At 42.3% G+C, this 72,089-nt stretch overlaps 1 protein-coding gene and 1 pseudogene across 1 annotated transcript; one reads left to right on the top strand and one right to left on the bottom strand.

Annotated features, from left to right (window-relative positions):
- Positions 1-31,751: 31,751 nt before the first annotated feature.
- LOC121439822 lies at positions 31,752-38,992 on the top strand (annotated as a pseudogene).
- Positions 38,993-42,066: 3,074 nt separating this feature from the next.
- On the bottom strand, positions 42,067-50,252 carry LOC121439881 (paired mesoderm homeobox protein 1-like). The gene is made up of 3 exons (XM_041640497.1): positions 49,837-50,252; positions 48,667-48,712; positions 42,067-42,162 (listed from the first exon to the last, which is right to left on the bottom strand). The coding sequence occupies exons 1-3, from the start codon at positions 50,250-50,252 to the stop codon at positions 42,067-42,069; spliced, it is 558 nt and encodes a 185-aa protein (XP_041496431.1).
- Positions 50,253-72,089: the final 21,837 nt, after the last annotated feature.

Below are 72,089 nucleotides of genomic sequence, written 5' to 3'. Positions count from 1 at the left end.
CCAGCACCTTCTTTTAAGGATTTGTTTCTTTTCCTGTGTCTGAGTGTTTTGTGTGTAAGTGTGTGTGCCATGTGTCTGCCTTGTGTCTGTGGAGATCAGAAGAAGGTGTCAAATTCCTTGGGACTGGAGACTAACTGAAGCCAAAGATCACCGTAAGTAACCATGTGAGTGGTGGGAATGAGCCTGTGTCTTCTGCAAGAGCAGACATTAACCACAGAGCCATCTCTCCAGTCCATCATATCATTTACAAAGATGTGTAAACTGCGACATGAAATCCAGGACAATTGCTCAAGGACCACTGATGATTCCTTGACTTTGGTGTAGTTTTTTGTTCCCATCCAAATTATTCCCCCTCCGCAAAGTCCATAGCCTATTATGAGGGCCTGTTCTCTGCTACTATGCATGAGGAAACATCAGTATTTGTTTACAACTTCACCTGCCTATTGTGGAACAATCCTTTTCAGTGTGGACACATGTCACTCTCACAGGTTTAATAAAAATCTAATTGACCAGTCTCTGGGCAGGATTTTCGGGGTAGAGAGAATGCTAGAAGAAGAAGGGCAGAGACATGCGAGTCACCAGGCAGATGCATAGGAGGCATCGTGGGCACTACAATGCACAGGCAAGTGAGCCACATCAAAAAGGTAGATTAGAGACGCACAGAGGCGGAGCAGCGGCGGACAGACGCACAGAGGCGGAGCTGCGGCGGCCAGATGCACAGAGGCGGAGCAGCGGCAGACAGACGCGGCGGATCGGCGGGTGCCAGACGCGGCGGAGCGGCAGTGGCCAGACGCGGCGGAGCGGCGGCGGCCAGACGCGGCGGAGCGGAGGCGGCCAGACGCGGCGGAGCGGTGGGGCGCAGAGACAGACCCAAGAGGTGGGAACAGGCGTGCAATAAGGAGAGCAGATCGCCCTACTACAATCGAATCAAAGAGGTAGGCCTTTGGTTGGCCAGGTCACTGGCACAAGGGGAGCCTGGTCCTGTCCTGAAGATCCTTCAGAGGGGTGAGAGGGTTCTTGGCCTGCAGCAGGAACCACGAAAGAGAGTGAGGGCATTTTGTAAGCGGAGCCCTTGGCCAGCAGGGAAACCTGATCCGGTTTTTAAAGGACCCATTGGATAGGATCAATAGGAGGAGATGGGCAGGCGCCAAGGCAAGAATTCTCCCAATAATCCGAAAAACAACATGAAAACATCAGAACACAATGATCTTACAACAGAAGTATTTGAACAACCTAACACAGAAGAAATGGAAAAAATCGACTTTATGAAGATAATAGAGTCCCTTAAACAACATGTAAAAAATGCCCTTATAGAAATGGATGAGAAGTATAACAAAAAGTTTGAAGAAATGAGTAAATACGTACATGATACCCTGGGAAACCAAGAAAAAACCATCAAACAGGTAATGGAAACAGTTCAAGAATTGAAAACTGAAATGAAGGCAAAGAAGAAAATACAAACTGAGGACCAGCTGGATATGGAAAATCTAGGCCAACGAGCAGAGTCTACAGAAACAAGCATAATCAATAGAATACAAGAGCTAGAAGAAAGACTCTCAGATGCTGAGGACACCATAGAGAAAATAAACGAACAGATCAAAGAAAACAGCAAAGCCAACAAATTCTCAACACAAAACATTCAGGAACTATGGGACACAATAAAAAAAACCAAACCTAAGAATAATAGGAATAGAAGAAGGAGAAGAGTCACAGCTCAAAGGCCCAGAAAATATTTTCAACAAAATTATGGAAGAAAACTTTCCCAACTTAAAGAAAGATATTCACTTAAATATTCAAGAAGCATACAGAACACCAAACAGACTGGATCAAAGAAAAACATCTCCTCGCCATATAATAATCAAAACACAAAATATACAGGTTAAAGAAAAAATATTAAGAGCTGCAAAAGAAAAAGGGCAAGTAACTTATAAAGGTAAACCGATCAGACTTACACCTGACTTCTCGATGGAAACTATGAAAGCCAGAAGGTCCTGGATAGAGGTTCTGCAGAAGCTAAGAGACCATGGATGCAAACCCAAACTACTATACCCAGCCAAGCTATCATTCATTATCAATGGAGAAAACAAAACATTCCAGGATAAGAACAAATTTAAACAATACGTAGCCACAAATCCAGCCCTACAGAAAGTAATAGAAGGAAAATCGCAACCCAAGGAATCCAACACTGCCAACACTGCCTACAATAACCCAGGCATCTAATGACCCCTCACGAGCACATCTCAAAGAAGGGAGACAATCTCTACTACCAAAAGCAATAAGAATAACCGGAGTAAACAACCACTGGTCATTAATATCACTTAATATTAATGGGCTCAATTCACCTATAAAAAGGCAGAGGCTAAAAGATTGGATACGAAAACAGGATCCAACATTCTGCTGTTTGCAAGAAACACATCTCAACCACAAAGACAGGCACCTACTCAGAGTAAAGGGTTGGGAAAAGGTGTTTCAAGCAAATGGTCCTAAGAAAAAAGCAGGTGTGGCCATACTAATTTCTAACAAAACTGACTTCAAACTAAAATCAATCAGAAGAGACCGAGACGGTCACTTTATACTCATAACAGGAACAATTCATCAGGAGGAGGTCTCAATCCTGAATATATACGCCCCCAATATAAAAGCACCTACTTATGTAAAAGAAATATTACTAGAACTCAAGGCAGACATCAAACCACACACACTAGTAGTAGGAGACTTCAACACACCTCTCTCTCCAAGGGACAGGTCAATCAGACAGAAACCTAATAGAGAATTAAGAGAATTATTGGAGGTAATGAAGCAAATGGACTTAACAGACATCTATAGAACATTCCACCCAAATAGGAAAGAATATACCTTCTTCTCTGCAGCTCATGGAACCTTCTCAAAAATTGACCACATACTCGGAAACAAAGGAAACCTCCACAGATACAAAAAAATATCAGTGTCCACCTGTGTCTTATCAGATCATCACGGATTAAAATTAGAAGGCAACAACCACGCTGCCCACAAAAAACCGACAAACTCATGGAAACTGAACAGTCAACTACTGAACCACACCTGGGTCAAGGGAGAAAACAAGAAAGAAATTAAAGTCTTCCTTGAATTTAATGAAAATAAAGGGACAACATACTCAAACCTATGGGACACAATGAAAGCAGTGCTAAGAGGAAAGTTCATAGCACTAAGTGCCCACTTAAAGAAAACGGAGAATGCATACATTGGGGACTTAACAACACACCTGAAAGCTCTAGAAAAAAAAGAAGCAGACGCGCCCAGGAGAAGTAGAAGACTGGAAATAATAAAACTGAGGGCTGAAATCAACAAAATAGAAACACAGAAAACAGTCCAAAGAATCAATGAAACAAAAAGCTGGTTCTTGGAGAAAATCAACAAGATCGACAAACCCCTATCCAAACTAATTAAACGACAGAGAGAGAACACGCAAATAAATAAGATCAGAAATGAAAAGGGGGACATAACCACAGACACAGAGGAAATTCAGAGAATCATTAGATCTTACTACAAAAGCCTGTATGCCACAAAACTGGAAAATACAAAAGAAATGGACATTTTTTTAAATAAGTACCACATACCAAAGCTAAACCAAGACCAGGTGAATGATCTAAATAGACCGGTTTCTCGCGAAGAATTAGAAATGGTTATCAAAAATCTCCCTTCGAAAAAAAGCCCAGGACCAGATGGTTTCAATGCAGAATTCTACCAGAACTTCCAAGAAGAACTAATACCTATACTCCTTAATGTATTTCACAATATAGAATCAGAAGAGTCATTGCCAAATTCCTTTTATGAAGCTACAGTTACCCTGATACCAAAACCACAAAAAGACCCAACCAAGAAAGAGAATTACAGACCGATCTCACTCATGAACATCGACGCAAAAATTTTCAATAAAATACTGGCAAACCGAATCCAAGAACACATAAGAAAAATTATCCATTATGATCAAGTAGGCTTCATCCCAGAGATGCAGGGCTGGTTCAACATACGCAAATCTATCAATGTAATCCACCATATAAATAAACTGAAAGAAAAAAACCATATGATCATTTCACTAGATGCTGAAAAAGCATTCGACAAAATTCAACACCCCTTTATGATAAAGGTCTTGGAGAGAATAGGGATACAAGGGTCCTATCTAAATATAATAAAAGCTATTTACAGCAAGCCAACAGCTAACATTAAATTAAACAGAGAAAAACTCAAAGCCATCCCACTTAAATCAGGAACATGACAAGGATGTACACTCTCTCCATACCTCTTCAATATAGTGCTTGAAATTCTAGCAATAGCAATAAGACAACATAAGGAGATCAAGGGGATTCGTATTGGAAAGGAAGAAGTTAAGCTTTCGTTATTTGCAGATGATATGATAGTGTACATAAGCGACCCCAAAAATTCTACCAAAGAACTCCTACAGCTGATAAACAGCTTTAGTAATGTGGCAGGATGCAAGATCAACTCCAAAAAATCAGTTGCCTTCCTATACACTAAGGATAAGGAAGCAGAGAGGGAAATCAGAGAAGCATCACCTTTCACGATAGCCACAAATAGCATAAAATACCTTGGGGTAACCCTGACCAAGGAAGTGAAAGATCTACTTGACAAGAACTATAAGTCTTTGAAGAAAGAAATTGAAGAAGGCACCAGAAAATGGAAAGACCTCCCTTGCTCTTGGATTGGGAGGATCAACATAGTAAAAATGGCAATTCTACCAAAAGCAATCTATAGATTCAATGCAATCCCCATCAAAATCCCATCAAAATTCTTCACAGATCTGGAGAAGACAATAATCAACTTTATATGGAAAAACAAAAAACCCAGGATAGCCAAAACAATCTTATACAATAAAGGATTGTCTGGAGGCATTACCATCCCTGACTTCAAACTCTATTACAGAGCTACAGTATTGAAAACAGCTTGGTATTGGCATAAAAACAGAGAAGTCGACCAATGGAATCGAATAGAAGACACTGACATTAACCCACAAACCTATGAACACCTGATCTTCGATAAAGGAGCTAAAAGTATACAATGGAAAAAAGAGAGCATCTTCAACAAATGGTGCTGGCAAAACTGGATGTCAATCTGTAGAAGAATGAAAATAGATCCATATCTATCACCATGCACAAAACTCAAATCCAAATGGATTAAAGACCTCAATATCAGTCCGAACACACTGAACCTGATAGAAGAGAAAGTGGGAAGTACTCTACAGCACATGGGCACAGGAGACCACTTCCTATGTATAACCCCAGCAGCACAGACACTAAGGGCATCATTGAATAAATGGGACTCCCTGAGGCTGAGAAGCTTCTGTAAAGCAAAGGACACTGTCACTAAGACAAAAAGACAACCCACTGACTGGGAGAAGATCTTCACCAACCCTGCTACTGACAAAGGTTTGATCTCCAAAATATATAAAGAACTCAAGAAACTAGACCGTAAAAGGCTAATCAACCCAATTATAAAGTGGGGCACTGATCTGAACAGAGAATTCTCAACAGAAGAACTTCAAATGGCCAAAAGACACTTAAGGTCATGCTCAACTTCCTTAGCGATCAGGGAAATGCAAATCAAGACAACTTTAAGATACCACCTTACACCTGTCAGAATGGCTAAAATAAAAAACACCAATGATAGCCTTTGCTGGAGAGGTTGTGGAGAAAGGGGTACACTCACCCATTGCTGGTGGGAATGCAAACTTGTGCAACCACTCTGGAAAGCAGTGTTTCGGTTTCTCAGGAAATTCGGGATCAACCTACCCCTGGATCCAGCAATACCACTCTTGGGAATATACCCAAGAGAGGCCCTATCATACAACAAAAGTATATGCTCAACTATGTTCATGGCAGCATTGTTTGTAATAGCCAGAACCTGGAAACAACCTAGATGCCCTTCAACGGAAGAATGGATGAAGAAAGTATGGAATATATACATATTAGAGTATTACTCAGCAGTAAAAAACAAGGACTTCTTGAATTTTGCATACAAATGGATGGAAATAGAAAACACTATCCTGAGTGAGGTAAGCCAGACCCAAAAAGAGGAACATGGGATGTACTCACTCATATTTGGTTTCTAGCCATAAATAAAGGACATTGAGCTTATAATTCATGTTCCTAGAGAAGCTAAATAAGAAGGTGAATCCAAAATCAAACACATAGGCATCCTCAGGAATATTAACCTTCATCAGGCGATGAAAGGAGACAGAGACAGAGACCCACACGGGAGCACCGGACAGAAATCTCAAGGTCCAAATCAGGAGCAGAAGGAGACGGAGCACGAGCAAGGAACTCAGGACCACGAGGGGTGCACCCACACACTAAGACAATGGGGATGTTCTATTGGGATCTCACCAAGGCCAGCTGGCCTAGGTCTGAAAAAACATGGGATAAATCCGGACTAGCTGAACATAGCGGACAATGAGGAATACTGAGAATTCAAGAACAATTGCAGTGGGTTTTTGATCCTACTGCATGTACTGGCTTTGTGGGAGCCTAGGCAGTTTGGATGCTCACCTTACGAGACCTGGATAGAGGTGGGCAGTCCTTGGGCTTCCCACAGGTCAGGGAACCCTGATTGCTCTTCGAGCAGATGAGGGAGGGGGAATTGATCGGGGGAGGGGGAGGGAAATGGGAAGCGGTTGTGGGGACGAGGCAGAAATCCTTAATAAATAAATAAATTTAAAAAAAAAAAGGTAGATTAAAAGGAGTGGGTTGATATAAGTTTTAAGCATGAGTTAGAAACAAGCCTAAGCTATTGGCTGGCGTTTCATAATTAATAATAATTCTCAGTGTTGTGATTCAGGAGCTAGCAGCAGAGACAGAAAAATCTTCCTCCACCTAGCTGCCTTTTCTGTTTCTTCTCAGTACTGTCATACTGGACCAGAGCAGTGAGGATGAGGATGCTGATATTAGAGAGGCCTACAGCTGCTGTTCTCAAACTGTGGGCTACGACTCCTTCGGGGACCAAAAGCCTTTTCACAGAGGTTGACTGTGGAAGACCATTGAAAAATACAGATATTGGCATAACGATTCATAATAGTATAAAATGACAGTTATAAAGAAGAAATGGAGTAATTTTATGGTTGGGGGTCACAACATGAGGAACTATATTATAAAGGGTCACAGTTTTAGGAAGGTTGAGAAGCCATGGCCAAACACACATATAGTCAATTCCCTTCCTGTTTCTCAACTCCAGTTCCTTTTAGAACCGTACTTACTTTAACTATGTGTGTGAGCATGACACACCTGAACATGTGGATGAAGGGGGAAATCTGGGAGTCTGTTATCTCCTTCCCTCATGTGAGGACCAGAGTTTGGGATCTCATCTTCAGGAGTGCCATCAGGTCCTTCTAAGCACTAAGTGATCTCCCCAGGCTGCACTAGGGGTTCTTTTTCTGATAACAATTAATTATTATTTTTTTCACAGCCTGACCACATTTTCCTCTCTTCCCTCTTCTCCTCCCAGTGCCTCACTTCAACCCTCGCCCCTTCCCCTGTCCTTTCCCTTCAGGAATGGGCAGGCCTCCCATGTATATCACCAGCAATGGCATAAAAACACTAGGGGGTCCTTAAAACAACCTTTGATGTTTTACAAGATGAGGTCACTTCTAAATAGTTCTCTCTGAAAAATTACAAAACTAGAATATGCTGGAAGATGGTCAGAATAACAACTAAAAATGGGAGAGATTATACCGTGTACTTTCCTTACCTGCCTGCCTCACAGAGATGGGCAAAGGTAGTAACCACCAACGAGCCCTTCCCTTCCTCCGAGTTTCTGGTTCCTTATTTTTCCTGGATATATCTGTTTTGTCAGAAATGTTAGCTCCTTAGGCACACACAGCTGCAGCTGCCAGTGCCTAGTACTTATGTCTAGGGTCTCCTGATGCTGCTCACACCCCCTTCCCCCAAGACCCTCTCCACAGACACCATACCAGAATTGGTAGGCTAGTTGTCTTATCATACAAGTCTCAGGAGAGTTCTGTAGAGGCACCTCGGAGGGTGCAGCAGAACCTGAAGCTAGAGAAGTACTGCCCACAAATGCTGCTCATGCAGAGCCTTCCCTTGAAGTGGGAGTGTCATATATCAATCTGTTGATTTCATTGGTTAAGCAATAAAGAAACTGCTTGGCCCTGATGGGTTAAAACATAGGTGGGAGGAGTAAACAGAACAAAACGCTGCAAGGAAGAGGAAGTGATCTCAGAGGCCATGCTCCCCTCTCCCAGGCAGATGTAATGAAGCAAGCCGCCAGGTCAGACATGCTGAATTTTTCCCGGTAAGACTGATGCTACATAGATTATTAGACATGGGTTGATCGGGATATGAGAATTAGCCTGTAAGGGCTAGAGTTAATGGGCCAAGCAGTGTTTAAAAGAATACAGTTTGTTTGTTGTTATTTCGGGTAAAGCTAGCCTATGGCTGGAGCTGGGTGGCAGAATGCAACCCGCAGCTCCTACTACAGAATGGTGCCTAACGTGGGGATAACTGAATCCACAGAAAGCCTGAGAAAGCTTGGGAAAGAATGGAGTGAAGCATGTTTTCTTAGTAGCAGCAATATCTTGGGTCTGCTCTGCTTGCTAGAAGCAAGCAAGCGCTCTCATCTAAGGGAGGCTTCCTGACTCAACTTTAGCTGCAAAGCTTGCAGCTCTTTTAAGAGGTCCTGCCATGAAACACTTAAATGGTGTTGATAAAAGCCGACTGAATGCTTGTTTGTGAGTGTGTGTAAATGGCATTTTTATTACTGGCCTGCTGGACACAGGTGCTGATGTAAGTATCATTACCCCAGAATCTTGGCATCCGTGTTGGCCTCTTCAGAATGTTAATGTTCAGCTCCTGGGAATTGGAACCCTATCTCGCGTAAGGCAGAGCACGAGATGGGTTGAATGTATAGGGCCAGAGGGACAAATAGGAAAATTAAGGCCATATGTAGCCAATATTGCAATGAATTTATGGGGCCGTGACCTATTACCACAATGGAATACCAAAATTAACATTCCTGCTACTTCTAGAGCCTATATGTCTGAAAATAATATTAAAAGTTATTACAAATGGAGAAAAACGGCCATTAGGGCTGTGCAAGAACAAGCAATTGATGTCCCTTCAGAGATACCAACAGCCTTGCCTCTAAAATGGTTGACTGAGAAACCAATATGGACAAAGCAATGGCCTTTAGCTGAGGAAATGTTACAGGCTTTAGAACAGCTGGTACAAGAACATTTAGATGTTGGACATATAGAAGAATCTACCAGCCCTTGGAATTCTCCTGTATTTGTGGTTAAGAAAAAAATCAGGTAAATGGAGAATGGTAACAGATCTCAGTGCCATCACCAAGGTTATTCAACCTATGGGCCCTCTGCAATCTGGAATTCCTTTGCCCTCTTTATTACCAAAAGGATGGCCTCTCATAGTTATTGATTTAAAGGATTGTTTTTTCACTATACCTTTGCAAAAAGAAGATAGAGAAAAATTTGCCTTCACAGTGCCTACTTATAACAATTCTCAACCTTCGAGGAGGTACCATTGGGCCGTTCTCCCCCAGGGTATGTTAAATAGCCCCTCCCTGTGCCAATATTTTGTGAACCAACCATTGCAAATAATACACAAGAAATTTCCCAAATCTATAGTATACCATTACATGGACGACATATTGTTATCTGATTCAAACACAGATACCTTGAACAGACTGTTTGAAGAAATACAGACACTGTTACCTAAATGGGGATTGCAAATCACTCCTGAAAAGATTCAGAAGGGAGATTCTGTTAATTATATAGGTTATAGAATATGTTTGTAAAAAATTAAGACACAAAAGGCACAAATTTGGAGAGATCGCCTACGGACTCTTAATGACGTTCAAAGACTGTTAGGAGACATTTCCAGTCTACGACCAGCTATTGGAATAACACCTGATCTAATAATTCATTTGAACAAAACCTTGGATGGTGATAAAGATTTAAACAGTCCCAGAGAATTAACAGCTGAAGCAGAAAAGGAACTGACAATGACTGAGGAGAAATTACAACAGGCACATGTGGACAGGATGAATCCAGAGCTCGATTGTATTCTCGTCATATTACCGTCAAAAATTTCTCCTACAGGAATTTTTATGCAGAGAGATGATATTATCTTGGAATGGATCTTTTTACTACATAAACCCAGTAAGAAACTGAAAACTTATGTGGAGAAAGTCTTTGAGTTAATTATAAAAGGCAAGCTGAGACTTTGTCAACTAGCAGGCATAGACCCAGCAGAAATTATAGTGCCTCTCACTGCTGATGAACTAAAGAAATTATGGGAAGATAATGAACCATGGCAAAGAGCTTTTGCTAATTTTTTGGGAGACATTAATAACAACTATCCAAAAAGCAAGAGGCTTAACTTCATAAAGAGAACTTCTTGGATCTTTCCTCAAAACGTCCCTGATGCTCCAATAACTGGAGCCCATACATTCTATACTGATGCCAATAAATCAGGGAAGGCAGGTTACAAATCAGAAGACTTGGGTAAGGTGGAACAAAGTCCTTATGATTCTGTCTAGAAGGCAGAATTATATGCCATTCTTATGGTACTAAGAGATTTTAAAGAACCTATTAATATAGTTACTGATTCACAAAACGCAGAAAGAGTTATTTTACATATTGAAACTGCTGAATTTATACCTGATGGTACAGAACTAACCTCATTGTTTATCCAGGTTCAAGATTTGATCAGGAACAGGCTTCGCCCTATGTACATAACACACATCCGATCCCATACAGGTCTGCCAGGTCTTTTAGCACAAGGTAATGCAGAAATTGATCAATTATTGATTGGTAGTGTGCTACAAGCCTCTGAATTTCATAAAAAAACATCATGTTAATAGCAAAGGTTTGAAGAATGATTTTTTCTATTACATGACAACAAGCTAAGGAGATTGTGAAGAAATGCCCTACCTGCTCTTTCTATAGCCAAACGCCAATGCCAGGAGGGGCTAATCCAAAGAGCACCCATAGAAATGAAATCTGGCAGATGGATGTGTTCCACTTTGCAGAATTTGGCAAATTAAAATATGTTCATCACACCATTGACACTTATTCAGGCTTTCACTGGGAAACTGCTTTAAGTTCAGAAAAAAAGCTGATTCAGTAATCACTCATTTATTAGAAGTCATGGCTATCATGGGCATACCTACACAAATAAAGATGAATAATGGTCCTGCTTATGTCTCTAGGAAAATGAAACGGTTTTTTGATTATTACAATTTCAAGCATGTTACAGGTATACCATATAATCCTACAGGTCAAGCAGCCGTAGAAAGATCAAATTGAACTATAAAGGATATGTTGAGCAAGCAGAAAGGGGTGGAAAACACCCCCAGAAATAGGTTACATAATGCTTTGTTAACCTTGAATTTTCTCAACGCTAATGAGAAGGGAACAACGGCTGCAGAAAGACATTGGATAATGGAAAAGCCTGCTGAACTAAATCAACCAGTTTATTTCAAGGTTGTGCTGACCTCACAATGGAAGCCAGGAGATGTGCTGTGTTGGGGAAGGGGTTTTGCTCTTATCTCCAAAGGTGAGGAAAAATTATGGATACTGTCAAAATTAATAAAGGTTCAGTTTCATAGCGCCTCCCTGCCCAGCCTGCTAGGGTGCTGGGACCGAATCCAAACCGGGAGGACAAAGGGGTGGCCGGTAGCTCCTTTGTTCCCTAGCCTGCCTGCAGCGAGCAGGGTGGGCCCTTTGTTCACGAGCTAACCAAGCAGCACAGAGTTTCAATCTGGGCACCGAGTGAAACATCATTGTGGTGAGTGAGTGCTGCAGCAGCTGGGATCATACCTCAGCCCGCCCACACTTCCTGGCCATCCTACAGGGGCTATACTGCCCAAACCGCCTCTCTCTTCCTATCCCATTCAGCTTACATCCAGATCCCCACACCCCCTGTCTCCCTCCCTCCGTCCCTCCTTTGGGGCATAGCGCCTCCCTGCCCAGCCTGCTAGGGTGCTGGGACCGAATCCGAACTGGGAGGACAAAGGGGTGGCCGGTAGCTCCTTTGTTCCCATAGCCTGCCCGCAGCGAGCAGGGTGGGCCCTTTGTTCGCGAGCTAACCAAGCAGCACAGAGTTTCGATCCGGGCACTGAGTGAAACATCATTGTGGTAAGTGAGTGCTGCGGCAGCTGGGATCATACCTCAGTCCGGCCACACTTCCTGGCCATCCTACAGGGGCTATACTGCCCAAACCGCCTCTCTCTTCCTATCCCATTCAGCTTACATCCAGATCCCCACACCCCCTGTCTCCCTCCCTCCCTCCCTCCTTTGGGGCATAGCGCCTCCCTGCCCAGCCTGCTAGGGTGCTGGGACCGAATCCGAACCGGGAGGACATAGGGGTGGCCAGTAGCTCCTTTGTTCCCACAGCCTGCCCGCAGCGAGCGGGGTGGGCCCTTTTTTCGTGAGCTAACCAAGAAGCGCGGAGTTTCGATCTGGGCACCGAGTGAAACATCATTGTGGAGAAACATCTCTGGGGAGTGACATCACTGGGAAGGTACATCATTGGGCAAGAAGACCTGATCCTATAAAAGAAGATCCAAAGGGGAGTATTGGGAGGAAGATATGGGCAGACGCAAATGCAGGAATTCTCCCAACAATCTGAAAACCAACATGAAACCACCAGAAGCCAGTGACCCCACAACAGGAGGATATGAACACCTTAATCAAGAAGAAGTAGAAAAAACTTACTTCATGAAAGTGATTGACACCCTTAAACAGCATATAAAAAATGCCCTTATAGAAATGGATGAGAAGTATAATAGAAAGTTCGAGGAATTGAGTAAATCAGTGAATGATACCCTAGGAAACCAAGGAAAAACAATCAAGCAGATAAAGGAAACAGTTCATGACTTGAAAACTGAAATGGAGGCAAAGAAGAAAACACAAACAGAGGGCCGACTGGACATGGAAAATCTAGGTAAACGAATAGAGACTACAGAATCAAGTATAACCAGCAGAATACAAGAGATAGAAGAAAGAATTTCAGATTCTGAGGATAACATAGAGAAAATAAACACTCTGATCAAAGAAAACAGCAAGTCCAACAAACTCTCATCACAAAACATTCAGGAAATATGGGACACAATAAAAAGACCAAACCTAAGAATAATTGGAGTAGAAGAAGGAGAAGAAGTGCAGCTCAACGGTACAGAAAATATACTTAATAAAATTATAGAAGAAAACTTTCCCAACCTGAAGACAGATGTACCTATGAAGGTTCAAGAAGCATACAGAACACCAAATAGGCTGGATCAAAAGAAAACATCCCCTCGCCATATAATAATCAAAACACAAAATATACAGAAGAAAGAAAGAATATTAAGAGCCGCAAAGGAAAAAGGCCAAGTTACTTATAAAGGTAAACCTATCAGACTTACTCCTGACTTCTCTATGGAAACCATGAAAGCCAGAAGGTCCTGGATAGATGTTCTCCAAAAACTAAGAGACCACGGATGCAAGCCCATACTACTATATCCAGCCTAACTTTCATTCACTATAAATGGAGAAAACAAAATTTTCCAGGATAAAAACAAATTTAAACAATACGTAGCCACAAATCCAGACTTACAGAAAATAATAGAAGGAAAATCACTAACCAAGGATTCCAACAATGACCACAATAACTCAGACATCTAGAGACTCTTCACCAGCACAAATCAAAGAAGGAAAACACACAAACCCTACTACTTAAAAAGTGACCGGAGTTAACAACCACTGGTCATTAATATCACTTAATATCAATGGGCTCAACTCACCTATAAAAAGGCACAGGCTAAGAGATTGGATAAAAAAACAGGATCCAACATTCTGCTGTCTACAAGAAACACACCTCAACCACAAAGACAGGCACCTACTCAGAGTAAAGGGCTGGGGAACGGCTTATCAAGCAAATGGACCTAAGAAACAAGCAGGTGTGGCCATACTAATTTCTAACAAAGTTGACTTCAAACTTAAATCAATCAGAAGAGATGGAGAGGGACATTTTATACTCATAACAGGAACAATTCATCAGGAAGGAGTCTCAATCCTGAACATCTATGCCCCTAATATAAAAGCACCCACGTACGTAAAAGAAATATTACTAAAACTCAAGGCAGCAATCAAACCGCACATACTAATAGTAGGAGACTTCAACACTCCTCTCTCACCAATGGACAGGTCAATCAGACAGAAACCTAACAGAGAAATTAGAGAATTAATGGAGGTAATGAAGCAAATGGACTTAACAGACATCTATAGATTATTCCACCCAAAGAGGAAAGAATATACCTTCTTCTCTGCAGCTCATGGAACCTTCTCGAAAATTGATCACATACTTGGTAACAAAGCGAACTTACACAGTTACAAAAAAATATTAGTAACCACCTGTGTCTTATCAGATCACCATGGATTAAAGTTAGAATTCAACAACAATGCTACCCCCAGAAAGCCTACAAACTCATGGAAACTGAACAGTCAACTACTGAACCATACCTGGATTAAGGAAGAAATAAAGAAAGAAATTAAAGACTTCCTCGAATTCAATGAAAATAAAGAAACAACATACTCGAACTTATGGGACACTATGAAAGCAGTCCTGAGAGGAAAGTTCATAGCACAAAGTGCCCACCTAAAGAAAACAGAGAAAGCAGAAAGCACATATTGGAGACTTAACAGCCCACTTGAAAGCTCTAGAAAAAAAAGAAGCAGACTCACCTAGGAGGAGTAGAAGACTGGAAATAATCAAACTGAGGGCAGAAATCAACAAAATAGAAACACAGAAAACAATCCAAAGAATCAATGAAACAAAAAGCTGGTTCCTGGAGAAAATCAACAAGATTGATAAACCCCTATCCAAACTAATCAAATGGCAGAGAGAGAATATGCAAATTAATAGGATCAGAAATGAAAAGGGGGACATAACCACAGACACAGAGGAAATTCAGAGAATCATTAGATCTTACTACAAAAGCCTGTATGCCACAAACCTGGAAAATGTAAAAGAAATGGACAATTTTTTAGATAAATACCATTTACTAAAGTTAAACCAGGACCAGGTGAACAATCTAAACAGACCTGTAAGTCGCGAAGAATTAGAAACTGTTATCAAAAACCTCCCTACCAAAAAAAGCCCAGGACCAGATGGTTTCAATGCAGAATTCTACCAGAACTTCCAAGAAGACCTAATACCTATACTCCTTAATGTATTCCACAATATAGAAACAGAAGGGTCATTACCAAATTCATTTATGAAGCCACAATTACTCTGATACCAAAACCACTCAAAGACTCAACCAGGAAAGAGTACTACAGGCCAATCTCACTCATGAATATCGACGCAAAAATCCTCAACAAAATACTGGCAAATCGAATCCAAGAACACATCCGAAAAATTATCCATTATGATCAAGTAGGCTTCATTCCTGAGATGCAGGGCTGGTTCAACATACGAAAATCTATCAATGTAATCCAGCATATAAATAAACTGAAAGAAAAAAAACCATATGATCATTTCATTAGATGCTGAAAAAGCATTTGACAAAATTCAACATCCATTTATGTTAAAAGTCTTGGAGAGATTAGGGATACAAGGGTCATACCTAAATATAATAAAAGCTATATACAGCAAGCCGACAGCTAACATCAAATTAAACGTAGAGAAACTCAAAGCCATCCCACTTAACTCAGGAACACGGCAAGGCTGTCCACTCTCGCCATACCTCTTCAATATAGTGCTTGAAGTTCTAGCAATAGCAATAAGACAACATAGTGGGATCAAGGGGATTCGAATTGGAAAGGAAGAAGTTAAACTTTCGTTATTTGCAGATGATATGATAGTGTACATAAGCGACCCCCAAAACTCCACCAAAGAACTTTTACAGCTGATAAACACCTTTAGTAATGTGGCAGGATACAAGATCAACTCCAAAAAATCAGTCGCCCTCTTATACACAAAGCATATGGAAGCAGAGAGGGAAATCAGAGAAGCTTCAACATTCACGATAGCCACAAACAGCATAAAATATCTTGGGGTAAATCTAACCAAGGTAGTGAAAGATCTATTTGACAAGAACTTTAAGGCATTGAAGAAAGAAATTGAAGAGGATACCAAAGAATGGATGGACCTCCCTTTCTCTTGGATTGGGAGGATCAACATAGTAAAAATGGCAATTCTACCAAAGGCAATTTATAGATTCAATGCAATCCCCATCAAGATCCCATCAAAATTCTTCACAGATCTGGAGAAGACAATAATCAACTTTATATGGAAAAACAAAAAACCCAGGATAGCCAAAACAGTCCTATACAATAAAGGATCTTCTGGAGGCATTACCATCCCTGACTTCAAACTCTATTACAGAGCTACAGTAATGAAAACAGTGTGGTACTGGCATAAAAACAGAGAAGTCGACCAATGGAATCGTATAGAAGACCCGGATTTTATCCCACAAACCTATGAACACCTCATTTTCGATAAAGGAGCTAAAAGTAAATAATGGAAGAAAGAAAGCATCTTCAACAAATGGTTCTGGCACAACTGGATGTCAACCTGTAGAAGAATGAAAATAGACCCATATCTCTCACCGTGCACAAAACTCAAGTCCAAATGGATTAAAGACCTCAATATCAGTCCGAACACACTGAACCTGATAGAAGAGAAAGTGGGAAATACCCTACAACAGATGGGCACAGGAGATCGCTTCCTATGTATAACCCCAGAAGCACAGACATTAAGGGCAACATTGAATAAATGGGACCTACTTAAACTGAGAAGCTTCTGTAAAGCAAAGGACATGGTCACTAAGACACAAAGGCAACCTACTGACTGGGAGAAGATCTTCACCAACCCCGCAACAGACAAAGGTCTGATCTCCAAAATATATAGAGAACTCAAGAAACTAGACTTTAAAATGCTAATTAACCCAATTAAAAATGGGGCACTGAACTGAACAGAGAATTCTCAACAGAAGAAGTTCAAATTGCCAAAAGACACTTAAGGTCGTGCTAAACTTCCTTAGCAATCAGGGAAATGCAAATCAAAACAACTTTGAGATATCATCTTACACCTGTCAGAATGGCTAAAGTCAAAAACACCAAGGATAACCTTTGCTGGAGAGGCTGTCGAAGAACGGGTACCCTCATCCATTGCTGGTGGGAATGCAATCTTGTGCAACCACTGTGGAAGTTAGTGTTTCGGTTTCTCAGGAAATTCGGGATCAACTTACCCCTGGACCCAGCAATACCACTCTTGGGAATATACCCAAGAGATGCTCTATCAAATGACAAAAGCATTTGTTCAACTATGTTCATAGCAGTATTATTTGTAATAGCCAGAACCTGGAAACAACCTAGATGCCCTTCAATGGAAGAATGGATGAAGAAAGTATAGAATATATACACGCTAGAGCACTACGCTGCGATAAAAAACAATGACTTCTCGAATTTTGCATGCAAATGGATGGAAATAGAAAACACTATCCTGAGTGAGGTAACCCAGACCCAAAAGATGAACATGGGATGTACTCATTCATAATTGGTTTCTAGCCATAAATAAAGGTCACAGAGTCTATAATTGGTGAACCTAAAGAAGCTAAGGAAGAAGGTGAACCCAAGGAAAAACATATAGTTGTCCTCTTGGCCAAGGGAAGTAGACCAAATTTCCGGGGAGAAAATGGGATCTTGGGGGGGGGGTGGGATGGGGGTAAGGGGAAATGGGGAGAGAAAAGGTAGAAGGGAAGGAGGGGGGACCTGGGAAACAGGAGAATTGGGATAAAGGAAAGGTGGATAGGGGAGCACGGAACCACAATTCTTAGTTAAGGGAGCCACTTTAGGGTGGGCAAGAGACTTGACCCTAGAGGGGCTCCCTAGTACCCAAGATGAGGTTCCCAGTTAGTCCCTTGGGCAGCTGAGGATTGGGAACCTGAAATGACCCTATCCTAGAGCAATACTGACGAATATCTTGCATATCATCATAGAATCTTCATCTGGTGATGGATAGAGATAGAGACAGAGACCCACACAGGAGCACTGGACTGAGCTCCCTAGGTCCCAAGGAGGAGCAGAAGGAGGGAGAACATGAGCAAATAATTCAGGACCACGAGGAGTGCATCCACCCACTGAGACAGTGGAGCTGATCTACGGGGAGCTCACCAAGGCCAGCTGGACTGTGACCGAAAAAGCATGGGATAAAACCGGACTCTCTGAACATGGCGAACAATGAGGGCTGATGAGACACCAAGGACAATGGCAGGGGGTTTTGATCCTACTTAATGTGCTGGCTTTGTGGGAACCTAGCCAGTTTGGATGTTCACCTTCCTAGATATGGACGGAGGGGGGAGGACCTAGGACTTAACACAGGGCAGGGAACCCGGACTGCTCTGTGGACTGGAGAGGGAGGGGGAGAGGAGTGGGGGGAGGGGGAGAAGGGTGGGAGGAGGGGGAGAAGGGTGGGAGGAGGGGGAGAAGGGTGGGAGGAGGGGAAGGGAAATGGGAGGCTGGGTGGAGGTGGAAACTTGTTTTTTGTTTAAGTTTTTTTCTTCTTTTCACAATAAAAAAAATAAATAAAGGTTCAGTTTGTGGAAGAGAAGTCACTTGGAAAAGATAAATAACAATTCATTCACAAGGAAGACCGGCATTCAGATGGTAAGGATTACAGAAAGGATGGGGGCAGAGTTCTTTTCTTATCTCCACAGGAAAATATTCATCTCCAAAGAATTTAAGGGACCCTGAATATTTAATTACTGATGGATGGAAAATAGTTACGACGCACTAAACATCAACAATAAAATTCTATACATATTGTATGTATTGATTTTTTATATATATTTATATGTTTTATTGAACACTTCTTTATAAATGTGTAGAGCTGGTTTTGGAGTTGGACTATGGCTCAGTCCCTCTCCAATTCCATGCCTGTTGATAAGAGATATTTCAGAGTTTCTGTTTCAGGTCAGGAGCCATGAAATGGGACAGAATAAGAATTATTTTATATTTGATAAACTTTCTTTGCCTTTCCTCATATCTGTGTCTTTCTTTATATGTCAGTATATGTCCTTGTTGTTAATGTTTAAATTTCTCGTAACAAGCAACATATTTTCCTACAGTAATCTTTGAGATTTCCAGGATGAAGATGGGGCCCCACAACATCAACTCAATCTGGCTTTTATGACGTCATGAATTTTTCTTTTTTTTTTAAGCGCTAATATTAGACCTGTTTTTTGGTACCAACTGCAAGAGACAATTTCGAATGATGCACATTTTTGACAACACTCTGGCTGGACCTTCTCAAAACACTCAGAGACTAGTTATAATTTTCTTAACTCAAAGGTTAATTTGGGAATTTTACCATCATTTGCTTTCACAGGGGCCCCTAAAAAGAACGTCGCACCCGTGTCAGCTAGAAGCAATCTAAGAGGACGACGTCCCCTCTCCCAACAGAGTTTGCCCACAGGGTTAGGGACATCTTTTAGTGGTTGGTTTAGGGTTGAGGGGATGGGGAGATATTGTATGGAATTAGGGGTATATTAAAAAAAAGAGGGGGTTAACTGGTTTGATGGGATGATTGGTATTTGTGACTTACTGTTTTTAGAAAATTATATTGGTACTGTTTCTTGTATATTGATATATTGAATATTGAATGTGAGTGTTCCTACCTCTATTTTTGTATAAGAGTATGCTTATATTGTATGGATACATCTATCATATCATAATGTACATTTCTACCTCTGGTACTATTTATGTAATAACATTGTTTACATTTTGATATGTAATGACATTGTTTACAGGTGAAGATCATTGTCTTCATATATTGCACAGTTGTTTATTCTCTTAATTTTCAAATTAGATAGGTATTGAGAATTATATGTTTGTCATATTATTTTTAGGTTAATCAGGTCTTTTAGATACATGGAGATTATTTTTAGTATAGATAGTATAATCCTCAGCCTCTTTGAAGAGCTGTAGAAAATGGCCTTTAATCTAACCTAGAATTCTGTGCCATCGAGACACAATTACTCCTGGCAACACCACTCTACTCCTGAGAGAATATTGAGCTCCAAAGACACTCCACTAGGAGCTTGTCTTCTTGGCAGAACTGGCCTTTGGGTTAAGAAAAACCCATACCTCAACTACTGACTAAGATATGAAACAGGATTGTCTTATCTTGCCAAGACAGGGTAGGATAATTCTAAGAAAGTTCCTTGCATTTGATAATGGTATGTCAGTTATGTTAGGCCTTAGCCAAAGTTGGTTGACTCAACATTGCAAACGAGATTTTGGGTAATTGCCCAGGTAGTCAGTTGTCTCTGTCATTTGTTGCACATTTTGGATATCTCTCATTTGTTAAGTAATATTTACTCCCTTCTCAGATCTTTGATGGAGTTGAAGATTATTTAATTGTAGTTACTCTCTAGCAAAACTTTTGTTCTCAATATTGTTTGTTATATTTATCATTTGTTATTATTGCTTATAGTTATATTTGGTTTAGTTCTGTCTTATTTAGACAAAAGGGGGAGATGTAGGGTTAAGACAGCCCCTTTAGGGGGTGGGGTTTGCCTCGGGCAAATGCCTGCCAATAAATGGGCGCACGGAGAGGCGGCTCGGCCCTTTTTCCTTCCTACCTCCTGTGCCACGCAGGAACTTCGGTTCTGTAAGTTTATCATTAAAGTGTGAATATTCTTTAGTATCTGCATTGCATTTATTTACGCCGATACAGCATGGGGCTTCCTAATTTTCCTGACGAGGCATGTTCTCTGCAGAAACTGGAAATGACTGAACCATGTTTGCCATGGGGGCTTGTGAGGCCCCCCTCTCACGTTTCCCGACTGTATCGGGTTGCCTTGTCTATCTCTTGTAGACCTGCATTCATACGTCCAATGTCTGCCTATTCCACATCTTCTACATAAACCTGAAGGGTGAGTCCTTCTTTTTCTGTTATTTCTAGAAGATGCATTATAATTATTTCTGAAAATCCGTTGTCTACAATTCCTTTTCATATGACCCATTTTGCCACAATTAAAACATTTGGTATTCTGGTGTCTCCTTTTACCATTGGAAATTGCTTCTTCTACCCATGCTTCAGTGCCATAATCAAATGTATCAACATTGAGTGTATGCAAGACCCATTCTTCCAAGGGTGCTGATCTGAGCTTTAAAGGACCCAAAATCCTTTTGCATTCCACATTTGCATTTTCATAAGCCAAAGACTCAATCATTATACGTCTTGCTTCTGGGTCAGATATTCCTATTTGTACAGCCTTAGTTAATCTTTGTAAAACGTCACTAAAGGGTTCTCTCTGACCCTGTTTAACTCTAACAAATGATTCCACTCTCTGTCCTGGGTCTTGTACCCTGTCCCAAGCCCTTAAGGCTGCTGTAGTACACATGGAGAGTGTGTTTTCATCCAAATTAGCTTGTTCCTGAGGGTCGGAAAAGAGCCCTTCACCTAGAATTTTATCTAGGGAAATGTCAATTCCCTTCGCTTTTTCCTGCTGTTCTAAGAGTCTAACCTCTTGCCTGAATAAGCATTTCCATTTCAATTGCGGTCCACTCTCAAGTACCGCAGAGCTCAGCTGGAGTTAGTCCGAGGGGGGTACTATGCTTGTCGTGGCCCAAGTTCTTAGCATCTCTTTAACAAAAGAGGCTTGCATCCCAAAAGTCATGACAGCCTGTTTAATTTCTTTGAGATCATTCATACGGACAGGCTCCCATGTATCCTCCTTGATGACCCAAGGGTTTCTGGAAACAATCACCTTCTCTGTTGTTATTACTGGAAAGGCAGGTAGAGCTGTAGGTAGAGCTTTGTGGAAATTGTCCTGGAGAGATTTACCCATAGATGTAGTTAAAATTTGCCTTTCTACCCTTTGCTCTTCTTCATCAGAATTTAGAAATTTTCAATCTTTTCAATTCTATTCACCATTGCCTTCTGCAATGTCTGAATCTCCTGTCCAGAATTATGTTCCAAAGCCTTCATTGGGGATTCTAAATTATGAAGTTTGTCTGTTAGAGATAACATTTCATTTTTTGGACATAGTTTTTGATGGCATAAACCGTGCCTTCTTGTAGTGACAATCTTTCCATCAATCTGTCATAAGCTTTAGACAAAATCTGATTGTCACATTCAGCAGTTTTGATTCTCTCAGTTAATGTTTCATTTCCTACAGAAAGGGACTGAATCTTTTGGTCCTAATCAGCTGTTCCCTCTTCACAGTAATGAATTTCTCCTTAATATCAGCCACTAATGTTTCAGTACCTACAGAAAGGGACTGAAGCTTACGATTCAAATCAGCTGTTCCCTCTTCCATAGTAATGAATTTCTCCTTAATATCAGCCACTAATGTTTCAGTTCCTACAGAAAGGGACTGAAGCTTATGATCCAGATCAGCTCTTCCCTCTTCCATTGTAATGAATTTCTCCTTAACATCAGCCTGGAGAACTTCAAACTGATTCTCAATTGTTTTTAAGCGTTCAATCTCTGCCTTAAGAATCCTGGATTCATCTCGTAAAGACTTTATCATATTTCTATTATCAAACCATTTAGTGCCAATGAAAACTACGAATCCCAGAAGGATCCATAGATGTGGGGTGAGAGACACCTCTTGTAAAATCTCCCACATGGTACAATTAAAAAAGCTGTTAAATTCTTGAATACTAACATGTTCAGACATTTTATTTATAAAAGAAAAATATTTTACCTGCAATGATCGGTTCCTGCCAGTGGTGGTCTCTGTGTTTTTGGAGCCTGTCCTAGAACTAGCTCTTGTAGACCAGGCTGGCCTCGAACTCACAGAGATCTGCCTGTCTCTGCCTCCCGAGTGCTGGGATTAAAGGTGTGCACCCCTACCGCCTGGCTGGTCTCAAACTCACAGAGATCCGCCTGCCTCTGCCTCCTAAGTGCTGGGATTAAAGGTGTGCGCTACCACTGCCTGGCAGGCCTCAAACTCATAGAGATCTGCCTGTCTCTGCTTCCCAAGTGCTGGGATTAAAGGTGTGTGCTACCACCGCCTGGCTGGCCTCAAACTCACAGAGATCCACCTGAGTTTGACTCCCAAGTGCTGGTATCAAATGTGTGCACCACCACCACCGGGGCAAGTCAGTTTGTATCAGAACAAATCTGCCACTGTGGCGGCTTTTGTTGCAAAACCGCAGGTACTTGAGTTTCTGCTAATTCAGGCAGTGGGGTTCTGCCCCAAACTTAGGCAAGGCAGGCAGGGAGGGGTTAATTGCTCTGGCGAGCAGGCGGGGCAGAATGGGCCTGTGTGGCCAAGTGTGTCTCGAACTCGGCACTGGGGCCCGAGTCACAAACTAAAAAACAGCACCCAGGAGGGTGCTGTGTTAGCTAGCAGGCTACCCGCTTGAGTCAGGGGCAAAATAGCCCAGGTTGGACGCCAAAATGTAGTAGCGTAAATGAATGCAGACATATTGTAAAAATATATATATCTATAGCTTTAATGTAGAAATAGACTTACAGAACCACCGTCCCACGGAGACCAGGAAAGCAGAAGAGACGGCTGGGAGCAAGCTCGCCAAATTTATAGGCAGACATTAGCCCGAGGCGAACACGCCCCCCAAGGGGCGGGACTTATCCCTACAGTTATATGTAATTTTGCTCTGTTCAAGTTAAAGACTTCTTTTTTTTTTTGTTTAAACAGAAAAGGGGGAAATGATGTGGGAGTGTCATATATCAATCTGTTGATTTCATTGGTTAAGTAATAAAGAAACTGCTTGGCCCTGATAGGTTAAAACATAGGTAGGAGGAGTAAAAAGAACAGAATGCTGGGAGGAAGAGGAAGTGAGCTCAGAGGCCATGCTCCCCTCTCCCAGGCAGACACAATGAAGCAAGCCGCCAGGTCAGATGTATTGAATCTTTTCCAGTAAGACTGATGCTACATAGATTATTAGACATGGGTTGATCGGGATATGAGAATTAACCTGTAAGGACTAGAGTTAATGGGCCAAGCAGTGTTTAAAAGAATACAGTTTGTGTGTTGTTATTTCGGGTAAAGCTAGCCGATGGCTGGAGCTGGGTTGCGGAATGCAACCCACAGCTCCTACTATATTCCCTTGTTCTGAGGACGTGTGACAGCTATAAGTTCCAGTGTCCACTATGTGTTTCAGTGACTGCTTCGTGTTCTAGTTACCACTATGTGTTCCAGTGATCACTATGTGTTCCAGTGACCGCTGTGTGTTCCAGCCACTGGTATGTGTTCCGGTGTCCACTATGTGTTCCAGTGACTGCTATGTGTTTTAGTGACTGCTTGATGATCCAGCGAAAACTGTGTGTTCCAGTGGCCACTATGTGTTCCAGTGACCGCTGTGTGTTCCAGTGAACACTATGTGTTCCAGTGAACGCTATGTATTCCAGTGGCTGCTATATGTTCCAGTGACCACCATGTGTTTCACTGACCGCTGTGTGTTCCAGTGACCACTAAGTGTTCCAGTGACTGCTGTGTGTTCCAGTGAACGTTATGTGTTCCAGTGGCTGCTATGCATTCCAATGACCGGTATGTGTTTCTGCCCCTCACCTACTCTGAGCTGACTTCTGTACAAATTGCAATAAAACACATCCTTTTCTGTGGAGGGGACACACAAGTTGTAAATGGATAAACTGTGCTTTATTGCTAATATAAGGAGAGAAAGAGAGGAATGTCCTGGCCAGTATGGGCGACAAACTTCCTGCGACACCAGAAGAGCCCATATCCCACTTGCTCCTGGAGAATGAAGATGTTCTTGGTCTCCACCAGAGTCTTCATGTCAAGGTTGTACTTGATAGCAGGGGAATGCTTTTTTCTCAGTATTGCCCTCTGGTTTTTCCTAAGTTTAGCTCTCTTGTTGTTAAATCAGTCCTGAAATTAGAGGGATAGAGTTGTTAGACCACTATTAATAGTTTCTAAAATATTAAATAGTTTTTTTTTAAATTTAGTTCAAATGTTTTCTCTAATAGGGGCTTCCTTTATCCCAGAGACACATGTTTTGAGGATATATTTCAGTGTTTCATAATGTCTGGCAAATCAGGTTTCTGTCTAAGAATATTTACATGTAATTTTCTATCTTTAGAGATATGGTCGCCAATATTCAGAGTAATAAAGGATTTGTCTCCTACCCAATTTCTGGCTATCTCAGAATCTTTAATATAATACCCTTTCTTTTAGTCAGTGTGATGAAACAGGACTTCCACCATTTAAGGTCAAAAATTAGCCCATGGAATCTCATAGAATTTAAATGCTTCTATAGCATGGGAAAGTGTCAATTGAGTATAGAGGAAGTCCTAAAAGTTGGCAAATATCTTTGTCAGTTACATGTCTGATAGAAGATTAATATTCTGAATATACAAAGAACTTTAAAAACTAAACAATCAAGAAAACAAACCCAATTAAAACGAAGCTATGGAAATAAACAGGGAGTTCTATTAGGAAGAAATAAAAATCACAAAGGAATATTCCAGATGTTTTCAACATCCTTAGGAGTTAGGGAAATGCCAAGTAATATTAATTTCATATTTTCTTAGAATCTTTTTAAAAATTATGTAAACACAATGGCCTCCATGGCTAGATATCCCTAAAGATATAATAACTGCACTTCTATTTTAGCAGTATCCAAAAGTTGTCTAATTAGACTTAAGATCTTCTTAACAGGAGAGGAATCATAATTTCTACTACTATAGATCCACTCAATTATGTCTTTCTGTTGAGGTTAAATCTCTTAGAGGAAAACGTACTATTGTCACTTTGTTAAACTAGTATAATTTTTTTTTATTTTTCTAGAAAAGGTTTCTCTGTGTAGCTTTGGAGCCTGTTCTGGAACTAGCTCTTATAGACTAGGCTGGCCTCAAACTCACAGAGATCTGATTCCCTTTGCCTCCCAAATGCTGAGATTAAAGGAGTATGCTACCACAACTTGTCAAGCTAGTATAATTTCCTTTTTTTCATATATATACATATATATATTTATATTAAAAAATTTCCACTTCCTTCCTTCCATACCCCTCCAGTCTTTTTTATTCTTTTTTCACTTTTTTTAAATTTATTTATTCATTAAAGATTTCTGTCACTTCCCTGCCACTGCCTCCCATTTCCCTCCGCCTCCCCCAATTAACTCCCCCTCCCTCATCAGCCCAAAGAGCAATCAGGGTTCCCTGCCCCTTGGGAAGTCCAAGGACCACCCACCTCCATCCAGGTCTAGTAAGGTGAGCATCCAAACTGCCTAGGCTCCCACAGAGCCAGTATGTGCAGTAGGATCAAAAACCTATTGCCATTGTTCTTGAGTTCTCAGTAGTCCTCATTGTCCACTATGTTCAGAGAGTCCGGTTTTATCACAGGCTTTTTCAGACCCAGGCCAGCTGGCCTTGGTGAGTTCACGATAGAACATCCCCATTGTATCAGTGTGTGGGTGCACCCCTCGTGGTCCTGAGTTCCTTGCTCGAGCTCTCTCTCCTTCTGCTCCTGATTTGGACCTTGAGTTTTCAGTTCAGTGCTCCAATGTGGATCTCTGTCTCTGTCTCCTTTCATCGCCTGATGAAGGTTAATATTCAGGAGGATGCCTATATGTTTTTCTTTGGGTTCACCTTCCTTTTTAGCTTCTCTAGGATTACAAATTATAGGCTCAATGTCCTTTATTTATGGCTAGAAAACAAATATGAGTGAGTAAATCCCATGTTCCTCTTTTTGGGTCTGGCTTACCTCACTCAGGATAGTGTTTTCTATTTCCATCCATCTGCATGCAAAATTCAAGAAGTCCTTGTTTTTTACGCTGAGTAGTACTCTAATATGTATATATTCCATACTTTCTTCATCCATTCTTCCATTGAAGGGCATCTCGGTTGTTTCCATGTTCTGGCTATTACAAACAATTATGCTATGAACATAGTAGAGCATATACTTTTGTTGTATGATAAGGCCTCTCTTGGGTATATTCCCAAGAGTGGTATTGCTGGGTCCAGGGGTAGGTTGATCCCGAATTTCCTGAGAAACTGCAACACTGCTTTCCAAAGTGGTTGCAAAAGTTTGCATTCCCACCAGCAATGGATGAGTGTACCCATTTCTCCACCACCTCTCCAGCAAAGGCTTTCATTGGTGTTTTATATTTTAGCCATTCTGACAGGTGTAAGATGGTATCTTAAAATTGTCTTGATTTCCATTTCCCTGCTCACTAAGGAAGTTGAGCATGACCTTAAGTGTCTTTTGGCCATTTGAACTTCTTCTGTTGAGAGTTCTCTGTTCAGCTCAGTGCCCCATTTTATAATTGGGTTGATTACCCTTTTACGGTCTAGTTTCTTGAGTTCTTTATATATTTTTGAGATCAGACCTTTGTCAGTTGTGGGATTTGTGAAGATCTTCTCCCAGTCAGTGGTTTGCCTTTTTGTCTTAGTAAGCTAGTATAATTTCTAACTTCACTTTAAATATTTATTTTCTACCCACAGGTAAGGGTAGATCTCACCCATCAGCAAAGACACATCTTTTGGCATCAGGAAATAATTATCATCAAAAGATCATTAAATAAAGCCACAACTGATCAAATTGCAGATAATAACTCAACATGTGGTGCCCTTCCCAAACTTACACATCTGCAAAGCTTAAGGTTTGGGAAACATGGAGGAATAGGGGACAGAAAGACTGTAAAATCCAGAAGACCTGGAAGTCTGTTGTGAGATTGTGTCTTCTAACTATGAAAAGGAAGCTATACCCATGAAATCTCAACAAGACTGCTCTATAAACAATATTCATTTTCCAATTCCACCATCAAGTGACATCCCTATATAGATGGGTGAAATCTTACCAAACCTAACTCCTAAATGAAGAGCTTTAAGTAATTATCAATGGCTGATAAATGGAGAATTAGTCTTCTGCAGTATTGAAGCTGTTAATTGGCTATCCAATACCAAATAGTCTTCCCTAAATACATATACATACGAGCAACACTAAACAGACTCAGCAGGTTGTATTTATATACCTATTCACCAGTATGTAACAACAATTTTTGAAAAGAGGTTGAGTGGAGTCAGTCAATGGATGAGAGAGGAACAAGAATGGGAGACACTAAGTAACTACATTTCAATTAAATTTCACTGAAAAATAAAACTGCAAACTTCAGCATGAAGCTCAGAATTCCTGTTCAAGGGACCATATTCATGCATATATCTTGATGTGGTTTTATGTTTCCCAAAATATCCAACTGTCAAAAGTCCATTTACATAATTCCAAGACTTCTGCTCATATGCCTAAGAAAATCCAAGAATTTCTTTAAGGCTACAACTCCCCTGTATGGGTCTCCTGAGGTATCAGTATAGTTATATATCTGAAGGCAAAACTGGGTGGTGACATTTGGCCATGAGGGTCGTCAGCCTTGTATTGGTGAAAAACTCCTTCCGGAGTGCAGGGCCATATCTATTGACTCTACAAGATGAATTCCCCTCCACCAGAGGTGAGGAGAATAGAACTGTCAGAGTACAGGTAAGGAGGCAGAACCCAGAAAATGAAGAAAAACTTTTTCCATGCATAAAATAAAATCTTGAGAAATCAAGCAGCTCAGTATCCTAGGTTTCATCAGTGTCTTAGGTCTCATTGGGGTCCTCCCTTATATCTCTACCCCACTGTACAGATTCCCGTCTGTTTACAATCATAGTCCTGATGCCAACTCCCTGTCCCCTTCAAGTCTGAAATTTATTTATATAACATTGTAAGTCAGCCAGTCTCACAATAAAGGCTTTCTTTTTTATTTTCTTTGCTTTTTTTGGACAGTTTTAGGTCTGGTTTCTGAATGGAGGTTGTTTATAGAATTAGATTGTGTATGTGAATTTGGACCTAAGAAAAGGCATCTCTCTACATTTTTTCTTTTCTTTGTTACTTTATCTAGATCTGCCAGAAACAACTACCCAACATCTTTATATACCTTAGGAATACTTTTTCAGACATGTTCAAACGTGTTGTATATACAATCCTTAAATCCTCTGTCTCTCCCAGTGGTGAATCTACAGTATGGAGTGCTTTGTCTTCTGTATTTCATTAAGCATTTTTTTTTCAATGAGAAATCACTCATCTCCATACTATCTGGAGAGAAATTTTGCTAATTTAAGTATACCCAAATTAGGTACTCAGCTCCTGACACCATCAAGCCTGGTAGAGAAATTTGTAATTAGCAACTATTTCTCTAGTAGCAGATCAGATCTAAAGAAAACTTCCTAAATTGACTTACAGAGCAGAAGTGGAGTAATCCAAAAAGGCTACCTTTACACTGGAGTGGCAGAAAACTCAGCAGCTTCTCAATCCAAGAAACTGGACCCCTCAGCAATTCTAATCTGTAGCAGGAGGCCCCTTGTTGATTCCCAGCCACTTAGCCCCAAAATAATCACACAGAAACAGTTTAAATCACTGCTTGTCCCATTAGCTCTAGCTTCTTATTGGCTCTTATTTATTAATTTAACCCATTTCTAGTAATCTGTGCATCGCTATGACGTTGTGGCTTACTGGGTAAAATTCCCAGAGTCTGTCTCTGGTGGAGGTTCCATGGCTTCTCTCCCAGCCCTTCTTTCTCCCATCATTCAGCTTAGTTTTCCCCACCTAGCTAAGTTCTGTCCTGATATAGGTTCCAAGCAGTTTCTTTATTCATTAATGGTTATCACAGCATACAGAGGGAAAACCCACATCACTAATCTGAAAATCTAAATGGTCTCTGGAAAGCCTTGTGTTGCGTATGCTTTCGAAGACTGAAGAATCTATGGTCTATCAGACAAGGCCAGAGCAGAATTGATAGACTTGCCCAGAAAAAAGGAAGTGAATGCTTTTCCTTTGACCTCATTATATCTTGATTTCCAGTTGGAACATGTTACCCATATCAAGGGGTAATTCTCTATAGAAAACCCTCACAGCCTCCCAGGGGTGTGATTCCTAGGTAATTATCAATCCAGTCAGGTTAACATCTATCGCAGGGGTCCCAGAGAATGGAAATGCCTCTGAAGACTTCAGAAAAGCTATCTAGCCAAGGAGTCAGGAGTAAATCCTCCTTCCCTGAAATTACATTTCAAAGTAAGCCCATGGCCATTATCCAACACTCTGGGTGGACTGAAGAAAAGCACAGAAAAGGCACAAGGCACAAAGACACAAAAATGGTGAGAGTAAGGTTTGTAATGCTAGAACCCAGATTATGAGTTTGGTAACCAACTCTACAGACTGCCTTGTCATTGCAGGCCAAGTTAGGCACTTCTCTCAGATAGGGACACAAGAAAGAATGCTAGTGAAGAGTCACCAGTGGACACTGTCCAGATCATAGATAGTGAGGTAGTATCATCCAGGTTGCTTTAGCAAGATTTGACTGAAGTCACCCTGCAGCCAGGAGTAAGAGTGGTAGGCAGTGATGAGCCCTCATAATCCCTGTGTATCTATCGACTGTGGGGCTCTTTACACAGATGCAGACAACTCTAGATACCCAGCCCCTGCTGAAGGTGATAAGTCTGATCCATAAAAGAGTCCTAGAACTTTCACTTCTGAAAGGCTGCATAGAACACTAAACATTTTAAACTGTGACCCATTTTGGACCTAAAATTTTATGTCATCAAAGGTAGACAGGCATGAAACACTTGTATACAAATCGAATACTTACTAATAATAAATCATGAAATTTTTTTATTTTGAAATGATTGTATATAAAACTATAAGGGGGCCCAAGACCTTAGCAGGACCTGAGACTCCATGATGACTCTCATTCAGGTTGCAAAACTCAGCATGCAGATGGCAACACCTGACACTATGAAAACAAAGACCTAAACCGTCAAAGTCCACAGTTTTGGCAAAGTCTCTAAATGTACTAACCTTGCCTTTTGACTCCTGTAGTTCTGCTTCTGGCTAACTCCTCTTATTAACTGAAATGTGTCAACCCAAGACATGGATTTTGTGTTTAAAATGTCACCCTGATGAAGGTTTGGGGTTTGGGGTTTGGGGTAGCAAACACTTAAACTCCTGTCCAAGCAATTGTCTCTGGTGGCTACCCTGCAACATGTACATACATACATATGTATGATCATACTATTTGTTAAAATTAAAAATAAATCTTCAGAGTTACACATATGTGCTTTTTTGTTCTTTTTACAGATAATTAAATCATAGCCTAATTTGATTTTCCAGGATGTAATAAATCAGCCAATATTTTTCAGAGTTGATCATTATTTTGATTTCATAATTTCCAACAATGAAAACGATGCTTCAAATAACAGGTAGCACAAAAAGATTAAGGTTTATTTAGGGCCATATCAAAATGTGAAAATTATGTCCTAATATGATAGTTTATTTAATTATCTTATTTTTATTCATATCCTTCCTCCACCTCTAAATCACCTTAAAATGCATTCTCAAGCTTCGTCAAGATTAGCTCGTAGTTCTAAAAGAAACTCCTCAGCTCAGGACCAACTGCTGGTCTGTTTCTCCAGCAAGTCAGAAAACTAGCGTTCTCCTTCAAGCAGTCTTTTTTATTTATTTCTACTTTTTTATTTTTTCCCCAACACTACTTATTGCAACTGTCATTATTCCATGCACAAGTTCGTGCCCACACTCCACCCCTTGTTTGCCTAAACTAGAGCCTCGCCCAGGGTTGTGAGTTGAAAGCCAATAGCAGCGATAGCAGTCTGGAGTAACAATTTTAGCCTGGAAATCCCAGACAGTTCCTCAGGGGGCTTCAAGGCGCACAGCCATTTCAGAACCCACAAGGGGGCGCTTTCTGATGCGCTCAGATCATGGCCCGCAAGTACTTCTACTTCGACTATGACTTTTACCGGGTGAACTTCTATGAGGAAGAAATAATGACTGAACCTGAGAAAACAGTGGCCTACACGATAAACAGTGGCAGCTTTGACCAGGGAGTCATAGAGGCCCTGAATAATCTGTTCTGTGAGGGCCAGAAGAGCTCTGTAGACGACCACAGCTACCAGAACTGGGATATAAGTAACAGCCAAGACATTGAGCAAGAAGAGCTGGAGATGGCCATGAACATGGTCGAAGCCAGTGAACAGCCATTAGTCAAGATTCGCCAGAAACCATACATATTCACGCCTGGACAGCTGTGGGAACTGCGAGCAGTCTTTGAAGAAACTCAGTACCCAGACGCCATCAGACGGTATGTATTGGGTCTGTCCTTTAGGAATTTGGGCTCCTTCTCCTCTCCCCTGGCCTCTCCTTACTCTTGTTAAAAGTTTTTAATATTTTTGAGGTTCAGAATACGGACTCATACTAAGCATAGCTTTTGGCCACTGAGGTACAAGCTCCTCAGCAAACCTCAGCGCACGGGAGCCTAGGTGGAAGCCACAGGAGTGCGCCCTCTGGCGAGCTAAGGGCATTGGCCTCACTCTGAGGAAGAAAGCCGCGAAACTTGAGGGTGACCCATGCAGCAGACAGATGTGGCTTTTTTGTAAAGGAGTCTCAGGCTCCCTGCATGAGCTGTGTTGCCTGTAGGGGACCACAGCCTCTTTTTAGTTTTGTTGAATCGGAGTTTGAGTTGTACAGGCTGGACTTGAACCGGCTTGGTAGCCCAATCAGTCCTTGAAGTTGTGATTGATTACTGGTTTGTGTCATCAGGCTTGACTTCCTATCCATTCTTGGCTCTGAATCCACAATCTTCACCTGACTCTTTGATGATGTTTAGGGGGAGTTGTTGTCTAGAAGTCCTAAGTAAAGTCTGTTTTCTTCATCCATTAAAGAATTCAAAGGCAGAAAGATCCCAGGCACAGCAGGCGGCAATGGTACTTACGAAAAGTACTAAAAGTGAAGTAGGAAACACACACACTGAGGCATGAGAGAGAGAGAGAGAGAGAGAGAGAGAGAGAGAGAGAGAGAGAGGAAGAAGAAGGAGGAGGAAGAGGAGGAGAGGAGAGGGAGAGGGAGAGAGAGAGAGGGAGAGGGAGAGGGAGAGAGAGAAAGAGAAAGAGAAAGAGAAAGAGAAAGAGAAAGAGAGAGAGAGAGAGACTCCCCAAAAAGTAGAAAGGGGAATCTGAAAACGAAATGGTTTTCATTTGGAGACCTGGAAGTTTTCAGCTGACTAGTCCTCTCATAAACTGAACCATGTTTAGGACAGACCTTGAACATAGGGTAGCAGGCTGGAAAATTAGCCAACGGCAGGAGAAAACGCCTACTAGGCCTTTGGCTCAGGTAAAGAGGGTGAGAGAGAAGCAGAAAGTTTGCCCTCTTATTAGTTTGAGGCCTCTTTCCCTGTATGTCTGCAGGTCAGGTCTAGCTCTTGGTCCCTCAAGAGCATGCCTCTTGGGTGACCAAGGTTGAACTTTCCATGCATCCTGGTGCAAACCAGGTCTCCAAAATGCTCACTGACCACTCCTTTGGTTCCTTTCTGTTTAAAAAGTGTCCAAAAGTAAACATAGAAACATAAAGGGCATTGCTTAAATCAAATCTGAAGGTCAGAACTCAGCAGACTGAAGTCTTCTCAAGTGATTTGGGGATAGGTCCCTGGGAGTCTGTCTATGACGCCACAGCAAAACCTGAACCCATTAAATAAGTGCCCTTTCCATGTCCCCTAGTCCCCAACTACCACTCTCCTGTTTATTTGTCCTCTCTATATGATTCCTCTAAGGACCTCATATAAGGAAAATCAGGCAGAATTTGTCCTTCCTGAACTAACCTGCCTCAATTAGTATGTCTTTGAGCCTTGTTAGTGTGTTAGCATCAGACAAAATTTCTGCTTTCTCGGGGGTCAGTCATACCCAAACTCCCCTATGCACAGCCATGTGAAAAGCTATCTGGGCAGATTTTCCCTGTGGCCCATGTGGCTTGTGCTGCACTGGTGTGATCTAGTGGAGCAGACAAATACTTTTAAAACTCCATTTCAGTCACTCAGGGTGCACACCCAGAAGCAGGCTTGTGTCATGTGATCATCCCTGCTCACTATTTGAGGAACCACCTCACCCTTCCTTTGTGCTGTACTGTTTGACATTTCCCCAGAGGGAGCATCATGTTTCCAATGTCTTCAGGGACTCACCACGCTTTATTCTGTGGGTGTTGTTAGTAGCCACCTTCTAGGTGTGGGGACCTTCTGGGTGTGGTTTGAACTGCTTTTCACTACTGCTGCCTGAATTTCCCTGTGTTTATGGATACCGTGACCTATGCTCGTGGTCAAATACGTCTTTAGCAAGGTCTTTTTCTCCTATCTAAGTCAGGGTGTGTTTTGTGGTGAGTTATTGGTGTTCAAATATGCTGTCTGATTGCATGTAATGTTTTCTTCCCAGAATTATCTCTTTCAATACACAGACATACTAAAATCTGCTAAACATCCACATTTATCATTTCATTTGTATTGCCTGTGTGGGGCCTGCTTTTTGTGTGCAAAATTTTTCAGAGATCAAATATCCAGAAGAATGAAGACTTGTGTGCCCTCACAAACATACCATTAGGCAGTCACTTTGCATAGTTATCTGTACCTAGTGGCACAGATCTATAACCTCAGCCACACGGGAGGGAGATCCAGAAAGAGGGACACTTCCAGGTTTAGCAGGGCTCAGGAGGATGCTCAAGGTCAGCAGACGCAGCTTAGTGAAACTCTGTTTCAAAATAAGACTGAAAAACACATAAATACAAATATAAATATAAAACCATACAGCTCAGTGGTAGACCCCTTGCCTAGCATATCTGGGATTGTAGGTTCAATTCCTGACGTCACAAAATATGTATAATTTGTATGTGGCAGATATAGACACGTACAAATTTTCTTTTTTCTTTTGTTTATATATATTTTTGAGTCAGGGTTTCTCTGTGTAATAGCCCCGTCTGTCCTGGAACTCTATCTGTAGACTAGGCTGGTCTCAAACTCACTGAGATCCACCTGCCTCTGCCTCCCGAGTGCTGGGATTAAAGGTGTGCACCACCACCACTCTCTCTCTCTCTCATACATTACATCCCTTCTACAGTTTCCCTTCCCTCCACTATTCTCAGCCTCCCCAGACTACCCCTCTCCCCTAGATCCACTGCTCCCACACTTCCCTTCAAACCACTTCTACATAAAGCTCCTTCTAAAGGTTGCTGAAAAGTCTGCTTATAGAGGTGTGAGCGGAGATAGCAATTATTTACATTTTTATTAAAATATTTTTCATGCAATATATTTTAATCATATTCTCTCTCTCCCCCAACTCCTCCCATATCCTCCTTACTCATTCAACTTCATGAACTTTCTCTTTCTCAAAAACAAAGGAAAAAAACAGAAAAAACAACAAAACCAAAACCCAAATCAAAGAAGACAAACTTAAAAAAGAAAACAAGACAAGAAGTAACAGAAGAAAACAAAAGGTTCACACACACACACACACAAAAAAAAAACAAACAAACAAACAAAAAAAAACATAAAGTATCTTTTGTGTTGGCCAACTACTCTGGACTTGGGGCCTACCCTGGAGTGTTGTGCTGATGATGGTGTCTTTTGCTGTCCAGAAGCATACAGAAGCTTTTCAGTTTCATGAGGTCCCATTTAGTAACTTTTAGTCTTAGTGCCTGTGCTACTGGTGATCTATCTGTTCAGAAGGTCTTTTCCTGTGTCAATGAGTTCAAGGTTATTTATTACTTTCTTTGAGACAGGGTTTCTTACAGGCCTGCTGTATTTCCTTCTCAGCTTGCTATGTGATTTTGGAAACATAACTTGACCTCTCTGTTTTATTCTATTAGGTTCAGTGTATCTGGGTGTATGTCTATAATAGTAATTTTTTTTCTCTTGGTGGATTTTTTCTTTAATGGATATATAGTGTTCTTTCTTATCTTGTCTGATTAGTTTTGTTTTGAAGTCTCTCAGATATTAAAATAGCTACACCTGTTGCATCTTGGTTCTGTTTGCTTGGAATGCCATTTCCCATCCTGTTACTCTAAGGTAACATCTGTCCTTGCTGTCCTTGGTGGTGAGCTGTTTCTTGAATGCAGCACAAAGATGGATCCCATTTTCTTACCAAATCTGTTATTCTGTGTTTTCTGGTGTGTGTGGGGAAGAGTATAGACCATTAAATTAGATAGTTTTTAATGATCGGTGTTTACTGATTTCTGTTATTTTGTTGTGGTGTAGCATTTTTCCATCATTTGATTAACTATCGTGAGATTATTTATTCCTTGTGTCCTCTTGGATTCAGTTAACTTTCTCTCTTCAGTTTGAAATTTCCTTCTAGTGCCTTCTGCAGAGCTGTATGTGTGGACAGAAATTGCTCAAATTTGTTTTTCTCTTGAAATATTTTTCTTTCTCTGTTAATTGTGGTTAGTAGTTTTGCTGGATCTAGTAGTCTGATCTGACATCTGTGGTCTCTTAGGGCTTCTACAACATCTAACCAATCCCTTCCAGCATTCAGACTCTCCAATGGGCCCATCTTTACATGTGACTTGGTCCTTTTCCCTTGAAGCTTTTAATATTCTTTCTTTGTTCTATATCTTTAGTATTTTAATTATGTGGCAAAGGTATTTTCTTTTCTGCTCCAGTCTATTTGGTGTTCTGTATGCTTCTTGTACCTTAATAAGCATCTCTTTCTTTAGAGTGGGTGAGTTTTCCTTCATGATTTTATTGAAAAGACTTTTTGTGCTTTTGGCATGTGTTTTTCTCCTTCTCTATACCGATTATTCATAGGTATGGTATTTAAATATTGTCCCAGATTTCCTGGGTTAATTATGTCTGGATATTTATTTTTAATATTTAACACTTTCTTTGACCAAGATATTCATTTTTCTACCCTGTCTTCAAGATGTGAAACTCTATCTTCCATGTCTTTTAATCTGTTGTTGAGACTTTCATATAAAGTTTTTGTTCGACATCCTGAGTTTTTCACTTCTCTTTTTATTTCATCTTGGGTTTTCTTTGGTGATTCTATTCCTTTGTTAAATTCAACTTTCATGTCCGGAATTGTTTTTACTTGCGTTTTTTTGGCAAGTTTTTGTGGTCTTTCAGACATTTATTTGGATCTTCTTTAAGGTAATTGAACATATTAATAATTGGTGTCTTGGAGTCCTTGTCTTATGCTTCAGCTAAATCGCTTTTCTTATAGCCTATCACAATAGAGTTGCTGACATCTTGAGGAAGCATGTTGTATTGATTCATGTTTGTGTTTGGCGCTGGGATCTAGGCATCTAAAGCTATGATGTTTGAGGTGTTTCTTAGTGTAGACATCTGGTGTCGTATTTGTTGGGTGGGTCCTTTGGTCCTAGTCAAGTGTAGCTGCTGTGGGTAGCTGTGTCCCAGCAAGTATGGTGGCTGAGGGTCCTTGGCAGAATTGTTTTGCACTTCAATGGGGAGTCACAAAGGGATGGAGCTGAGCTGAGAGGGGCAGTGGGGGAAGAACTAGAGTTATTCTGCATCTGCCCCAGGAGGGCGAGTCCCTAAGGGATTGGGTTGGGCTAGGCAGAGGGCCTCCTGAAGGCAGGCTGCAACAGAACTAAGCCAGAACTGGGATTTGTATATAAAATGATATTGTTTTAAAAATAAAATAAAAAGAATAAGTATGGAGAGCAAGTTCTTAAATTTTAAAATATACATGGAATGTACTAATTATAGTTAATTCCATGTCTAGGATGGAATATTAAATATTTTTCTTTTTTCTCTTCACAGAAGAGAACTGGCAGAGCTCATGAATGTGGATGAACAGAAGGTGAAGGTCAGTCAGTCTGCGTATTTAGTTTACCAGTGTGCTGATCTCAGAGTTGCCTCCGGACATGGATGACTTTGCCCTAGGCACATGAAACTACTTTATTTTTTCCTTGTGTCTTATGCTGGGGAAAAAGATCTGGAATATGAGACCTTGGCAATGAAAAATGGAAAAGGAAAACTTTAGCTAATGTTTACTCCGTGAGGGGCAGTCACTTGTGATCCTAAAATAAAAGCAAAATCAAACATATAGCATCTACACCTCTGTCTGTCTCTCTCATGTATGTATAAATGTGTATATATACGTGTGTGTATATAGTATCTATGTTACATAAATATTTTGCATGTGTGTGTGTGTGTGGCATAATTAACATTTGATTCCGTGTAACACACAAGAGTGCTTCACAGGGGTCTTCTGTTGAGTATCATTTTGAAACTCAGGGTGACTTGGAAATGATCATGTGGCTGCCGGGAATATCTTGGATGTAAAACATAACATGTGCACTTGGTAAAAGTAGGAATGAATGACAAACTAAAGGGGAAATGGGATAATTGAGCCATGTAATATATTTTCATAAACTAAAGAATTTTTCTATCATGTGAGACAAATGTGGAAAGAGAACTTAAAGTCCAAGAGGGTAAATTTCTTTGTTTCCTTTAGAAGGTTTTGAAAAGGTGATTCAGACAGTGGTGGTTCTAAATTTAGTTTCTGGTATTATTATATTGCATATCCAGGAAAAATATTTCCCCGAGTTTCCACTAGGGCAGAGGAGTCAGTTCTTGAATACAAAGGGAGTTCATGACCACCCGGAATACAGGGGACTGTTTCTAAGGACAATTTTGAAAGAATAACTGTAAGCCTATGCACATAGAGCTTGGTACATGACTCTAATTGGGTGTGCAGAATAAAGGGTTTGGTATTGTGCATAATGAATTTTTCTTTGCTTTTCTGGTAGTGATATACAAACCAGGAACTATGAAACTGTAGGCAGGTCATTGGCCATGAAATGGCTAGTAGCTTGAGCCATACAAAGCATGTGAGCACTTAAAAAACTGCATTGTGGGTTCAAAAGAGATTCATAGGGTCAAATGAGAGCAGCAGCTGCTAAATATGTTAATCGAACCCTTCTCTCCCTCGGATTTCAGGACTGGTTTAACAGCAAGAGAGCTTAACTTAGGAAGAACCAGAGGGCAATACTGAGAAAAAAGCATTCCCCTGCTATCAAGGACAACCTTGACATGAAGACTCTGGTGGAGACCAAGAACATCTTCATTCTCCAGGAGCAAGTGGGAGATGGGCTCTTCTGGTGTCACAGGAAGTTTGTCGCCCATACTGGCCAGGACATTCCTCTCTTTCTCTCCTTATATTAGCAATAAAGCACAGTTTATCCATTTACAACTTGTGTGTCCCCTCCACAGAAAAGGATGTGTTTTATTACAATTTGTACAGAAGTCAGCTCAGAGCAGGTGAGGGGCAGAAACACATACCGGTCATTGGAATGCATAGCAACCACTGGAACACATAACGTTCACTGGAATACACATGGTGCATGAGTCTGTACATGTATGCATGCAGGGGCCTGTGTAGGCCAGAGGAGGGTGTCCTCTTCCCTGGAGCTGGAGTTACAGGAAGATGCAATGTAGGGTTAAGCCAGCCGTTAGGGGGCAGGCTTGCCTAGGGTGAATGTTTACTTATAAATCAGGCACGCTGGAGCCCGCATGCTCCTTCTGCTTCCTGTGCTCCTTGGGATCCTTGGTCCTGTAAGTCTATTTCTTCATTAAAGCTGTATATATTCTTTACAATCTGCCTGCATTCATTTATGCCGCTACAATGCAAAACACCATAGGTTCTGAAAAATGTACCATGAAAGATCAGGACTGGTCTATAGCTGTTGCAAGAAGGCCACTTGTGTGTCTCCTGACTGCTCAGCCCAGTAATAATCATACAGAAACCATATTATTTGCAATGCCTTGTGGCCAATAGCCTAAGCGTTTTTGTGGCTAACTCATATCCTTATCTAACACATCTCTATTAATCTGTGTATCACCACGTGGCTTTGGATTAACAGCTAAAGTTCTGGAATCGCTCTCTGGAGGAGCTACATAGCTTCTCTCTGGCTTTGCTCTTCTTTCTCCCAGCATTCAGTTTAGTTTTCCCCACCTAGCTCTGTTCCCAATAACTTGCTATAGGCCCATGTAGTTCTTTTTTAACAACATAGAGAGGGGAATCTAACATCATCACATATTCGCTGTGCCATCTTTCTATGCCCTTATTCTGGGAATTGATTGGCCCCAAGAGATGTGTGTTGGTTTGGAATGTTTGTTGTGGGAATGACAGTCATGGGATAAGTACACGGATCCCAATGGGGTCATCTCTTCATGTGTATATTAGACACATATGTGCCCTCCTCTCCTGGAATGTAAAGCTGCAGGTGCTCTCTTTGGGGCCACACCAGGACCTAATTAGGAGCAATGGGCCCCTCCCTCACTGTTCTTAGGTCTCTACAGAGGAATCTTCCTCTGCATTTGTAGGGCTCTGATCCACAGGCCTACTTTGTGTAGCCAGGCCCTGACAGTTTCTCAGGAGTATACTAAGAGCCTGATTGCAATCTGTGGTAGTATCCCAGGGAGTCTTTCTCAACAGCTCCACCTCACACACACCCTAATGAATCTACCTTCCATCTAGGTCCTGTATATGTTCCTAATACAGCATCTACCTTGGTGCTTATAATCCCAGCACCAGAGTTCCCAGTTCCTCTTTGAGTAGGATGTTGTCTCAAGGTTTCTGTCACTTTGAAAACACCATTAAAAATGGAAGTTGGGGAAGAAGAGTTTTATTTTATGTACACTTCAGCATTGCTGTTCATCACTCAAGGAAGTCAGAACAGGAACTCAAACAGGGAAGGTTCACAGAAGCAGGATCTTATGAGGAGGCTATGCAGGAGAGCTGCTTACTGGCTTGCTACCCATGGCTTACTCAGTCTGCTTTCTTATAGAACCCAGGACCACCAGTCCAGGAAGGGCATCTTTTACTGTATGCTGGGCTCTTGCCTATTGATGAATAATTGAGAAAATGGCTTTGAGTTGGACATCATGAAGGCATTTCCTCAACTGGGGCTCCTTCCTCTCTGATCACTATACCCTTTTTCAACATGACACACAAAACCACCCAGTACACATGTTATCTGTCCTCTGGACACTCTTGCTATGGGGATTCACGTCCTCCATCTCTCTGCAGTGCCTCTACAATCCACAAACTATCCTAATACAAGTCTGTACTACAACCAGCCTATCTGTCCCTCCTCTGTCACACCAAACTTCTGTATGTGGATCCTCGGTACACAGCCCTGTTTACCCATCTTCTCTATTGCAAAGTTCAGATCCCCGGCTTACTGGTACTCAGTTTAGAAAGAGGCTTTATCACATCCTCCTGCACCCCCTATTCTAGAGTCAGCCATATCTACAAGCAGTCACAGCATCAAAAGCAGCTCACGCCTTGGCCACTTTCTCACAGGTCATGTACTCTACCCCACTACATACACCACCATGCTAATGCCACCCTGATGTGTCCTCCCTGCCAGAACTCAGGCATAACACTCTCTATAGGCTTTCCACACTGCCTCTCCTCCAATCACCCTCGGGCTAACACAGCCTATTGCTCCCTGCATGCTCTGAAGCCTGCATCCTATGCCTTCCACTAACCTGGCCTGGTGTATCTACTGAGAATCTTATGCCTCTCCTGCTTGAACTGGGAGGATCGATCAATATGCCTCTTGTGCATCTCGGGCTAGGTGTGGGAGCAAAGAGGAAGCCTCTTTCAAATGGGCGTAAAAAGGCCTCTTGTGTTTCCTTTGAAACACTACCTGTGCCAGGAGGACTCCTAGTAGCATGACTGTGCCATTGAAAGGAGTGATAGTGAACAGACCTGGGGGTAGCCTAGGTCCCTGGTCACACACCCCACTGATGAATGCTCAGAAAGTGGTCTTTTTGTATTTTTTGCAGTACAAGAGTGAACTTGTAGATTTGTGAGAAACTCTGTTTTTGTCGTGAACAGTCTTCTCACTGGAGACTTGTCCTTTTCCTGTTCTTAGGTGTTTGTTCCCACAGGGTCGAGTTAAGGTAAGGATAGTACAGTGTGACAACAGAGAAGAATATATGTCTGAGCGCGGGTTGCCGTTAGTTTGAGAAACTTTTGTGACTTGTGGAGTAGTAAAGATGACTCAGGGTTTGATCCCTTCCTTTTATCTTCTGTTAAATATTTTCTCAATATTGGACATACACACCTTACTGACCCTTAAAAAGGACATGAAATATTTTGAATACACAACTCTTTATTGCTGAAGGGATAAGGTGTCACAGCCATCAGAAGGTGTCAGTGACACCTGAAGATCCTGTCTTCATCTGGGGCCTGGACAGGATGATGCTTCAGGACTCCTACAAAAGCTTTACTGCAAGGTGTCCTGGCCATCAGCAGATGGACACTGGAGAATCTGAGACTGCTGATGTTTCCTGTATTGGCCTCTTCTTTTCTTAAACCAGCTCTGCAATAACTTGGTGAAAGAGATGGCTTTAGTGTATTCAACAGTCAGTATCACAAGTAGAAAACACAACTCTGTGTAACAGTAAATGCCAGTGAGCCTTTAGATTGACCAGACTTTTCTAACCAAGGACACACAAAATCCTATGCAACCCCAGCCCTGGAAGTCGGAATTCAGAACAACCGGAAATGGGAAATTCATTAGCTAGTACCTTTCCTGTCTTATGCCCTTTCAAGGAAATGGGAAATATGGCTCTAAGAAAGAGAACGGGGATCAGTAAATCAGGATATGGAGAAGACCAGATATCAAAGTGTCTTTAGGTATTACAATCTACACACTCTCTGCCGAGGAAAAGGTACCTCATCATTCCCTTGAATTATCTGACTTACTTGAACTACTGCTTAGAATAATGATATCTCCCCTGACTCCCTCGAAAGTCACACCCCACTGCATGAATTCTTGTCTATGTAATCCTCATGATATTTGCCTATAATAGAGAAGATGGGCGAGCTCATATTTGGCCTTGAATCTATATTAACAAAGGCCAAATGGGTCCTAATTCTGGTTTCCTTTGAATAGGTGCAGGAACAGCTGAAACAACTGCCATAGATTATTCAAATTTGATTGTTTGAGATGATCCCAAGATTTCTGATCTAAGTTGAAGAGCCAGAAAGCTGAATATATTACTAATTTCCTTTACTGTGACCCTGTACTATTTTATCCATGAAAGATCTACAAAAATGCAGGGTCCTTGCTGGGTGACTGTGGAGGTTTCTATGTCTTCCCATAGAGGCCTCTAATCTCCTATGCACAGGAAAGGAAGCTGCTGCGAAGTGATGGGCCAATGCCTGGGCCAAGTCTGGTTTACAGCAGGCTTCCTGAAAATTCAGCAGCCTATTGGTCTAAGAGAGGAGAGGAGTGTGAAGATGAGGTGTTGGGAATGGGCTGCCAGTGCCCTGGAGTGCATACATGAGTAACTGCTTTTTAAATAAGTAGAGGAGAAAGGACTGGGGAATGATGAGGAAGGAAGGTGGAAAGGGTAAGTGAAGGGACAAGAATAGTCAATAGAAAGAAGAAACAAAGCAGAAGATAGGAGAAGGGGAAGAGGAAAAGGAAGGGAGAGAGAAAAGCTCAAAGGAAGGAAAGAAAGAAGACACAGATCAGGACACTGTTATCAATCTCTGGTGACTGGATCCCTATAGCTTAGTGTCAGCATTAACTGGACCATTGATTCTTGTCCTGCTCAGCCTAATGGTAGAACCCTGCATCTTCACCTGCATGGCCAACTGCCTCAAACAGAAAATTACTGGTCCCTAGAAACAACTATGACCTCATAGAACAGGATGAGTCAATAATTTGACTCATGCCCTGTAATCTAGTGGGAAATGTGACACTTTAAGCCAGTGAAGAGGTTCCTCCATCTTCTATTCTTGTTGAGGCCATTACAGGTAGAAATAGACTTTGACTCTGTCATGGAGAATCCCACGGGAAATTAATTACGTCTACTCTAGGGACCAGAGATCAGGGATATACTAGCTAACTTAGCTGTGGTAAAACTTCCTGTTTGTATGAACCCCTCCACCAGCTAGCTGCTATCTTAGCTTCAGTAAACATCTTGATTCAAACTGCTTACTTCTGCACAGGCATCTGCATCTGCCGATCTAGATGCTAGGACATCTAGGTTTTAAGATGCCCTTACAACCCCCATGTTCTGGACAGCTGGGGCCATGCCTACGTGCACAGATACCTGGGTGTCATCCTAGTCAGCTGGAATAAAGACTTTCCATTAGCTAGAGACCATGTGAGTGGTCATCTCTGCTCACAACTATGGAGTGCTCTATCCTAATTGGAATGTCTTCATAACCTCCTCCCTTCAAGGCTCAGGGATCAAAGCAGAAGAACAAGCAGAAAAACTGGAATATACAAAGGTGCTGGATGACTCTAAAGGAACAAAAATCTATTTTCTGTACAAAAGGTCAAAAACCAAAATGAAGTCAACACAACACACTTCAACAATTCACTTGATTGTACTGCCTTGTACAGACACCTCAATCCTAACTCCCAGTGGGGCTCCACACAAGACGCCCATGTCAGGAAGGACAAGGGGTGCTGTGAGATTCACCACTTAGGATAGTGGGATACCTGCTTCCTACTTCCCCTCACTGTCAGAAAACAGTCTCCTTCTCTCCCTATCTCCTCCTTTGCCTCATGCTCTTCCTCCTCCTCATTCCTTCTCTTTTTTGTCCTTCCAGCATCTTCTCCTTCTGTTCCAGTGTTTCTGGATCTCCTCTGACATATTTTTCTTATCTAAACACATAATTTCTCCCAGGTGAACTGCTTTACTCTCATGATTTCAGCTCACCATTTATAGATGGACGGCTTCTTATTGCTCCAGCACCTTAAGGAGGTGGGGTGATTACAAGGAATCACACTTGCCAAAAGAGTGTGCAAAGTCACAGCCTATCCCCAGCTCAAACAAACAAACAAACAAACAAACAAACATCCTTCCCAAAGTGTTATTAGAGCTAACACTACTCCAAGGGAGGCCTGCACAGAGATGTGATGTTGTCATCTATAGGATTAGGGAAATGAGCCAATTCAGACAATTCATTCAGATATCTTGGGACTCCCTGCTTCCATCATGTAGGTAATAAGGGTAGGTTACTGTCACCTATGGACTTTTGCCCTCCCCCTCTTCCATGCCCTCTAAATTTTTCTGGGCTCAGAACAAAAGCTGTGGTCTCAGTAAGAGTTGAAGCTTGATAGTGATGCCCTACTTCTTGTCAACATGAAGAGCATCCTGGGCTCTGTTCTTATACCAGGAGATCCAACGTTTTTAGGCTGAACCTCCAGTCAGGAATGTGATCTGTAACAATGTGGAGAGCAGTTAACAAAACCGCCTCTTCCTTAATACATGACATCTAGAGCTTAAGTGAATAAACCTCTAGAGCTACAGTGCATCAGCCTCTTTAATCCTGCAATGCATCAGATTCTGGAATGGCAGTGAATCAGACTCTCTGGATCTTCAGTGCTTCAGCCTCTAGAGCTTCAGTACATCAGTCTCTCTGGAGCTGCAGTACATCAGCATCTCTAGAGCTACAGTGCATCAGCATCTCGAGAACTTCCATGCATCAGCCTCTCGGTAGCTACACTGCATTAACCTCTAGAGCTGCAGTACATTAGCCTCTCTGGATCTGCAGGTCATCATCCTCCAGAGTTTCAGTATATTGGCCTTTCTGGAGCTGCAGTGCTTCAACCTCTAGAGCTGCAGTGCTTGACATCTAGAGCTGAAGTGAATGAGCCTCTAGAGCTGCAATGCATCAGCCTGTCTAATCCTGCAGTGCATCAGTTTCTCTAACGACAGTGCATCAGCCTCTTTGGAGCTGTAGTGCATCAGCCCCTAGAGCGGCAGTAAATAGTCCTCTCTGGAGCAGCAGTGAATCAGGCTAGATAGCTGCAGTTCATAAGCTTCTCTGGAGCTGCAGTGAAATCAGCCTCTAGAGCTGCAGTGCTTCAGCCTTTCTGGAGCTGAATTGCATCAGCCTCTCTGGAGCTACAGTGCATCAGCTTTTCTGGAGCTGCATTGAATCTGCCTCTCTAGAGCAGGAGTGCATCAGCCTCTAGAACTGCACTTGATCAGACTCTCTGGACTTGCAGTTCATCGACCTCTCTGGAGATGCAGTGCATCATCAGTCCCTCTAGAGCTGCAGTACAAATGGCTCTGGACTGATAGTCCATCAGTCTCTCTAGAGATGTAGTGCATCATCAGTCTCTCTAGAGCTGCAGTACAAATGGCTCTGGAGTGATAGTCCATCAGTCTCTCTGGAGCTGCAGTAAGTCTGCCTCTATGGAGCTGGAGTGCATCAGCCTCTAGGTCTGCAGTGTATATGTGTCTTCAGAGCTGCCTCACATCAGTCTCTGGGGCTGCATCACCTCTGTCTCTCTGGAGCGGAAGTACAGGGTCCTGTAAGCTTGAAAGCAGGAGAATTCCTCACTCCTTCAGCTTTTCTTATCCAATCACTCTCTCCATCCTGGGGGAATCTCCCTCTTCTCTACCAGTTTCTCCAACCTGAGCCTGGTCCTACTGTAGTTTACACGTTGTGGTGTTAGGATGTCAGTCATCAGGGGCTCCTAGGCAGGAATGCTATTCTGCACAAGCTACTGCTGCAGGTAGGGAATTTGCTTACATCAAGACTGCCCTGATCCATGCTGAAGGAAGTTAGCATGAATAGCACTCTGCACTGCTTTTCCCCTTTCTCATTTGCTATGGAGCAGTCAGTTTCTCTGGGCTCATGGCCTCAGCTTTTATCCCATGATCTAAACATTAGTCTTTAATGTCTGGAGGAAAGAAATTCATTTGAAAATAAGATAGCTACAGCTCTTTCTTCAAGTGAGCTCTATCTTTTTCCACATTCCAAAAAACCCACATGTTCAACATAGTCTCCTTTAAAGAAAAGGAATACTTTCAGATTTCAAGTTAGTCAACAGAAGACACACTTGACCGTGGCTTGGCACCTTTGCTTTTTATGTATTTGCAAACAAATAAAAATTTGCAAAGGTGTCTGATCTGCATGTGTATCTATGTGCAAATGCACACTCGTGCATGCAGAGGACCAAGGTCAGAGTCAAGCATCTTCTTAGCTTGGTCCCCACCTGATTTACACTGGCAGGGTTGTCCATGAACCTCAGCTCAGCGACGGACCTAATCTAGGTCTCCCTAAGGATCCGCAGTCTCTGCCTCCTGAATAAGAGATTCTGACTACAGTGTGAGCTGACACCTGCTAAACTTTATGCTGAGGGTCCCAACTCAGATCTTCAGACTCATGTGGCAAGAGCTTTATCCTTCGGGCCCTCTCCTCAGTACCAACCTGCATTTTGACATTCTATAACTTCACCTGATCCCGTTCTCTTTACTCGATTAACTTAAATGAGCTCAATGTTATTCTTTTTGTTTAATTGTAACAAAATTAACTCTTTAAAGCTGTGAGCCCCATACATGTCATAACACTGACATGACAATTTTGCATTGTTTTTAGATAATCTAAACACAGCATGGGGGAACATGAAGGTTCAACTTTGCTGCTTTCCACACAATTACAAAGGTGGAGGGCCAACCATTTGCACTTGTGAGTGTCTTCCCACATGACTCTTGGACAAATTAAACACAGATAAGTTATGAAACACTGAATATCTCTCTGGCCTTACTTAATCCACACTTATAACTAAGTGTTTCTTTGTTGAAACAGAGCCCTGTTTTACTCCTACTGCTTGCTACATCAATTAGAATGTCCCCAAGGTCACTTAGAGTCCTACTACAACAGTACATATAAGTACCCTGAAATGACCTGAGTGTCCGGACTTCAGTATTAATCACTGTACACATACCAGTAAACATTTATGTTTTCCTATATGCATGACCATATAATACTCAATGCTCTCTATATATATGATGTTCCCATACTGATTCTAAGTGTTCTGTGAATCTCAAATGGCTGAAAGACATTTGAGGAAATGTTCAACATCTTTAGTCATCTGAGAAATGCAAATCAAAACAACTCTGTGTCCCATCTTACACCTATAAGAATGGCCATGATCAAAACACAGATGACAACTTATTCTGGGGAGTATTTGGGGTAAAGGGAACACTCCTGCATTGGTGGTGGGAGTGTAAACTTGTACAGCCACTTTGGAAGTAAGTATGGCGATTTCACTGAAAACAAGGAAACAATCCACCTCCACGCCCAGCAATACTACTGTTGGTTATATACCCCCAAACACTCAATCACACCACAAGAACACCAGCTCAAATATGTTCATAGCAGCATTATTCATAAGAGCGAGAGCCTGGAAACAACCTAGATGGCCTTCAGTCAAAGAATGGATGAAGAAAAAGTACATGTGCACAACAGTAAAAAAAAATGACTTCTTGAAATTTGCAGGCAAATGGATAGATCTGGAAAACACCATATTGGGTGATGTAACTCAGAAACAGAAAGACAAATATAATATTTACTCACTCATAAGTGGTTTTAACACATAAAGCAAAGAAAACCAGCAATACCGGGAAACCAAGACAACAAAGAGGACCCTGAGACAGGCATAAATGGATCTACTTAGGAGGTAGGAAAAGACAAGATCTCGTAAGTAAACTGGGAGTGTGGGGGTCACAGGACATAGAGACTGGGAGAAGGGAAAAGGGAGGGGAGCAGAGAAAAATATAAAGCTCAATAAAGACAATTAAATAAAATAAAAATGCTAAAAAATTGTGTGCATTTTTTAGTTTTTTTTTTCAATTAAGAGACTACAATGTCTCCAATAATGGGAAAAGACTTAATGGCTGCCCGTTCCATTTTAACTCTGGAAAACTTCAACACTCAGTGCTCAGTTACTATCATAACCCAGACAAGGACACCTCTCACCCACGCATGCTTTTCATATTGGGTACAAGAACATGGACCATGACCTGAAGCAGAGTGCCCTGCCCAAAGTCTTTTCGGATTTACTGACCTGCACTCTGGATTCTCCCAGGAACAAGCGCTTTGCAAGGTCCTTTCTGAGAGAAGAAGATGGAAATTGGAGCTGTTAGTGAAATACAGCATTTCAGCTTGGCAAGATGAATAGACTTCTGGAAATTCATCACAGGCCAACACAAAACTATGTAGAGAAGGTGAGACCTAAAGTATGAAAGCGGCTTTTCAATGATCTCTATTTTATTTTATAAAAATAACCACATTGAGCAGGGTGGTGGTGGCACACACCTTTAATCCCAGCACTCAGGAGGCAGAGGCAGGGAAATCTCTGTGAGTTCGAGTCCAGCCTGTTCTACAAGAGCTAGCTCCAGGACAGGCTCCAAAGCTACAGAGAAACCCTGTCTCAAGAAACGAAATAAATAAATAACCACATTAATTGACATAAGGTGGATATGCTATAGTAGTAGAGGGATTACTTAGAAACCACTAGGTCTTTTTTATTTATTAATTTACTTATTTATTAAAGATTTCTGTATCTTCTTCGCCACCGCCTCCCATTTCCCTCCTCCTCCCCCAATCAAGTCCCCCTCCTTCGTCAGCCCAACGAGCAATCAGGGTTACCTGACCTGTGGGAAGTCCAAGGACCACCCACCTCCATCCAGGTCTAATAAGTTGAGCATTCAAACTGCCTAGGCTCCCACAAAGCCAGTACGTGCAGTAGGATCAAAAACCCATTGCCATTGTTCTTGAGTTCTCAGTAGTCCTCATTGTCCGCTATGTTCAGCGAGTCCGGTTTTATCCTAGGCTTTATCAGACCAAGGCCAGCTGGCCTTGGTGAGTTCCCAATAGAACATCTTGAGTACAATTCCCATTATAAAACGGGGGCCATGAAGAAGAAGAGGATAAGAAGGAGGATGAAAAAAAAAACAAAAAGAAAACTTAAAGAAGAAATTGAGAGGCATCAACCAACACTAGATAGATAGATAGATAGATAGATAGATAGATAGACAAATAGATAAATATAGATATAGATACAGATATAGATGTTGACTTTGACCTCTTAAAACATACTTCCCATACTCAGGAACTAAACAGAGACTTCATGCTTGAGGCTCATAGCAGACAGGGCTCATAGTGTGAAGAACACACCTCCTAATGAGATGCTGATGGATGGGAGCTGGAACAGCTATTGAAACAAGTGACATACCTTATGATCTCATCAGGGTACTTAGTTTTTTCAAAAACATCTTCCAACTCATTCAGCTGCCTGGGTGTGAGACCAAACTGGATCCTTGGCCTTGTGCGCCGGACCTGGGGCACTCTGCCAGCAGCCACATTCTCTTGCTCCTTCAACTGTGGGTTTCTGTAACCTTGGTGGCTCCCATGGCTCTCATGCCTGATGTCATCACCAACGTAGTTGAAATTAGCAACGTGGGTCACATCATCCTTGTAGTGTGGGATGCCCTGGTTCTTTGGTTTGTCGGAACCTTTTAGAGAACCTTCACCATAGATGACACTTTCTGTTGCTGCAGTGGCCCCGTGTTCAAAATCAAGGCTCCCCTCAATTTCATTTTCATACAGTTTGTAGACATTGGGTTCCACATGTTGGGATTGGAAAGCCATGATGAGACCTAAAAGAGAGTAGTGTCATCTCCATAAATGCTTTGTGGATTGAAATGACTTTGCAGCATGTGGGTTTTAGCAAGATTCACATCTGTCCTCTTTCCATCACACAACCCCTATAGGAGATACGTGCCCACTGAAGGTGGCTCTAGGGAGCATGTGCAGAATGGATCTAACATGGATCCAACCAAGTACACCAAAGCCTCGAGGAATGGAGTGGAAGAGAAAGAAAGCTGTTGCAGGTGCACAAGTAGGGATGAGGACATGCATTTACACCGAGCACATGGCCTCTGGGTGAACCCCTGGAGAAGTCTAGCTTCTGTATCTCACTGGGTGCACACTGCAAGATCTGGGAATTAAGTGGACATGGTTATGTCAGCTAGTGTTTGTGCCAGTTTCCTTGAGAGGACATTGAAAACACACCAACACTGTCCTCTACCTGAAGGAGTGCCATGCTTGTGAAGTGGAGTTTATGTAGCATTCTGGGGGGACAAGTCGCTGCAAAACACTTGACGTCACCATTGAAACAATGAAAATGCTCCAGATGGTTTATTGGGAATCTCCATCAGAGTCACTGTACGATGTCCTGCCCAGTACTTCTCATGTCTGACTAGGCTGACACTGTGTGGGTCTCTGCCCTTTTCACAGTGCCAGCAAACTCCTGAAGCTGAGAGTGCTCTGTAACAGTATTGAGCTGAGAAAGCACCATATATACAGTAAGTATACAAAAGTGAAATAACCTCGGGCTAGCTTCCATTCAAACAATTAATATTCTCAAAGAAATTTCCTCAGTGTGCTGAGATGTTGGAAAATATCAAGAGGATCTCAATAAGAAAATGTAGTCCTTCACCCAGAGACTGATGGAAACAGATGCAGAACTATAAACACTGGTGAAGCTCAGAAAATCCTGTGGAAGAGGTGGAGAAAGGATTGTGGGACACAGAGAGGGCAAGGGCACCAAAAGAGAAACCACAGAATTTACTAACCTAGGTCCAGAGGGGATCACAGAGACTCGGCTGCCATCCAGAGAGCTTGCAAGGGACTGACCTAGGCCCTCTACCCATGTTTTACAGTTGTGTAAATTATGGTCTTGGTCTTCTGGTGGGGCTCCTAACAGTAGGGATGTCTCTGACCCTGTGATCTGCTTTGGGAACCTTATCCTCCTACTGTATTGCCTTACGCAAACTTAGTAGGAAATGAGGTGCCTAGTCTTACTGCAACTTGATATGCCACAGATGGCTGATATACATGGGAGACCCGCTCTTTTCTGAAAAGAGAAGAAGTGGATAGGGGGGAAGAGGCAGGTTAGTAGAAGGGTCTGGGAAGAGAGAAAGAATGGAGAGGAAATGTGATTGGGAAAATAATTAATTAATAAAAAGAAAACTAGAGTTTAACATTGCTTTTAAAAATTAATATTAAGGGGATGGCTTAAATGTTAAGGGCACTGCCTGTTCTTCTAGATGTCCTGAGTTCAATTCCCATGAACCACATGGTGGATCACAACCGTCTATAATGAGATCTGGTGCCCTCTTCTGGCATGAAGGCATGCATGCAGGGAGAACACTGTACATGTGATAAATAAACAAATCTAAAAATTAATATTAAATTTATTAAAGGTACAGATTAAGAAATCTAAAGAAATGCTTGTAGGGCAAGACCTCATGGTGATACACAGATCAATAGAAGTGGTTAAATTAGTATGTAAGAGTTAGCAAATGAGAAATTAGAACTAATGTGCCTATAATTGATCTAATTTATTTTTTTAAATAAAAGATCATTATTATTTTGTGTGCTTGTACTTTGGGTGCCTACAGGGAGCATTGGCTCTCCTGAAGCTCAACTTATAGATAGATGGTTACCAAGGTTGGTCCTGAGAACTGTACTCTGCTCCTCTGAAAGAACAACAAAATCTCTTAGCCATTTAGTCGTCTGTGCACTCTAATCACACAAATGCAATCTTTTTCTTTCTTCCTTTTAATTGTAGAACCCTAGAGCGCTGTGATATCAGGACAGCTAGCAAGATTCCTAAGGAAGTTGTAGTGCAATTATTTTGACTTATAAATGTGAAAATCAACATCTGTAAACACAAAATCATTGTCAAATACCCGTAGAGTTAGTAGCTAAGTAAATTAGGATTCCTCCTAATTGTTGAATTTATTTGTTATGTGAGTATGGACCTTTACCATTTTGTGCATGTCACAGCACATGTTTGGATGTCAGAAGACAACTTGGGAAAATCAGTTCTCTCTTTCCATCATGCACTTTCCAGAGATCAGGTTCAGGTCATCTGTGGTGCAGGAGATCCTTCTGTTTATGTGCTCCTTTCATTGGTAAATAAACAAAGAAACTCCCTTGGCATTTTGATAGTGCAGTATTTAGGTAGGCAGGGAAGACAGAACTGAATGCTGGGAGGGAGAATGCAGAGTGAGAGAAACGCCATGGAACTGCCACCAGAAATAGATGGGCTGTAACTTTGCTGGTAGGCCAAGACCTCATGGTGATACACAGATCAATAGAAGTGGGTTAAATTAATATGTAAGAGTTAGCCAATGAGAAGTTAGAGTTAATGTACATATCAGTGATATAATTAATACAGTTTCTGTGTGGTTATTTCCGGGCTAAGCAAGCTGGGCAGCCTAGAAGAACAAGCATCCCCCCTTACAACAATCAGGCTTGCCAGCAAGCATCTTTAACACGGAATCGTTGCAGAAAAACACCCCCATGGCTTTATTTTTATGTATAAGGAGTGAGGTACAGTCCGGATCCAATAACAGTATGCTTGATCAAAATCTTCAAACAACATTAAGAATACCTAACCCAGATAGGATGGCAAACATCTTCAATACCAGCACTTGAAAGTTAGAGGCAGGTGAATATCTGTGAATTAAAGGGCAGCCTAGTCTGCAAGGGCAAGATCCAGAGAAAGCTCCAAAAACTACAGAGAAACCATGTCTCAAAAAAAAAACATATTTTTTTTGAATATTCAGGTTACTGAATATTGAGCCACACATACACTATAGAGATTCGTAAATTAGAGCAGTTTCCCCCAAGAATTCTTGACCTAAGTATATCCCATAAAATTCCCCCTAAACACCCTAATAGGAGAAAGGGTAGAATATCCACTCTGAAGACAATACTATCCTTCCTGAAGTTGTATTAGAGCCTTTTTAATATACTGTGTGTTTTTATAAAGAAGAGTTCTTTTGTAGATTTGAACTATAAAAATAAAATGCAGAGTCTCTGAGCCTGCATCCTGCTAATGCCAGAAGCTGAGGTCTTCAAGGGTGATGCCTCACACAGAAAAGCCCCTAATATGTGCATCGTGTGAGCATCAGCAGAACAGGACACACTCACCTTCCCTTTTCACTCACTGCTAGGAAATCCTTGGATTCTAACCTTTGAGAGGGAAGAGAGGGGGAAAGACAGAAGAATGGGCAATAAAGGAGTGGAATGGGCAGGCTGCTGTGAAGCAAGGAGATGCTTGACAGTGGGAGGTGGCACATGGTGCCCAGCTCCAAAGCCTGAGCTTTGTGTCTTAGGACCCTAGACGACTGTCTGATTATCAGTTAGACTGGCCTCCTGTATTGCTGCTTCACCTACTCCTTTTGCCTCTAGCAACATCTTATTCTCAGCTGCTGTTGTGAAACATACTTTATCTAAGGAAACAACACACATTTACTACTGCAGAAAGAAATTCTGCCCCAGACAGAAGGAACAATAATACCAGAGTCCACCTGGAGAACAAATTGCATTTATCAGACTTCCTTACAGGAATATGGGTGAGGGGTTGCTTACAGGAGAGAAATGACTCCAAGTCAGCTTTGTCACCAAAGCCTACCACGGTAGGACTGATGGCTCTCCAAATCTGGAAACCTGAGCCACACTGTGCAGTCCACAGACAGGACAGCAGGCTGCAGTCTTTCCAGACAGATCAGCTCCTCTAAGCCTCTTCCAGGCAGCTCACCTGGTCTCTGCTCCTGCTCAGCTGTTCTACTGGTCCCTTCCAGACTGCTCTGCTGGTTTGAGACTGACTCCCAGCAGTCTCTACTATTTATCTACTCTTGGGAGTACGGAGACTACTGGATCCATTCAGTGTGGGGCTCTCCCTGAAGTTACTCACAATGGGTTACTCCTTAAAGAGCTTTTCTGCTGGAGTGAATGCTTTAACCAGAGAGGACACTGCTAAGGAACTGTAGTAACAAGAGACAATGACAGAAATGTGCACTTTAGCCTCTCATGATCCTCATGACACTCTCCCCGTGACGTCACATGATACTTGGAGATCCATAGGCCCTTATACCTTTAACGTACCTGGGGACAGAGCAGAGCAAGCCACAAAGGAACTCCTGTCATCTTTGTTAAACATACATGTTTCTGACACATTTTGGATATAAGAGAGTATGTTGTTCTTCCCGGGCAACTAATCAGGTCATATTTACAGAACAAGACATTTGGGGAGCAGAAGAAGGCACAGGGGTAGGGATACACTTCCCTGTGTTCACAAAACGATCCCAGGCCATAGAACACCTAAATTTGTGGAAAGGCCAATGTTGGCCAATGATCCAGAATGTCCCAAGGACTTCATTTGAGGAATTTGCAGGCAGAGTTGTTGTAGACATTGACTGCAATGGCACTGGGTCCATCTGACCTGGCACAGAGAGAACAGCTTTCTATATGATGCCAAAGCCGTGGTTCTCAACTATCCTGATGGTTCAACCCTTTATACAGCTACCCATGTGGTGGTGACCTACAACCATAAAACTGTTTGTTGCTACTTCATGACTATAATTTGTTATTGTGATTAATTATAATGTAAATATCTGACATGCAGGATATCTGAGAAGCAACCCCAAGTGGGTCAAACTTGTTGAGAACCACTATTCTAAGCAAAGGTGACTTTCATCTGAGTTGTATGTACCTGCTTTTCCTCAAGAGAACCTCAGGGAATTTGGGTTCATCTGGCACCTACGACATCACAGTCCACTTCAAAGTTCCACATCCCTTATCAAATACATATTTGATGCTGCCTATTTGTGCTCATGGCAACTTCACAACGAATTTTAGGAGCCAGAAGTACAATTGTTGTTTCAGAAAAAGCCAGTAGTTTTCTGGGTACTGCCAACAGTCTCCAGTTCAAATATTTTCTGATACCCACCTAGTTAGCTACCCTTAAGTTCTCATTGCAAGACACAGTGAAAATGTGTACTTGAGAAAAATATAGTTTGCTTTCCTTGTTTCTGTGAGATGTGTGAATATTTAATTTATGTAAGGGCTTATTTATTTCTAACCCAATGTAAGTGGAAATGCTTTAAGAGAGTTGGCGCACTCAATAAGTACTTGCAGTCACATTTAGGAACTATCTAGTATGTATTATTTTTGTGCTACTAAACAAACAAATAACTGGAGAGACAGATCGTAAACTTGTCCTTCTAAGTGTTAAATCATATATAAATACATACACAAAAGCCAATGGTACACTAGCATTCCTTTACACACACATACACAAACACATACACACACACACACACACACAATGAATATCTGTAAAAAAAAAAAACCTACACAGATTTCCTTGGATGCTGATATGAAATTTTCTGTAATCTGTAGACTATATATTAGGTGAGGGACTAAGGCTGTATTTGAATGTCTTCTAAGCCCATCTGAGGGTATGAAATACTCTGTATTTGGCCAGTGGGATTTCTTCCATTAGTGGTTCAGGCTAGTGCTGTAGACAATATGAATCCCTTTAGAAAAAGATGGCCTATGTGGACAGTGAGTGTAGACAGCACAGGATCTGATGTGGTAAGGAAATAGTATGGAAGAGTAGAGCAGATGGAGAAGGGAAGGCTTTACAAGAAGCATTGACAGGTTCAAGAACGGAAAAGAAATGGATTGAGGATGACCAGCTGGGGAAAGGGGACAGAAACAGAGAACAGAACCTGGTATATACAATGTGGCAACTTCTATATCTCAATTTCTGCAATGAATGTTCAAGTTGCCTTCAACAAATCCTGCCAGAAAGTATGTCCGTGTCAGTAGGGGCTCAAGAATAGGGTTCCATTTAGATGAGATCGCTCCTACAATGTCATAGAACAAAAATACCCCTTTTTCACCAAAAAGGCTTCCAAGAACAAGGAATCTGGTACTGATGCCCACACAAGGTAAAGCTACAAGAGGAAAAAGTTTGCTCCCAGGAGAAGTCTATCAAAAGAAGCTAAGTATTCTAACCCATCCTCGGAGAGCCAGCCTCCCAGTTGTCTTAAGACTCCAGAGTTAAGTCCACCCTGACCAGCTTCACAGAAGCTGCCTGAAGCAAGGTTTCTGGAATATGATTCATGATCGATGTCAAGTATATAGGTCAGGAGTGAAGGCTCATCGTGGAAGTATGAGTACCTGGGGTCCCAGAGGAGAGGCCTAGGACCTCAGGGATGGTGAAGTTCTAACATCACAACTATGAAAGGAAAACATTGACTGAATTCTCCAGTGGTAGAAAGAGAGGCTTTTCCTGGGCGGGGCGGGGGGGAGGGTCATCCAGGCAGAAATAGGAAAAGGAGCTGAGATCAGGTTCAGGGTGGGACAAAGTCAACACAGCTTGTAGCGAATTGTCCTCTTTGGCCTAAACACTGAGCGACCAGGGCTCTGACCCCGACTGTGGAAAAGAAACAGAAGTTTAGCTTCTTCTTCTGTTATATCATGCATTTAGGGATATAACTGATGTCACTGTCACTACAATGAAGCCTGGTTGGGACTAGAGAGATGACGCAGTGCTTAAGAGTACTTGGTGCTCTTGCAGAAGACCCAGGTTCAGTTACTGTTACCAACATGGTGGGTCACAGCTGTCTAGAGCCCCATTTCCAGGGTATCCACTAACTTCTTCTGAGCTCCACGGACATTAGAAAGGAACGTAGTACACATACATACAGGCAGCCCAAACAGTCACACACATAAACTAACAGAAATAGATCTAAGAACAATGGCAACCTGGGAATGTGGAAATTCACAGTTTAAGAGAGGGTTAGAGTAGTGTCTGGAAACTCTATTCACAGAAATCCTTTCAATAAGGAAGAATTCGGTTGACTAAAGATAATAAGACTTTGACAAAGTAAGGCCAGGCTGTGCAGCCTTCTGCTGGGTGTGCACAAGGATGTGGAGGCAGAGCAGACATCGGCAGTGCTAGCCTATGTGGGACGGCTCAACTGACTGAGTGTGAGCTTTGCTAAACCTGCACCAGGCAGACACAAACTCATAAGTTCAGAGTCCACGCCCAGTCTTAAAGAACTCAGGAGAGTCTGGATGTCAGGCTTCTTTCATCAATGACCTCAAGATTGATAGCAGTGAGACAAAAGAGCACTGTGTCGTAAAATTGGAGGAACATGCCAGTGAGTCTGAGGTGATAGACATGGCTGCACAGACAGGACTGTGAGGGAGAGCAGGGGGAGCAGGACACATCCTGAGAGAGAGAGAGGAAGCTGAGAATGTTCAGGAGAAGGGTGGAGAAAGGGCTGCACCCTCATGGAGTGAAGGGAGGTAAGGAAAGTGGCAGGAGGCAGGGGGAGACAAATATCAAGACTCAGAAGTGTGATGTCAGAAGCATGAAATGAGCCAAGGAGTGGGAAATAAGGTCTGAGCACAGCCCTTGCTCAGGCCATGAGCTTGGTGCTTATCCCACAAACATAAGGACTAGGAACATTAGGAATATTAGGGAAATATTGTCCCAGGTCTGGAATCACAAGCTGAAAGCATGAAGTCCCAGGGCTTCTAGACTGACCCCAGGTTACCTGTGCTTCTGGCCACTTCCTCTTTCCATTATGTTCCATTGCTCATGAGAGTTTCTATGAGCTGTGCTCAGTCCACTTAGAGGGACATATCCTGGTGTCCTCCATCCACTCTGGCTCTCACACCCCTCCTACCTCCTCTTCCATGGGGTTCCCTGAGCTCTGACGGGAGGGAATTGGTGGAGACATCCCATTAGTGCTGAGTATGAGGGACAATGAATTGGTAAAGGCACTTTCATTGGGCTATTTACAGTCCTACAGAAGTCAGCAGCTTCCATGCTGACGAGAGCTCTGAAAGTATTATCCTAGTGCTGAGACTGTCATTCAGGTAAGGTACTCTGATTGGGAGCGATGTCTGCCACTCTGCAGTGCACGTGTGGACCTCAGCATGGTGCTTCATGTATCCACCAATACCCACACTGCATGAGCTCTGTGTCCCACAGCATATGACCTGATCTGTGTTCCATTAGGGCACTTCCCGTTGCAGGCTGACTCCCAAAGCTTGGGTGTTACCTGAGCAGGGCTCCTGCAACAGAACTGGCTGACTTTCAACTCTTCCTCTGCCTTGTCCTTCTATCTAGGTGTGTGCACTGCCAGTAACTCTGCCAGGAATTCATCTCTTTGACACAATTGGTACAGTTGCTTTGTGGCCTACTACATGTTTTATTATATCCATGAAAATGATGAGGCCGAACTCCGTTGCATATATTAAGTGCCTCTCCTGAGCACAAGCCAAAGAGAAACATCATAAGGTGTAATAAGATGCAGCAACAGGGCTGAATCCATAGGTCCATCCTCCACCACTGTTGAATGGAAGGAGGTGCAAGGAAGAAAAGGTCCAAGCCAGAAAACGGAAGCTAATATAAAATCTATCTAGGTGGCGAGTTACTAGGCTTTGGGGAAGACATCAAGAGCTTTGAGGATGTGCTTCCCAGGGGAAGGAAACTGTAGTTGCTGGTACACTGGTTTGTGAAACTGAAGTAAAAGGATGCCAAAATTCTGCAAGTAATTCATGAACCCGGACGGTATCCCAGTCCTGTGCCATTGATGTTATCCCCATTCATGGTTTTGGAAGCTGTGAATGAAGCATTTCATTCAGGGTCCCAAGATATGTAGAGCTCAGGCTTTGGGATTTAGCTGCCTATTAGACAAAGCTGGCACTGCCCATCCCATTTTCTTTTTCTTATGCTGCTTCTTTCTTTGCCGTCTACTCTCTTCTTCCTCTGAAGTTATAATCCAGAGGTCTCCTAGAAAGTGCTTGGTAGTCAGTGAGAGGGGGAAACTGTTCTGAGGCCCAAGTATAAATGTCAAGTATCATCCCATGTTTCCATGTCATCAGAAAGACCCCAGCTTCCTGCACTGGCATACTGCAGACTCAGGGTCCCTGTCTCTTCATCTACTCTGCCAAATCCACAGTCAAGTAATCAACTTGTATAAACACACAGAATAAGGCATGTGACACCTTTCCGGGAAAATAATCGGTGCCTGAGCTAACCACGGGAGGAAATGGGGAAGGGTCACGACTCCCCTTCCTAACAGATTCCCTAGGGTTTTCCCAGGTCTTGGAAGATTGAGCTCATTTTTAGATATATTTTAGGTTTTATTTATGTGTATGTGTGTGTGTGATGGAGGAAGGTCATTGGCTAATAAAGGCACTGCCCTGGCCCATTTTATTGGTTAGAGAATAGGTGGGAGGAGTAAACAGAACAGAACGCTGGGAGGAAGAGGAAGTGATCTCAGAGACTCACAGCTCTCCTCTTGGGAACAGACGCCTGAGAGAGACGCCATGCCCCGCTCCCGGCATGAAGCTCCGACCCAGGATGGACTAGGCTAGAATCTTCCCGGTAAGACCGGTTCTCACAGATTATTAGAGATGGGTTGATCGGGATGTGAGAATTAGCCTGTAAGTGCTAGAGCTAAAGGGCCAAGCAGTGCTTAAAAGAATACAGTGTCTGTGTAATTATTTTGGGGCATAAGCTAGCCAGGTGGCTGGGGTGCCAGGGACGCAGCCCCCCGCCGCTCTTATTACTTCAGTTGGCGCCCAGACGTGTGGACAACTAAACCCACTTAAAAAACCTGAGAAGGCTTAAAAATAAGGGAAAGAGAGCTTAACACAGATTTTTGCTGTTTGTTGGTGGCATGCTGTAGAGAGATTCCCTGATTCGGCAACAGTAGCAGAAAAAACGCTGTGTCATTTTAAAGCGCGACTTCCTGGGGCTGTGTCGCCATTGAGATCTCTGTCTGGCTCCTGAGGGAGACAGAGCTTTTGACTAGAGCATTTGGAGTAAAGTGCTACGATTTGTTTGATGGCAACTAGACTCACTGTGTTCTCGGGTCTGCTCTGCTTGTTAGAGGCAAGCATGCGCTTTCTTCTAAGAGAAGCTTCCTGACTCAGCTTTAGCTGCAAACCCTGCAGCTCATTAAGAGGTCCTGCCAGGAAACACTTAAACGGTGTTGACGAAAAGCTGAACACATGCTTTTCGGTTTTCAGCCATAGCAGGAAAAAAGCTGCGCCGTTTAAAAATGCTGGCTTTCTGGGCTGTCAAGCCAGGGCAAACTCTGACTGTTTGAGGCAGGAGGGCCGGCTACCCAGAGGGGACTTGAGTGTTGTCTGCTGTAGCTCGCTGGCTGGCAGGGACCTTGAAACGCCATAGAGGCTATAAACATGACTGCAGCCTGTATATCCCCCATGAGGCTGGAAAGCTAAGGAATGGACTGGATCTAGCTGGCAAAGCCACGCCTTTAATCCTACCCATATTGCTCAGTAATTTTAAGGCTCGTGTGGTCAGAAAAAGAGAGATACAGTAAAGAGAGATTCAAAGACAAAGAAAATTTTTAAATGGTTTACAGTGTGTTAAAAATATATGCAGACTAAAAGTTGAAGTTCTTAAAGTAACAAAAAAAAAGGAAGAGAGTTGTTGTGTGTGGTACACACCTTTAATCCCAACACTTGGTAGGCAGAGGGAGATAGACCTCTGTGACTTCAAGGTGTGGTAGCACATGCCTTTAATCCCAGTGCCTAGAAGGCAGAGACAAACAGATCTCTGTGAGTTCAAGGTGTAGTAGTGTACACCTTTAATCCCGAATGCCTGGGAGGCAGAGACAGGCGGATCTCTGAGAGTTCAAAGACAGCCTGGTCTACAGAGTTACTTCAGGTCAAAGATACAGAGAAACTGTCTCAAAAAGCAAAAAGTTAAAAGTAAAAATAAACAAAATAGAGGTTAAAATAAAACGAACAAAGATGGAAAATACACAGAGAATTTTGATACTGTATGCTATTATGCTCTCTTTGAATTGTTTGAATGCTGAGGAAAGAGCAAAAGCTACTAAAAGATATTTATTTATAAATGCTGCTGAACTAATCCAACATAGATATTTTGATGCCTTGAATTTGAAATTTGGATCTAAGGACATGATACTTTGGAAAGGAGTTTCTTATTTTGTTTTCACAGAGGATGAGACGCTGTTCATTTCTTCTATTCCGATTTGGTATGATGGACCACGCCCTCCTGAAGGGTTGGTGTGAACACCTTCAGAAAATTGCTTTGCTCAACTGCCAACTGAGATGAAACTAGCACACAGGTTATACCATGAAAGACCTAATTAACGACGCCCCCATTCAGCAGGAAGCAGTTTGGAGAGAAAAAACTGCGCCCATATTCCCAAATATGGTTTATAAACGTCCTTTTACATTTAAAGGGGGATATGATAGAGATATGAATAATTTACATTGATATGGATTTTGTTTTAGTGATTTAAATTTAAGGTCAATTTTGTTATATGTATATGTATTTCTGATCTTTATTAAGGTATTGTGATTGTGTAGTTCATTTAAATATGTACTGTATAATTAAGAAATATAGGTTGTTAATGGATAATCATCGATAATAGTAAAGCTTGTAGTCATGTTAGTTAGATTTTCTAGATATATAGAGATATATTTTAGATAGACATTCTTCATGTCTTTCAAAGATTACAGAATAGGACATTTAATGTTTTAATAACTTAGGACTTTTCATGACAATGAGACACTCTGCTCCTGGCAGCACCAATCTACTTCAAGAGGAAGATGGGCATCGAAGAGGATCCTTATGGAGTTTGATAGCCATTTGGGCAAGAAACTGCTCTTGCCTGGACTATTGCATAAACTGGACACAGAGAACCCGCAGAGAGAGGACTACTGAACTTGCCTAAGGTGAGATGATCTTTCGGGGTTCCTGATTCATGAAAGAGTCTGCGAGACATTCTGCAGGACACAACAGATAGTGACTGAACTGACTTTGAATTTTCCTGCTTTATGGAAATGTCTGCTGGATACCATAGGCCTGAAGGCTGAAGATGGATGCCCCAACGGTACAAAAGAACTTTGGGTGACTGTCCAGGCAGCGAGATGTCTTTGTCGTTTCTAGAGTTTGAAGTTTCTTAGTTCTTGTTTACTTAGGTAATATATCTTTCTGGAGTCTTTGATGGAGTTAAGAATTGTTAGTTATAGTTATAGTTTTCCTTAGTTATGATAAAGATTATTGTAACTTTTACTTGATAACTGTTTTGTTATATGTAATTTTGCTATGTTAAAGCCTTTTTTTTTGTTTAAATCGAAAAAGGGGAAATGATGGAGGAAGGTCATTGGCTAATAAAGGCACTGCCCTGGCCCATTTTATTGGTTAGAGAATAGGTGGGAGGAGTAAACAGAACAGAACGCTGGGAGGAAGAGGAAGTGAGCTCAGAGACTCACAGCTCTCCTCTTGGGAACAGACGCCTGAGAGAGACGCCATGCCCCGCTCCCGGCATGAAGCTCCGACCCAGGATGGACTAGGCTAGAATCTTCCCGGTAAGACCGGTTCTCACAGATTATTAGAGATGGGTTGATCGGGATGTGAGAATTAGCCTGTAAGTGCTAGAGCTAAAGGGCCAAGCAGTGCTTAAAAGAATACAGTGTCTGTGTAATTATTTTGGGGCATAAGCTAGCCAGGTGGCTGGGGTGCCAGGGACGCAGCCCCCCGCCGCTCTTATTACTTCATGTGTGTGTTCATGTGTAAGTATTTGTACATATGTGTGGGTGTCTGCAGTGTCCAGATAAGGACACTGGATACCCTGGAGCTAGAGTAATAGGTGGTTGTCAGTTTTCTTATGTGGGCTCTGGGAGCCGAACTCGGGTCCTCTATTAGAGCAGCAAGGGCTCTTGATCACTGAACCATCTATCTATCCAGTCCCCCATTGTGCGTTTTTAGCAAAACTTTGGTGTAATTGATATAAAGACTTCCATCTTTGCACTTACTCAAAAGAAACCTCTTTCAAAAATCTAATGATTCACAGAGATTCCCAAGAGAAAAAAAAACATGAAATGATTCAAAGACATCTGCAACCAGGCACTGGGCTGAGCTCTGGGAGTTCCCCTGAGGAAGGGAGAAGGGATTGTATGAGCCAGGGGGGTCAAGGTCATGATGGAGGAACCAAAGGCACAGCTGATCTAAGCTCGTGGGTCCACATGGGCTCTGGACCCACAGTTAGGGAGCTTGCATGGACCCGACCTAGGCCCTCTGCATGTGTGGGACAATTGTGTAGCTTGCTCTGTTTGTAAGGTTCCTAGCTATGAGATCAGGAACTGTCCATGGTGCTTAGCTGACTTTCTGGAACCTATTCCCCATGCTGGATTACCTTACCCAGCCTTTATACAGGGAGAAGAGCTTGGTCCTCCCTCAACTTGATGTGCCCTGCTATGTGCAAGTCCACAGGAGGCCCGCCCCTTTCTGGATGGAGACCGAGGAACAGTGGGTAGAAGGGAAGGGGGATAGATGGGAGTCAGGGAGGGCGAGAGGTTGAGAGGAGAGGAAGGAAAAAAAAACTGTGATCCCTATGTAAAATAAAGGGAAATGTTAACTTAAAAAGAGATTTTAGCCTCTTCCCCTGTATAAAGGACTGCAAGCTGTAATAAAGACATTAATGCTAAAAAAATAAAGAGAAAGAAAAAAATTTAAATGATTCCCTATTCTATAACTGTAAACAGATTTAGCCATTCATTTTATATCTATATTGTGTATACAGTGTAAACGGATATGACTACTGATCCCAAAATTTCTAAGAGCAAGGAAAACCCTAAGGAATCTGTCAGGAAGACTGGAATGAACCTCCCCAACTTCCAACCTTGAATAACTCTGACACCTATTCTTTTGTTGAAAACGTGTCACATGCTATATGTCATAGGCCAAGTATTATTCTAAATATTGCCTGAATATTTGTGTGTTTACCTTCAGTCAAACAGGAGTAAGGAACTAACCAAATCAATACCCTCGGTGTTAAGAGCTGATGCAAATATTATTCCTGAAATTTAACAGAAATTAAAAAATATCTGAGGTGATTATTATCATTATTATTATTTTGGCTTTTTGAAACATGATTTCTTTGTGTAACAGTCCTAGAGGTCCTGGAACTAGCTCTTCTTTTTTCTATTTGTTTTTTTTTTTTGTTTGTTTGTTTTTGTTTTGTATTGCTTTGTTTTTTTGACACTGGGTTTCTCCGTAGCTTTGAAGCCTGTCCTGGAACTAGCTTTTGTAGCCCAGGCTGGCCTAGAAGTCACAGAAATCTGTTTGTCTCAGCCACTATGGCCTGGCCATGTAATAACTTCTTAAGCAGATCATTTTTCTTTTGGATGAGCACATCGTTTGTTTTATTTGGACAGTGTTGTTAGCTAGAATTCTATTCCAACCCAGTCCCAAAACCTTGATGTTGTACTTGAAAAGCAATGTCTGGCTAGCATTCAGTGTGCTAACAGGCACTCCTGAACTAGCAGCCACTAAATCTGACCATGTCCACTTAGTTCTAAACCCATTCTCTGAGCCGCTAGTGCTGGGTGGCGGGTGAGGGTCACAGAAATTTTTTCATGTTCACTCGAGCATTCTGGAGTCAAGCGTGTGCCTCTGTCCCATGCTCCATTCCAAATGCTCTTGCACTTCCACACAATCCACCCGTCATCTCCTCCCTAAAACCTAGGAGGAACAGGCAGCATGTGGACACGCATTAAAGCTCATTCTGGAAGCATGCCCTAGGAGCAATATTTAACTCCATGCTACCTTTTCACACCCCCATCAGTCTCCCTCAGGTTCTCCTCATTTGGGCCACAACCATCATTTGTGAGCTAAAATGGACAGCACTTACCTCAGCAAGTGGGCAGAAGGGCCAGTGCAGTCAGTCAGGACAGCAGTGAGTGACGGGCTCGCGAGTGTACAGCTTCTTCCTGCAAGCGAGCACCTGGACGTCGTGCGTGAGGACCCTGGAGAACTCGGGAGCATGCGCGGACCTGCGCATTGACGCATTGACGTCATCCTCTGCTCCCGTCCTCTCTTTGTTTGGTCGGTAGTCCTGCCGAGATTCTAGACCTCGAGGTCAGTCATTCCCGGGACCCGAGTACTGTTAGAGGTCCACAGTTGTAGTTATGGCCAAGAAGCTTTATTATGAGCATAAATATTATACTCGGAAAGATTATGAGGAGGAAATAGTTTGTGAGAACGAAGTTGTGGCCTCCACGTCAGCTGCGGCCATGGAGGCAGATGGTGGCCATAGCCACCCGGATTCTTCTTTGGAGCTTGACCTGGAAGAATTGAACACCTCAGAGGCTGGTGTGGCAAGGATTCCTCAGCGGCACCAGGGTCATCAAAACCTCTTCCATTTCACACCGCGCCAGATCAGAAAATTGGAACGTGTCTTTAAAAAATCCCGGGACCCAGATTTGGCTGCCAGGTATGTGGTTTGGACCAAGAGCTCCCCAACCTCCCTGGCCTCTGGCTCATGTTGAGGTGCCTTTGGTTCTTTGAGGCACTGTATTCCTTATCGTCCCTCTCCAAGTCACAGGGGCCTTCTCCTTTTGTGGTGGGCACAGGAGGATGCCCCGTGTGGAGCCTGAGCTCAGTACCAACATGTACTGCTGACATGAAGCAAATGTCCATAGTCAACACCTCTCATTCCGAGTCATATTTTAATTTCTGTGAAATATAGAGACCAGAGTTTGTGGACCCAAACATCTTACTTGCATCAAGTTCACGAGTGCTAGGTGTTTATAGTTTGTTGTGTGACCGCCTCATCTTTTCAGGGACTGTGTACCTAGCCATCAACTCCTTTTGGTTTCACTTTCCCCTCCCCTAGTGCTGTTTTTAATTTAGCATACTTTGCTCAGGATCGACTTTGACATTTATTTTTAATTTTCAATAGTTAAAATTGTTTGTCTCTATCATTTAGAAACTTTTGCAGGAGATGAATTCATTTCAAAATGAGACTGCCTCTGAGAATAAATGTTAATGCCAAGTGTGAGGGAGGACGGTGATATTTTAAAGGCATCGAATTCATGTATGTCATTGTATTGCATGTAAAACCCTGCATGATAAACATCCATGGTTGTCTTTACACAGGAAAGAACTTGCAAGAGCTCTGAAAGTGCCTGAAGCAAAACTGAAGGTCAGTGAATCCAAACAAAGCAATTGGACAGACAATCTATAGCCTTCCTTAGGCATTAGCTAGCCTTGTCCTAGGCACTTTTAAATGAATGGATTCCATTTTATTTTTTTCCCTGTTTGAATGTTGGTTTTTTTGGCACAGGGTTTCTCTGTGTAACCCTTGCTGTCCTTGAACTCATGGTTCTTTTGCCTCCACCTCCACCCCCCAAGTGCTGAGATTACAGCACTTGACAAACTGAACTTTAAATCGATTTTAACCTTAATTGAAACAGCACTACATAAAAGGGACATCATCTCTAGGTGGACAACATTCACAGCACATGGTTTTCACTGTGATGCAATTTTGGACCCCCAGCTGGCCACACACTTAGCCTCCTATGGAAATACTCCTTGCCCCTCTAACTCTTTAATTGTCCCCGTCTTTCTATTTTGTGTCTTGAATATCATGGATAAAAGTGCTACACTGAATATAGATAAAAATGATCCTAAATAGGGATGATGGTAATTAATAGTGACAACCATTAATGTTAATTTTTCTGGGATTCTGTGTGTGGCTAGCCAAACATTGCCAAATAGTTATATTAGGGTTGAGAGGAGGCATGGAGTGATAGGTATGGAGGAACAACACTTACAACACAGAGATTAATATTGTGCAGGGCAGGATTCTGGAAATCTCGCTGAAGCAGAGATAGTATTCTTCATCCTGATGCTGGAGAACTTTGTATAACATGAAAGAATATGCTGGTCAGATTTACCATGGGTGGAAGTCCCCACTGAAGTGTATATACTGCTGGAAAAAGACAAAATCATGGCCCTGTTTGCAGAGGTTGACACACAGCCGGGGCTTGCTTTTGTGAGCTGAGTAGGAAGTTCCATGTTAGGTGCCTTAAAGTGATGTCTCTTCCTCGGCTCTGGGGGTGGAAGCCAATGCTAAAACAATCTTGTCTCCCTCTGATTTTAGGTGTGGTTCGCCAACCGAAGAGCCAAAGAGAGGAGGGAAACACTCCTACTGTTAGGAAACACACCTCCTGTTGAAGACATCATCATACTTAGGGACTTTAAGGAAGATTCTTCCTAGAATGGCATCATCCTTCATTCAGGAGCCAAATGGCTAATTGGTGACCCATGTGCCCATTGCCAAGATTAACTAAAATTGAACACTCATGTTAACAATAAACACATAAGCTCCGCATGCTTTCTGGTATTTTGTAGGATAAGATGTACACTTTTCAGGAAATTCCATTTAAACAGAATGACAAAGTCTAGTTACATAGTTTAATATTTTAAGTCATGAGTGTTTCATGCATAGATGAATATTCCTAATACATGGTGATTGGGAGAAAGTTGGTCACATAAGCCTTCTTGATTCAGGCTTAGTAGATCCTCTGAGCAAGTGATTCAGAAGTAATCCTGCAAACAAGAAAGCTAAGGAGAAGTTGGCACAGACGATATTGATGGTGATGAAAACTTTTATTTGGGGGATTGTACCAATACTTTTTTATTCTTAAAGAAATTAGATTTTTTGTCACACCTGTTTATGGTTTTCCTTCCTCCCAGTTCCTCCCCACTTACCCTCCAATCTGGATACATTCCCGTTTCTGCCCCTCTTTGAAAACAGCTCAGGTGGGTGGAAGCTGCCCATAGGCCTTCCTGGACCTGCTGAAGACATTCATGGGCAGGAGACGGTCACTGTGATGAGCAAATGTGTGGTGGAGAAATTGGAGGGAACGTATCAGAATGATTCATGTGCTGTAGAAAGAGGGAGAACAGAAGGAGCGAAGGGGGTGAGGAGCAGGCTGCTGTGGGCGTCCTGCTAACCACCCAGGTTTGAGGTGGTACCCAGACCTTGCCGGGCTGCTACCAAGGTTCTGTGGGTCCATGGTCCTACTGCGGGCAGGGACTGTGTGGACATGCATGGGTTGTGCCATCATCAAAGACCACTGAATGCCCTGTGTCTTTGTTTTCACCTGTTGGTGGAACATGCCACTTCACGGGCTGTACTGATCTGAGTGTCCTGCACTGCCACCGGTGCCATTGTGACATCAGGGACTGAGAATCTGCTGAAGGACATGTCTGAGAGAGTGGCGAGGGTCTCTGTGTTGATGTCCATGGCTCCTGCTACCACTGAAGGCTATGTGTATGCCTGGCGTCTGGGCTACCACCTGAGGCCATGTTGGTGTCCCTGGGTCATGCTGCTGATGGAACCATGCCAATTTGAATACCTCTGCCTCTACCTAGGGTCTTAGTGGCATCCACTTGTGCCTCCTGCCAAGGACCATTTGGGTCCATGTCAGAACTGCAGCCAGGGTCTGTGTTGAAGTCCATGTCCTGTGTTGTCACCAAAGGCCACATGGATGCTCAGGGCCTGGGCTGCAATCTGGGACCTTGTTGGTTTGCAAGCTTCCAGAGCCATGCTGATCTGAGTAATGTGTGCTGCCACCCAGGGCCTTGGTGTCATACAGGTCCAAGTATCTGCTTAGTGCCATGTGTATGTCTGTGTCCCTATGGCAGGCAGTGTCTGAGTTGATATCCATGGCTCCTGTTAGCACCAAAGGCCATGAAGTTGTCTGGGGTCTGGTCTGCCACGTGAGGCCATGCTGGTTTCCCAGGGTGAAGCGGCTGCCAGTGACTGATCTGAGTGACCTGTGTCACCATCTCGGGCTCTGGTGATATCAAGGCCTAAGCTGCAGCCTAGGGCTATCTCTCTGTCCATGGTCCTACAGCAGCCAGGGTCTGAGTCAATGCCCATGGCTTTTGTTGGCAACAAGGGTTGTACCGATGCCTAGGGTCTGGTTAGCTACCTAAAACCATGTTGGCGTCTGAGAGCCCTGCTGCTGCTGGGGCCTTACTGTTCTGGGTGACCTGAGCTGCCACAGGTGCCATGGTGACATCTGAGCCAGATAGGATGCAGAAGGCCATGTCTGGATCCATGGTCCTGCTGCATCTGGGCTCTGTCATGATGTCTTTGGTCTATGTTACCACAGAAGGTCATGCATGATGAAAGCCAAGGGCCATGCTGAGCCAGGCCTGCCCTTCACTAGCCCTGGCAAACTTGACCCTGAAACTTGCTGTGGCAAGACAGCTGACCCTGACACTCACAGGCAAGCTGGTCCCAGTGGTCCAGACATGGAGGGCTGGTCCCTGCACTCAGGAGATATGGCTCCACCCCTCACCACAGGCATGCAACAGCTGACCCTGATGGAATGGGTGTAGGAGAGCTGGCTCCCCTTATCACCTGAGGGGGCAGCTCCAGGTTCCAGGACCGACCAGGTCGCCTACCACCCTGGACCAAATCAGGGCTTTGAGTTGCCCACCCTAGCATCTTCCCATCTAGGACCTGCTGGCAATTGTAAAGGGACTGGTTCTGAAGGATCTCCACGACATGGGGCAGCTGCGGGATATTGCAGAGGAGTTTCAGTGAGGGTCCAGATACCAGAGACCTTTAATCATATCAATAACTAATCACAATGAATGTTTTTGGGTGGTTCTGATTGGACAAAAAGGTTTCCTGCATGACACACCAGGGCTCCCAAGGCCACTAAAATAATTGGAGTGGCAGGAAAGTCAGACGAGTGATGTTGGGTTTTTTGTTTGGTTGGTTTGTTCATTGGTTGGTTTGGTATTTTTTTGATTTTCTTTTCCGGTAGGATACCACACAGGTAAAGGGAGGATATAGAGCGACTTGAAAATGAGCAGAATTGGGATGCATGTCATGAAATTCCCAAAGAATCAATAAAGTATTGCATATATTACATATTATATGTATAATGTATACAAACATACAGGCGTCTAAGGAGTAATAATAAAAGAAAATATAATGAATTAAATAGAAGCTACCATGTTAAAATTGAACAAAAGTTTGTGGGTCTGGGATCACTCAGAGATTCACTGTGACCATGAATAAATTTTAATAAGAAAAGGGTTTATCAAATAAATACTAGTGCTGTATGCTCATGACCTCAGGACTACAACTGAGAGCCCTCCCTAGTTGTAGTCCCTGGGCAGAGTATCCAAGGCTTATAGAGTCAAACCACAGGATTACAATGTATTCTACTGTATGTAGGCGGGGTCTGATTGTAACTGTATGTCTTGCAGTTGCAGAATCTTAGAGAGTTAAATTAAACCAATAGCTCAGTTTCTTTTTTTAAAGCTATCTTTCAAAAACATGATAAAATCGACTTTTATAGAATACTCAATAATTCAAAAGTCATATCTTTTAGAGCACACACAAAGTTTCATCAAGATAGAATTTACACCAGTCTAAATAATCTCTCCACCTTGACTGAAATTCTAAATATGGTCTTACCATAAAATAATTAACGAAAATTAAAATAATAAGTACATAAATAATTCACAAATAGTTGAAAATTATGTGACTGAGCAAAGTTCAAACTGAAGAAATAAAGTCTGAAGTACCATATATTATGTGAAATGACAAATGTGAACCTATAAAGAAAGTTATAATGTTGACAGATTAATCAGAGGATGAGATCACTGAAAATTGGAAGTTATTCAATGTAGGAGTACAGCTTCTACACTCAGTGGAGTAATGTCATAAATAAAACAAACATTGAATATAATATACAAAATAATAAAGTAGAACTGTACAGTTGTTCAAACAATATACAATTTATAAAGAATTTTTAAATAAAAATAACAACAGAAAAGATATTGTATAAAATATACTCAAAATACACAAATAAACTATTGAATCTGTTAAAATATGATCCAACTATATACTATTGATAAAGAACTCACTCAAATATAATAATGTAAATATGATATGAACACACCATGGAAACTACTCAGCAACTAAAAAAAAAACAAATTAGTGATGGATATGACAACTTGGATGGATCTCAAGGACTCTTCAGTAAATTTTTTTTATTGAAAAAAATTTCCGCGTCCTCCCAGCCTCACATTTCCCTCCGCCTCTTCCCACTCCTCTCCCCCTCCCCCACTCTTCTCTCCCTCCCTCTCCAGTACGAAAAGCAGTCAGGGTTCCAGGCCCTGTGGTAAGTCCTAGGTCCTCCCCTCTCCATCCAGGTCTAGGAAGGTGAGCATCCAAACTGGCTAGGCTCCCACAAAGCCAGAATATGAAGTAGGATCAAAACCCAGTGCCATTGTCCTTGGCTTCTCAGCAGCCCTCATTGTCCACCATGTTCAGAGAGTCCAGTTTTATCCCATGCTTTTTCAGTCCCAGTCCAGCTGGCCTTAGTGAGCTCCCAATAGATCACCCCCACTGTCTCAGTGGGTGGGCACAACCCTCGCAGTCCTGACTTCCTTACTCATGTTCTCCCTCCTTCTGCTCCTCATTTGGACCTTGGGAGCTCAGTTCAGTGCTCCAATGTGGGTCATCTGAGGAATACATCTTTCATGATAATTTTACATGGGAAGTTTTACTTTACTGACACAGCCTAGCACACAGAAATATGCTGTAGTGCTTAGGATGTAAAAACGGATTGAATGGGTGTGGTAGATTAAGTACATGGTTTTTAATGCTCTCAAGGCATGTTATTATTGTTATTTTTTTTGAGGCAAGGCTTCTTTGTGTAGCTCTGCCTATACTGGGACTTACTCTGTAGACCAGGCTGGCTTTGAACTCAGAGATCTGC

Source organism: Microtus oregoni, unplaced genomic scaffold (genome assembly GCF_018167655.1).
Source record: "Microtus oregoni isolate MIOR12 unplaced genomic scaffold, Mior012 000063F_ref0000156, whole genome shotgun sequence".
In the NCBI taxonomy this organism is placed as follows: domain Eukaryota; kingdom Metazoa; phylum Chordata; class Mammalia; order Rodentia; family Cricetidae; genus Microtus; species Microtus oregoni.
This window is presented reverse-complemented; position numbering and strand designations above follow the sequence as displayed.

What these genes read in the sequence shown, in the direction of transcription:
- LOC121439881 (XM_041640497.1), bottom strand. Translation starts at nt 50,252, where the DNA reads ATGGCTTTCCAATCCCAACATGTGGAACCCAATGTCTACAAACTGTAT. An exon ending in TACCCTGATGAGATCATAAG is followed by an intron (nt 48,713 to 49,836) that starts GTATGTCACTTG and finishes TTCTTCTCTCAG; the next exon opens with AAAGGACCTTGCAAAGCGCT. An exon ending in TGGGAGAATCCAGAGTGCAG is followed by an intron (nt 42,163 to 48,666) that starts GTCAGTAAATCC and finishes AAGTTATTGCAG; the next exon opens with AGCTGGTTTAAGAAAAGAAG.